This window comes from Mustela nivalis (assembly GCF_964662115.1).
Source record: "Mustela nivalis genome assembly, chromosome: 4".
Lineage (NCBI taxonomy): Eukaryota > Metazoa > Chordata > Mammalia > Carnivora > Mustelidae > Mustela > Mustela nivalis.
Window position 1 is genome coordinate 15,396,351 of NC_139023.1, and position 72,089 is coordinate 15,468,439.

General features: G+C 34.6%; 2 long non-coding RNA genes across 8 annotated transcripts in view; one reads left to right on the top strand and one right to left on the bottom strand.

Moving 5' to 3' along the window:
- Positions 1-7,795: 7,795 nt before the first annotated feature.
- LOC309863170 lies at positions 7,796-53,622 on the bottom strand. Of its 7 annotated transcripts, XR_014310903.1 has the most exons (6): positions 53,467-53,622; positions 44,754-44,900; positions 27,162-27,265; positions 22,151-22,284; positions 11,055-11,092; positions 7,796-7,970 (listed from the first exon to the last, which is right to left on the bottom strand). It is a non-coding gene; the product is annotated as an uncharacterized lncRNA (long non-coding RNA). The 7 variants fall into 7 exon arrangements; XR_014310902.1 differs by lacking the exon at positions 44,754-44,900; XR_014310906.1 differs by lacking the exons at positions 11,055-11,092; positions 27,162-27,265 and adding an exon at positions 19,571-19,632 and having other exon boundaries at positions 53,467-53,614.
- Positions 53,623-63,047: 9,425 nt separating this feature from the next.
- The window catches only part of LOC309863790, a 23,624-nt gene continuing 14,582 nt past the window's right edge, over positions 63,048-72,089 (top strand). The window contains exon 1 of the long non-coding RNA XR_014311261.1: positions 63,048-63,217. This is a non-coding gene — a long non-coding RNA (uncharacterized lncRNA). The remainder of the gene's footprint in view (positions 63,218-72,089) is intronic.

The window sequence follows — 72,089 nt, forward strand, 5'->3', positions numbered from 1 at the left end:
AGAGTAAGCCTGAAGTGTATTTTAATATTGTCTCTAGTTTACAGATATTTAACAAATTAATATATACAGAAATTAGATAAGTTTACAAAAAAACACTAATTAATGAGTGGAAGAACCAGAATCTAAACCCAATTCTATCTGATTACTTTCATTACACTCTTAACCACTACTCTGGGGTACTTTACCACCTTGAATCCTTTAGGTACTTCGTGGAGCAAAGAACCACGATCATGAACTTTATAAGTCCATGAATAATAAAATTTCTTGATTGATTAAAAAAGTGTTGGGATGACACTCAAGAAAAATTTTTATACGCATTCTACTTCAGCCATTTGGGCCATAAATAATTCTTAAGAAAAAAAAAATCATTCTTAATGGAAAACAAGAAGCATTGTCATATGAAAGATGATTTCAACTGGATTGCCTACAAGTATGTCCCTTGGTCAAATCTACACTTCAGATTTTATTCTTTAAACATTCTATAATAAAACACAGTAGAGATTGAATGTTTTTACCAAATAAAAAAAATAAATAAACAAAAGGCTGCACATAGAACATAAGAAGAAGAGCTTGTTGATGACAGTTATCACTGATCTGTATTGCTTTCCAACCCAATACGGCAAAGGATATTTTTAAAATATTTATTGATTGATTTGAGAGAGAGAGCAAGCACACGTGGAGGAGGGGCAGAGAGAGAGAATCTTGACCAGACTCCCACAGAGGGCGGAGCCTACATGGGACTGGATCTCACAACCTATGAGATTGTGACCTGAACCGAAACCAAAAGTCAGACACTTAACTGATGAAACTACCAGGTGCCACTGCAAAGGATATTTTTTTAAGGGTTGGAACATTTCATGCTTTGATCATGTCCAGGCTTACACTGTTGTGAACTATAATGAGAGGGAGGGAGAGACAGACTGTGAGAGGAAGGCACAAAGCAAGTCTTTATCTAAAGCATTAGCTAAAATACTATCATATCACAGTCATTATTTTTATAAATTGTTTGATCTTTCTGTTTGCTAGCTATAATTTTCTAACTATTCCCAATTTACCTTGAGGTTGATTTTCATGAAGAAAGCTTTAATTTATAGTGATCATATTTTAATAATGAAATAGAATATGAAAGTATATATCATATGGGATGATAACATATTAAATATGCAATAATTAATAAGATAATAATTAATAATAATAATTAATAATAATTACGAGTAGGCACTCTCCAGTGGGGCATAACAGAGTTATGGGCAGTGGATGTGGTTTATCCCTTCTTTAGGTAGTAAGAGAGTACATTCCCTGTAGAGAATTTAAATACAGTAATAACAGCAAATAAAGGTTGTTTTGTTTTTCATTATTATCATATGGCAATTCTAAATAATGTCAATAATAACATTTTTTTTTGATATGCTACTTTTTTTCCTTGCTATTCCACTTATGCTCTACCATAAAGATTTATGAACAACAGGTAATACTTATTTTTAGCTTATTTAGAACAATTGTTTAGGAAGAGATTTTCATAATTAACATATTGTATATTTTGTGTCTGTTCTTTCTTACATTTTCTTTTTTTTAAATATTTTATTTATTTATTTGACAGAGAGAGAGAGGTCACAAGTAGGCAGAGAGGCAGGCAGAGAGAGAGGGGGAAGCAGGCTCCCCACTGAGCAGAGAGCCTGAGGTCATGACCTGAGCTGAAGGCAGAAGCTTAACCCACTGAGCCACCCAGGCACCCTTATTCTTACATTTTCAATAATTATTTACTCTGTCTGTAAATACAGGCCCTCAGAATTCACAGGTGAGCATAGTATAACTTATTTCCCAGAGGATCCCAATGACAGGAATGCTGGAGAGAGACCCTTGAATATGCTAGTGAAGTAAAGCCAATATCATACAGTCTATAACTTAATTTTTGATATGTATGTCATTAAAAAACTCATTAAGACATACACTGTAATGTGTACTTCTTTCCTTTTTAATAATATTTTATTTACTTTTTTTATTTGAGAGAGAGAGAAAGAAGAGAGAGTATAATGTGTACTTTTTATATGGATTTTTCAGTTTCAAAGAAAGTTCATTGAAAGACTAAATACTTTAACGGAATATATACGAAAATAACATCATATTAACTTCATTAATTATAAAAGTTTGTATTCATGAAGTTCTAATTGTGTTTTTTTCAATGAAAAGCTTTAGTTTTTAAGACAGTTTTAAATTGGGGTGTCTGGCTGGCCCAGTCGGTTAAGCATCTGTCTTCGGCTCAGGTCATGATCCCATGTCCTACGGAGAGTTCCCATATGCCCTGGTCCCCACGCAGGCACAATCTCCACTGTGAGCATCCTGCATTACAATGGTACAATTTGCTACGGCTGATGAACCTAGAATGACACGTCGTTATCACTCAATGTCCATAATTTACATTAGGGCTCACCTTGGTGTTGTGTATTCTAGGGACCCATGTTTGGTGACCCATCATTATAGTATTATATAAAATATGTGTATATTGGGTGTATATATGTGTGTGTGTATACTGTCCTAAAAATCCTCTGTGCTCCACCTATTCCTTCCCCACTCCTTGCCCAAGCCCCAGCAACCACTGATCTGTTTACTATCTCCATAGTTTTCTTTTCCAAAATGTCACCCAGTTGGAATCATATGGCATTTTCTTTTTCAGGAAAACAATAGCCATTTAAGTCTCCTTCCTGTCTTTTCATGGCTTGATAGCTCATTTCTTTTCAGCAATGAGTAATATTCTACTGTGTGGAACCACGTATCACTTTTTTTTTTTTATGCATTTACCTCCTGAAGGACATCTTGGTTGCTTCCAGGTTTTGGTAATTATGAATAAAGCTGCAATAAACATTCACGTGTACATTTTTTTTTTTTAAGTGGGCTCCATGTCTAAGGTGGAGCCCAATGAAGGGCTTGAACTCATGATCCTGAGATCAAAAGCTGAGCTGTGATCAAGAGTCAGATGCTCAACAACAGAGCCACTGAGGCTCAGTGTACTTTTGTGTACGTTTTTTGGTGTGGACATAAGCTTTCAGCTTCTTTGGGTAAATACCAAGGAGTATGATTTTTTTTTTTTTTTTAGTTGGTAATAAAATCTTGATTTTATTATTTACATTTAGTCTGATAATTTCTGGCTTTCATTTGGAGATTTTAGTCTACTTATTTTTTTTTTTAATTTATTTTTTATTTTCAGCATAACAGTATTCATTATTTTTCACCACACCCAGTGCTCCATGCAATTCGTGCCCTTTATAATACCCACCACCTAGTACCCCAAACTCCCAGCCCCCACCCCTTCAAAATCCTCAGATTGTTTTTCAGAGTCCATAGTCTCTCATGGTTCACCTCCCCTTCCAATTTCCCCCAACTCCCTTCTCCTCTCTAACTCCCCATGTCCTCCATGCTATTTGTTATGCTCCACAAATAAGTGAAACCATATGATAATTGACTCTCTCTGCTTGACTTATTTCACTCAGCATAATAATCTCTTCCAGTCCCGTCCATGCTGCTACACAAGTTGGGTATTTGTCCTTTCTTTTTTTTTTTTTTTTTTTTTTTTTTTTTATAAACATATATTTTTATCCCCAGGGGTACAGGTCTGTGAATCACCAGGTTTACACACTTCACAGCACTCACCAAAGCACATACCCTCCCCAATGTCCATTATCCCACCCCCTTCTCCCAAACCCCCTCCCCCCAGCAACCCTCAGTTTGTTTTGTGAGATTAAGAGTCACTTATGGTTTGTCTCCCTCCCAATCCCATCTTGTTTCATTTATTCTTCTCCTACCCACTTAAGCCTCCATGTTGCATCACCACTTCCTCATATCAGGGAGATCATATGATAGTTGTCTTTCTCTGCTTGACTTATTTCGCTAAGCATGATACGCTCTAGTTCCATCCATGTTGTCGCAAATGGCAAGATTTCATTTCTTTTGATGGCTGCATAGTATTCCATTGTGTATATATACCACATCTTGGGTATTTACCCTAAAGATACAAATGTAGTGGTCCAAAGGAGCACATGCACCTGAATGTTTATAGCAGCAATGTCCACAATAGCCAAACTATGGAAAGAACCTAGATGTCCATCCACAGATGAATGGATCAAGAGTATGATTTTTTTTTAAAGATTTTCTTTATTTATTTGATAGGCAGAGGTCACAAGTAGGCAGAGAGGCAGGCAGAGAGAGAGGAAGGGAAGCAGACTCCCCGCTGATCAGAGAGCCAGATGTGGGGCTCGATCCCAGGACCCTGGGATCATGACCTGAGCCGAAGGCAGAGGCCTTAACCCACTGAGCCACCCAAATGCCCCAGAAGTATGATCTTTGATGGTATGATGAGCACATTTTGTTCTATAAGATATATATATATATATATATATATATATATATATATATACACATATATATATGTATATATATGAGAGTTAGTATTCCTGATTCATAAGAATTCCTAGAATATATATTAACTATGATAAATGCAAACAATGTCATAAAATAAATTACTTTTGTCTAAATAATTTTAAAAACAAAATAAGAAAAATTCTTCCAAAATATTAGAAAAATAAAATTGTGAAGTAAGATATTAATACATTTTCTTATAGTTGATATTGAGTAGATTGAGATCTTCAAACTGATGGTACCCAGTTTGTCCTTTGTATTATTTATAAAACATCCCTAGCCAGAGTATTACACCTTCATATAACCATTATTAAAACTCTATTTGAGAGGGGCGCCCGGGTGGCTCAGTGGGATAAAGCCTCTGCCTTAGGCTCAGGTCATGATCTCAGGGTCCTGGGATCTAGCCCTGCATTGCTTTTTGCTCCACGGGGAGACTGTTCCTTCCTCTCTCTCTCTCTGTCTGCTGCTCTGCCTACCTGTGATCTCCGTCAAATAAATAAATAAATAATCTTTAAAACAAAAACAAAACCCGAATGTTTATAGCAGCAATGTCCACAATAGCCAAACTATGGAAAGAACCTAGATGTCCATCAACAGATGAATGGTTCAAGAAGATGTGGTATATATACACAATGGAATACTATGCAGCCATCAAAAGAAATGAAATCTTGCTATTTGCGACAACATGGATGGAACTAGAGCGTATCATGCTTAGCGAAATAAGTCAAGCAGAGAAAGACAACTATCATATGATCTCCCTGATATGAGGAAGTGGTGATGCAACATGGAGGCTTAAGTGGGTAGGAGAAGAATAAATGAAACAAGATGGGATTGGGAGGGAGACAAACCATAAGTGACTCTTAATCTCACAAAACAAACTGAGGGTTGGTGGGGGGAGGGGATTTGGGAGAAGGGGGTGGGATTCTGGACATTGGGGAGGGTATGTGCTTTGGTGAGTGCTGTGAAGTGTGTAAACCTGGTGACTCACACACCTGTACCCCTGGGGATAAAAATATATGTTTATAAAAATAAAAAAATTAATTAAAAAAATAAAATAATTATAATAAAAACAAACAAACAAACAAAAAAACCCTCTATTTGAGAAATGGAAGGAAAGTTTTGCTCTTCAGTGTCCAATATCCATGTCAAGAAAAGTTTGAAGACAATTTTAGAGTGTTAAGTATTTTATTTTATTTTATTTTATTGTGACACATACACTGATTTCTCCATTTTTTTGTTCTCCTCTAGACATTAGAAGAAAATGACCAAATTCCAGATAAATAGGACCTGAATAATTATAAAGTGCTTAATATTTAACTTATCTACCATGACATATTTGTAGATAGATCAGAAAAGTTTTTTTATCATGCATGGTGAGTGAAATTTCAATAAGCCTCTTTAAAAAATAACCATTTCTTAAATGAAGTAAAGCTTTCATTTAATTGCATAGAAAAACATTACCTACTCTAAAGTAATATAAGGCAAAAGAAGAAAAGATACTGAATTTGGTAGAAAATTTATAAAATCAGGATGTTTATTCAGCCATAATTAATACCTAATAAATTATAAATATAAAAATTTTTATATAGTAGAATTTTATACAACTGATATATTTTGTGATAGAGGAATTTATACTGGAAAAAGAGGAAAGTTGAATCAATCCTAAATTTTTTTTTATCAATTTCTTGCTTTACATTTTTCTTCTTTTATTTTTATTTTTTTAATTTATTTTTTATTTATTTTCAGCATAACAGTATTCATTATTTTTGCACCAGACCCAGTGCTCCATGCAATCTGTGCCCTCTATAATACCCACCACCTGGTACCCCGACTTCCCAACCCCCCACCCCTTCAAAACCCTCAGATTGTGTTTTCAGAGTCCATAGGCTCTCATGGTTCACCTTCCCTTCCAATTTCCCCCAACTACCTTCTCCTCTCTATCTCCCATGTACATTTTTCTTCTTTTAAATTTCATTTTAAATTGAGTCCACAGCTATTGGTTAAAAAAGAGAGAAAAAAAAAAAAACTGTGACTAACCTAAAGATTCTTGAGAATTTTAAGCAAACTACATAAGCCAATTACATAAGCATATGTACAATTATATATATAATATGCAGCTCTTGTCTAAGGCCTATTTGTGTTAAAAAAAAAAAAAAGGAAAAAGGAAAATTAAAAAGAAAGAAAAAGGAAAAAAATGTCTTGGGAAGAATGTGTAGCATGAGTGTAAGTGGTTTCTGGGCCCACCCCTAGATATTAAGATGCACCAAGTGTTGGTATAGCCCATGAATTTGCCTTTCTTTTTTTATTTTATTTTATTTTATTTTCTAAATTTTTAAAATTTATTTTCAGCATAACAGTATTCATTGTTTATGCACCACACCCAGTTTTCCATGCAATCCGTGCCCTCTCCAATACCCACCACCTGGTTCCCCCAACCTCCCACCCCCCACCCCTTCAAAACCCTCAGATTATTTTTCAGAGTCCATAGTCTCTCATGGTTCAGGACCTTCTAAGTGCTGCTGGTTTTTCTGGTCTGGAGACCCTGCCTGATTGGCTACTCAATCTGTAGTCTGTAAAACAACTTGCATCTCTGGGGAGTTTTAGAAATGCAGAATTTTAGCCTCAGCCAGAACCCACTGAATCCAAATTTAACAAGATTTCCAGATAATGTGTGTGTATTTTATATTTTGAAAAGCACTAGCCTAAAGCACAAGAATATGGAAATTTTCATTATGAAGATAACAAATTAACTCTAGAGATCTACCATATATTATATATTCTACTGTTGTGTGTATATTAACATGAAATAGGAGTGAAAAGCCAGCTGGAATAGTTTCCTTGACACCCCATAAAATGCAAACATATAAATAAAAAGGTTATGGGAATTATTAAAAGTGCTGAATACAGATAAAATTAGTTATACAGTTGAATCATATTGATTATTGGATTATATGAACTATTGAGATTATCATTTGTTTATATGCTGCCTATTTTCATTTCTAAGTTGAAAAAAATATAATCAGTCTCAATGCTATTAATAATCAAAGAAAACTATTCTGGCAATAAGAGAAAAATAGTCCCCTAGAGAAATAACCCTATAGAGCCCAAATTCTGCTAAAGAATGAGCCCTGTATTTACTAAATCTGTCAGGAAAATCCAGGATAACCTCTCACATTGTCATTCAAGGTAAAACATGGCTTTTTCTGTTTCTTTCTTTTCCCATGATTCTTACTCTTCTAATGGGGTCATTTCTAACTTGACAATTCAGGTGCCTCATCTCTGCTGAGCATATTTTCTAATGTGTCACCGGAGTGGTAATTTATCTCTCCTTGTCCCTTATCACTGGGTATGAAACATTTAATAATTGACACTTTACACGGTCTGTATTAAATCATTTTGTCAGCAGGCTTTCATTTATTGGGCTCCACACAATCATAGCTCTTGGTCTCCATGGTTTGAAAAGAAGCAAATATATGTTTTCATGAGAAACATCACCTTCTTCAATGGTAGCAATGTCAAATAGTCATCATGTTTCTTCTCTAGTTAGCTTCAAATACCTGGAGAAAAGTTGCCAAAGTTCAGATCCTACATTCCTGGAAATTACAATCAATAAAGAAAAGGGAAGTACTGGGATTAGAGCAAAAATGGTGCTGTACTAGGAAGTAGAAGAGTCTAGAAGCCCTCTGGTTTTATGACCTTGAGCAAGGCTTTATCTCTGAACCTATTTTTCATCTATAAAATGAACAGATTGTACAAGAGGAGCATTGACTCACTCTAGCTTTAACATGACTTAATTCTAGGTGAATGACTCATGTTACCTCTTAAAGAATAAAAATGTTGTGAAAACCGTTTTATAAATTATATGTGGGCATTTAGGCCTAAATATGAATACTGAATGTCTCTTTGTTTAGCCTGAAGGAATGAGTCCAGTGATTGTATATGAAACACCACGTGCCTTAATGGCATAGGAATAGCAGAGCTAATGGAAGGTTCAGTGTTCTTTTAATAACCCCCAACACACACACACACACACACACACACACACACACACACACACGTGTACAACACAGAGTTTCTGCTATAGTTCCTTGATAGATATAGTCATATTAACACAAAGAACAATTAATTACAGTCCTGACTAAGGACAAAAAAAGATAAAGGGTACTTTAGGAAACAAAGAGGAAATTAGAAGTATTTTATGCCTTGCACGTTGACAGGTGTGTTAACACGCTGAAAGGAGGGGGTAAAACCTGTCATTGCAACTACTATTAAAAAAAAAAAAAATTCCCAAACAGGTCAGTGTTAAATTAAACTTGTTTTGGAGCACAGTATTTATATTACATAGACTTTATCACAGATCATGCTCCCTGAAACATATGATTACTCATTAAAACCTGATATAGCCCAGCTGATGCACAAGACAAACACCATTAAGTATTTTACCTAAGTAAAATTAGAGACCGAAAGTAAACATTGCTAAGAATTTAACACACTCCTTCTAGAAGCATACTTATAATGCTGTGTTTATATTTGGTGTGTCAAAATGACCTGTGTTTTTTTTTTAAGTAAAGGATAACAATGTAATGAGATGGTAAAAACAAACCAACAAAAAACCTTGGCTTCTTCTCATTTTGTAGTATGCTCTGGCTCACTGTCACTGAATAAACTTAGAAACAGTATCTCTGCAGTTTGTTCCTGATACTTCCCTAAGGTGCAAACATTTATTTTTTCTGTTCATTTATTTGAACAGATCTGCCTCTTAAGAAGCAAATTAAAATTTTATTTGTGACTTTGCATTAGTGTGAAAAATGCCATCTGGAACAGCCTGAGACACGATTATCTCATTTAGCCTAATGGAAGTTCATCAGGTAGCTATGGTTCTGGCACCGAGGAGAGAAACTAACAGGCTTCACTCAAAACAATAGGCTATTAATATTACTAATAATACCAAAGAGTTTTGTATTATTTCCTACTGAGAAATTTCCTATTTGACTCTACAACATGTTATTGTAAAGAACATGGACACACAATATGGTGGATATTTCCTGAAGTCTTATTTGTGATTATAGAAAATTTATTTCATTGGCTGATAACAACATAAAATCATAAAATTTGCTGAAAAATATTCTCTTGACAAATAATATTAGATTATGTTCTTCATACCCTAACCCTGAATAAAATTTAAAAGATACATATAGAATATTATTTTTGTTGTTCTAGTGATATGTAAGGATTACTTGATATTTTATAATGAATCAGAGATCATTTTAAACCTATCGGCCATGATTCAACAGATAACTGTATTAATTTCTAGTAGTACAAAACTGCCTTCGTATTTATTTTCTAGTAAGGTAAACAAATGAGACAATGAAGAAGAAAAAAAGACATTCTTTTCTATTAAAATTAAATTAAGGGGTATCTGGATGGCTCAGTGGGTTAAAGCCTCTGCCTTCGGCTCAGGTCATGATCCCAGGGTCCTGGGATCGAGCTCCACATCAGGCTCTCTGCTCAGCAGGAGCCTGCTTCCCTTCCTCTCTCTGCCTGCTTCTCTGCCTACTTGTGATCTCTGTCAGATAAATAAATAAATAAATATTCTTTAAAAAAATAAATTAAGTTAAATTAATTTTTATTTTTCACTATAAAATAATACATGTTCATTGTAGAAATATGAAAAATAAGGGAAGGAGAAAGTAAAATTAGTCTATAATTCTAGATGCACAAATAATGGGTGAGCCTTTCAGACTTTTTTTTTATAATTGTTATAGATTTATATATTTCTAATCAAACAAGCGACACATAAATAAATGTTCCATGAAAGAAATTCAAATGTTATTACAAAAGGCATTGAGAAATTCCCCCAACACACAAACACACACGTGCGCGTGCGCACAAAGATCACACTCTAAAAACCAGTTCTATTAAAAGTTTGTTATGTATTCTTTCAAATAATTTAACATTTACTTTATACAAATACATGTATTTTATAAACAGATGTATGGCTTATTAAAGAGATAACCTATATTGTGATATAATTAAATTCATCTAATTTCTCCTTTGTGATTTTGATCTTTCTGTCTTCTTTAAGAAATCCTTTCTCGTACCAATATAAAAAATTATTCCTCTTTCTTTTCTTCCCCAGCTTATTTCTTTGTTGTTAAGTCTTTAACACTGGTAGAGTCTGTATTTTAGAAAATTAGAGTTTTAATTTTTATTATATTTTATATATGTATGATATATTTATATGTAACATATAAATATATATTAATATATTTTATTCATATATATTCATTCAAATACATATTCATATATATTCAGATTTCACAAGAGAAAGGGGAACCCTCTTACACTGTTGTTGGGAGTGCAAATTGGTACAGCCAGCCTGGAAAACAATATGGAGGTTCCTCAAGACATTAAAAACAGAGCTACCCTACCACCCAGGAATTGCAGTACTAGGTATTCATTCCAAAGATACAGATGTAGTGAAAAGCAGGGACACATGTACCCTAATTTTCATAGCAGCAATGTCCACAGTAGCCAAAATGTGGATGGAGCTGAGATGCCCTTCAAAGATGAATGGATAAAGATGTGATTGATATATACAATGGAATGTTACTCAGCCATCAAAAAGGATGAATACCTACCATTTGCATCGACATGGATGGAACTGGAGTTGATTATGCTAAGTGAAATAAGTCAAGCAGAGAAAAATGATTATCATATGCTTCACTCACGTGTAGAACGTAAGGATAACACTGAGGACCACAGGGGAAGGGAGAGATAACTGAATGCGAAGAAATCAGAGGGGGAGACAAATCATGAGAGACTCTGGACTCCAGAAAACAATGTGAGGATTGGAGAAGGGAGGGTTGTGTGGGGAGGGGTTAACTGGGTGATGGGTATTAAAAGGGAAACGTGTCGTGATGAGCACTAGGTGTTATACACAACTAATGAATCATTGGCTAAGTGACCATAATAAAAATAAATAAATAAATATCCATAAATTTTAATGGCTTTATTAACATTTCTATCAAGTAACAATTATAGCATATGTATAAATCTGTTCGTGTATTATTCATTCTCTTGCAGGATTGAATTTATTCCACTTTTACTAGCAGCACAGCATTTTAACATAAGTTTGCAACATTACTTTAATACCTGTGTAGGAACATTCCCTGAACTATGAATATCCTTTTATAAAATTTCCTAGATATTTGTGAATTTTTATTTTTCTATGTGTATTTTAGAATCACAATTTGCACAATTGCAAAAATAATATGTTTTGGGTTTTGATTTGAATTTCAAAAATGGCATGCATTAAGAAAAATTGACATCTTGGGATGCCTAGGTGGCTCAGTTGGTTAAGCAGCTGCCTTCGGCTCAGGTCATGGTCCCGGCGTCCTGGGATCGAGTCCCACATCAGGCTCCTTGCTCAGCAGGGAGCCTGCTTCTCCCTCTGCCTCTGCCTGCCATTCTGTCTGCCTGTGCTCGCTCTCTCCCCCTCTCTCTCGCTGATAAAAAAATTAAATCTTTAAAAAAAAAATTGACATCTTTATAACACATTGTCATTTCATCCACTAACTTGGTATCCCTGTTTCTTTGGAACTTCTAATATGTATTTAACACTTCAAAAACTTTGTGTAATAGGCTGAGTAATGACCTCCAAGCTGTCCATCTTCTAATCCCTGGAACCTGTAACTATTATTTTATGTAGATGTGGAAATTATCCTGGATTATCTGCGTAAGACCTAAACATAATCACAAATGCTCCTAGGAGAAAATATTAGAAGTTTTGATGCTGAAGAAAAGGTGTGTGACCATGGAAGCAAATATAAGAATGATGTACCATAAATTAAAGAATGCTAGCAGCCACCAGAAACTGCAAGAGTGAAGGAACATACTCTCCTCCCCTAGAGCCTGGGGCAGGAAAGCAGTTCTGCCGACACCTTAATTTCTACTTGGTGAAACTGTTTTTGGACTTTTGATCTCAGTAACTATAAGAGAATAAGTGTGTATTCATTTAAGCCAGAAATTCTCTGGTAATTTTTTAGTAGCCAACATTATGTGGATTTTGATAACAGTCATATCTAGTTTTTTGGGGTTTTTTTAGATTTTATTTATTTATTAGACAGAGAGAGAGCACAAGTAGGCAGAGCAGTAGGCAAAGAGAAAAGCAGGTTCCCCACTGAGCAGAGATCTTGATGTGGGGCTTGATCCCAGAAACCTGAGATCATGACCTGAACCAAAGGCAGAAGTTTAACTAAATGAGCCATGCAGGCACCCCTCATGTTTATAGAGTTTTGTTGTTGTTGTTGTTGTTTTGGTTCTTTTCAGTTGTAGATAATGCAGAATTTCTATTATATTTTTAATTGGCTACTATAGTGATAAAAACTTTCTTGATTTATATATATTGAACTAGTATTTATCAAAAGTATTAAAGATTTGTTAATCTTAAGACATTCTATGTAAATGATCAACATTTTTTTTATAAAGATTTTATTTATTTATTTGACAGAGAGAGATCACAAGCAGGCAGAGAGGCAGGCAGAGAGAGAGGAGGAAGCAGGCTCCCTGCTGAGCAGAGAGCCCGATGTGGGACTCCATCCCAGGACCCTGAGATCATGACCTGAGCCGGAGGCAGCGGCTTAACCTACTGAGCCACCCAGGCGCACATAAATGATCATCTTATATGGTTTCCTTAGCCATTTCTTATGTATCTTTTTGCTTCTTCATTTGTAGGCAATTGATCAGGATTTTCATGTTGAGTAATAGTAGGAATTATAATCCACTTTGCCTTTTCAACATCAAGGGAACACTCGTAATGTAATGTATCTGTGTTATATATGCTATTTGGCCTGGTTTTATTTTATATAGATTTTTTGAGGTTAAAGAAGTTGCTTTCTGTGCTATCAACTCAACTAAGCTGGAACTGTTCTCCAGAATGCACTTCTCCTATATAACTCCCAGTTAGAATTGGCTGAAAGAGGAATATTTTTAGAAGTTGAAAGTTATAAGTGAAGTAAAGGTGGCCAATACCCTCTGCAGGTCAGCGTGGTGAGATGAGGAGACAGCGAAAAGCATTAAGCGCTGGCAATTTTTATGTGGCTCTCACTTCTGCTTCACACCCAGTTCTCTTGACTGCTGACCATGGAGATCAACTGCAGTTCCAGACCTACCACCTGATTCTTGGTTGGATCTATTTGTTAGCTTCCCATATACCCAGCCATGAACCCTCCATTTCCTTACAGGGGTATAGTTGGCAGAGATTATAGATTCAATGTGTTAGCTTATAAGGCTAGATAAGGTTCTCACGGGGTGCCTGGGTGGCTCAGAGGTTTAAGCCTCTGCCTTCCGCTCAGGTCATGATCTCAGGGTCCTGGGACTGAGCCCTGTATTGGGCTCTCTGCTCGGCAGGGAGCCTGCTTCCCCCCCACCCCGCCTGCCTTTCTGCCCACTTGGGATCTCTTTCTCTATGTCAAATAAATAAATAAAATCTTTGGAAAAAAAAAAAAAGAGAGAGAGAGAGAAAAAAAGAAGAAAAGGCTGTAATGGTTAATTACAGACTGAGACCAAAATATGAGGTGACTCATGTTAAATTCTGTTCTCATGCCAGAAATTCTTGGTATCTAACAGAGGAAGATACACAAAGATAAACAGAGACTCAAAGCTGGAATGGATTTATAATGTCAGAGCTGTTTACCCTCTCCCTAATTACATCCAATAGGAAGTTGAATAGAATACCCTTAAAAAAGGCTTCGAGAAATATATTGGATGTAGAGGAAAGACATCCTTTAACAACGTTGTAATGGCTATTCTCTGCAGAGTAGAAATAACAGTGAGAAATGCTGCCACTGAAATGGGCAAGGACCATGTGGTAGCATTTACTCATTAGGGACATGGTGCATGTGATTACTGTAATGAATTCACAGAGATCATTTGCATTGGCTAATTGATCATGATGTCCTTGGACTGCAATAAGTGGGAAACCTACTAAAATTTCATTGATTTGTAGCAGTAAAAAAGCTCAGAAGTCTCATTTGATCACAATAGAGTCACTTCTTAACTCTCAAGAGTTGAGCCAAATCACAGACCCATTGTCTCTTAATTAAGAAGAGGAGAGATCCTTCTGCGGAAGGATCTTAATTTACTGCAAATTTTAAATCTACCTTCTATCCTTCCCTAACATGACTTGTGGTCATTTGCCAGGATAGCTCTTCACTGAAAAAGTGAAAATAACCAGACTTACAGGGATACTGGACACTAGCCCTGATGTGACTAATACTTGGTGACTCCAACAACATTGTGGTTCACCAGTCAGTTGGGGTGCTTATAGAGATCAGAAGATTTAATGAAGTTTTAACTCAGATCCACTTTGCAGTAGTCTGGAGTGTTCTTCAGAATCTGCAATTTGTGTGTTAAAGTTGACTGATTTAACACCTCAGAACAGTCAAGACTACAAATGGTACAGACCCTTCAGGAATGATAGTATGACTTGTCACACTAGGCAAGGAATCATGACCAAGAGAAATAATTGCTCAAAGACAAAAGAATATTCAATAGATGTGGGAAGAAATTATAACTGTCACTTCACCTATGACCAAATGAACAGCCACAGAAAGAGAATTTTGGAATATGTCAGTATTTCTTCCTTACTTTGATGTTAAACAATTATGTTTTCTTTTTCTCTCCCCCTCCCCCCATCTCCTGTTGCATTACTATCATAAAATACCTCACTGTTTAAATCACAGGATATCAAAAATGGAATGTCACTCAACCACAAGAAAAATGAACCAAAGATGGATAGAGCATAATGTGGAACTTTTGAATCACCTTTTGAGGAGAGGGTTTGGTGCCTTCAGTTGAATGAGAGCTGGTTACTTCACGTGAGATGGCTTTGTTGTCATTTGTTTTTTTGACCATTAAATGTATTTAAAAATGTGTTTATAAAAATCAAATTGACTAGAATGGACAGTACTTTTGGAATTTTGTTAAATATATGTTAGAGTTGGCCAAAGGAAAATTTGGGGTGAATTTTAAAAAATGGATGCAGAGGCAGCTGTTACTGTCTGAAGTCATCATGGTTAAGTGTGGTAACGTACAGACATAAAATTGCCAGCAAATTCCAACTTGTCTTCAAACTCCTCCACCCACATGCAGCTTTTCTTCCTAACTGTTGAACCTATTGACTAACGTTGGTCCCATGTCCTTCACCAGAAGCTAGACAGTGGACCCATAATGGTGATGTCTCATAGAGAGCTCTCCAAAAGACCTCCCTTAGTAGTTCCATTTCAGTGGTGAGATGAGCTAGATTTTTAAGATTTTCTGGTTGGTGACTACTCCTATCACTCAACTTCCTTCTCAGAACTTCAATATCTAGCTCCTCTAGCAGTTGTGCAAGGTCAAAACCCTAACCCTGTAAATTAAGGTGAGGTTGTCTCCTTCATTGAACACACTGATCTACATCGTGTAGATGTAGATCACTACACTTCCTACATCGTGTTGGTTAGTTGTCACTGGGCAACAAACACCCTAACACTGAATGACATAGTGCCAGCCTGGGGTTGCAGTTTGTCTTCACATTCCTCCATCCACATAGAGTTTTTATTACTTCTTAGGTAGCAGAAATAGGACAGCTGGGTAGTTCTCTGATCTGGCTCATGATCAACTGCCCTGTCTTAATGGGAATTTATGGGACTGGAGGTTAGCTGGTCTAGAAGGTTACAACCAGGACAATTCAGTTCTGCTCACATTTAACAACCAATAGCTTGCTAGACTGAGCTTTTTCTCATAGGAATGGTAAAGTCTCAAGAGATAGCTAATCTAGGCTTGTTCTCGTAGTGAAGGCAGATGAAGGATGTAGAAAATCTCAAGCTCTGTTTTGAGACTATTTTGTGCATCAAATCTGTTAACATCCTACTCACTGCAGATAGTCATAGATAGTCATAACCAAAATCAGAGGGAGAGGGCATCACATATTTTTAAGGAAAGGAAGCATGGATAAAGGGATATTTTAACTGGGGCTATCAATGATATCAATTTAGCACATATTTCTAGTTTTTTAATGTATGGTTTTATTCACAAAGTGGAGGATTGAATATGTTAATGGTCAAAGTTAAGAGATGGTATAATTGTTGACAATATTTGCAACACAGAAAATCAACAAATTGCTATTTTTAATGTATAAGAAGAATTTAATATACCTAAAAATCACACAATAGAAAAATGGACAAATAAAAAATTAATAAATAAATAAAGCATAAACCAAAATATAGAATAATCATAGATGTTTAGCTTTGTTAGTAATAAATATATAAAATCAAAATAATATTGAGATACTATTCCATAAGCATTATTAACAAAAACAAAAAAATGTAAGTCTGATAATAATTACTGGCAATATAAATTAACGTATCTTAAATCCATTGTTTTGACAGGAGGAAAATAAGTAAAGAGAATCTCGTGTGTGTGTGTGTGTGTTTGTGTGTGTGTGTGTGTGTTTGTGTGTGTGTGTGTGTGTGATTAAACTACACATAAGTGAGTGCTTTTGGGGAGAAAGAATAAGTAGTATATGAACGTAACATTAATTTTAAAATATAATTAAATCATACAAATACACACTCACATAAGTGCATGTACACATATACAAGTGACCAAGAATGATTTTTTTTTTTTAAGAGGGAGAGAGGGGGTGTTCTCAGGAGTGGCAGAGGTGGGTGGGAAGAATGGAGGAAGAGGCAGAGGGAAAGGAAGAGAATCTTAACCAGGATCCTGCTCAGCACAGAGCTGGGCTCAGTGTTTCTCACCATGTGAACCTTTCTATAGCCATGACTTTGGCTTCCTCCAGAATGAATAATCTAAGAGAGAACAAGTCAAAAGACCCAACATCTTTTATGAAAGCCTCAGATATCACACACCATTTCCTCTATTCCCTATAGGTTACTAAGGTTACCACTATTCAATTAGGTAGGGGACGACACAGAATATCATTAACAGGACATGAGGTACATTGAGGGCTTTGTATGCGTAGATCTATATCTGGATTCTTTATTCCATTCCACTGGTCTACTGATCGACTTCCACCAAAATAACACTATTTTAATTAACATAAGTAACAAATATACATTCCAATCTGGTAGGGAAAATACTTCCTCTTGTTTCTTCTTTTAATGTGCATTTATTTTGCCCTATGAGTTTTATTTTTTTTTTATTAAAGATTTTATTTATTTATTTGATAGACAGAGATCACAAGTAGACAGAGAGGCAGGCAGAGAGAGAGGAGGAAGCAGGCTCCCTGCTGAGCAGAAAGCCCGATGCAGGGCTCAATCCCAGGACCCTGGGATCATGATCTGAGCTGAAGGCAGAGGCTTTAACCCACTGAGCCACCCAGGTGCCCCATGAGTTTTAAAGTCAAGCATACTTTTCCATAAAAAACCCATTTTTGGATTTTGATTAAGATGTAATTTAATTACTATAACTTATGGAAAATAAGGATATATGGAAATATGGAAAGTGGAAATATGGAAAAAATATGGAAAATAATGTCTCTCTAATACTGAACCTTCATATTCATGATCATATATGTTTTGCTTAATTTATTTTCTTTTAAAAAATATTTGTATGGAGATACAATTGAAATATAACATTAAATTAGTTTCAGGTATATAACATAATGATTCAATATGTATAAATTATTAAATGATCACAAAAAATCTAGTCAACCCATCCATTACCAAATAGTTATGTAATTTTTTCTTATGATGAGAACTTTTAAGATCTATTTTCTTAGTGACTTTCAAGTATGTAATACATTTTTAATAACTATAGGCATATACTATACATTACATCTCCAGGACTTACATATATTATAATTTATAATCAATTTATGTTCATCTTTATATTTATAATCAATATCAAAATCAATAATTGATAATACATTGTTTTAAAATATTTTAGTAAAATTGATTTATTTTCTTATTATAGTCCCACAGATTTCTTGTTATGATTATTCTTATGTACATTACAAATTTGTTGTAATTGTGAATAGGATAATTTTATAAAAATTTTAGTACATTTCTTTGTTGCTGCAAGAATTGTTTTTTTTTTTGATATTGCATCTCATATACATCCACATTGTGGAATTCTCTCATTATTTCTAACAGTAGAAATTTGTTAAATGCCATTTAACAAATTTCCTTTTGATCTATACATCTAAAATATAAATCACATTTCCTATATCAAGTGACCACTCGTAAAGACTTCTAAATTCAGTTGTACTGTGCAAGTGGCCTGTTGTGATCTAACTCGAAATAGTCTATGTGAATAAATTGGTCACAAATAATTGTCAAACATAAAAGACATAACAAGAGATAAAATAATTTAACATTAGTTTCTCCATCACCTCTTTTTATTTCTTATTTTTAAAAGAGAATTAATTATTATTATTTTTTAATTTTCTTAAGTAATCTCTACATCCAATGTGAGACTGAAACCATTACCCTGAGATCAAGGGTCATATGCTCTACCAACTGAGTCAGCCAGGCACCGCTTTCTATTTCTTTTAAAAGATCTTATTTTAAATGTGAATGAGTGTCTAAGTATTTAATTTAGAATGTATGTTTTTAATGCTTTATCTTTGGAAAGCTGATATATTAGCCAATAAACCACTATTAATAAAATATTTGTTATATATTTTTCCAAATTAAGACTGTATATAATTTGTAGAAAAATAAAGTTATTTACTACTTTGAGTAAATCTTCTTTGGTACGAAGTTCATATGTTAACCTATTTGGGATGAATTGATAATAAATTCTAAAATTATGACTTATAAACTGCAAAATTTATATTCACAGTCATCTACAGAGTTGTGCATTAAAAACTGGTATTTGTATATTTCCAAACCTTTGGGGGTAGGCTGAAAAAAAAATCATTTGAATTAGGAAAACATAAAATCAGATTAACTCTTTGATTTCAATCAGTGTTGGTCCAGCTTCTTGGATGGGTTTTTTCAATTCACACAAGATGATTTTCACTGGTTAAGACAGCCTTTCACTGATTTAGCCAGATTTTGTCTCCATCCTTCTTTTATGACATATAATTGGCATACTTCAGGTAGACATATGGTGCACAGCTGCATGGTCCCATTTTTTAAAGCTGGCGTACTTCTTCTATTTTGTCCCTTTAACTCATTTCTAGAACTCTTGATGTAAATTCCCAGTTTCTTCCTTTAAAATGATAAAAGGTAGAAATAAATAAATAAATAAATAATAAAAATAAATAAAAGAAAATTATAAAATAAAAATGTATTTTCTCATATATCTAACCTGTAGGTAATAAATAGGTATAAAATAAAATTTTCTCAAAATGAAGTCTTTAAATCAGAAATATTGAATTTCCTCAATACAAGGAAACTTAAGAAATTATTTAGGCATGAGGATGAAAAGGAAAAGATCAAGAACTTGGATAATCAGGGAAGTTTGGAAACAAATCCAAGTTGTAGATGAATGAATAACTCGAGAAACCAATGTAATGTTTCCTCATGCCAATCTGGCTTCTTTCCAGTGTCAATGTATGTGAAACATTAAGCCATTTCTACTTACTGGCTTTCTTTAGTGCTGCATTAGTTCTAGCATGCCAATTAGAATAGTCAACAGATGTGAAATTTAAAATGTTCTGGAATAAAATTAATTATTTCCAGAAGAAAAATAATGAAACTTAGATTTGTAAGCCTTAGAACTAAAATTGTATCTTTTCAGAGTCCTGGTGCTCAAAAAATGTTTAAAGCTTTCCTTAATACCTGTTATAGAAAGTCATGATTCATTTGCATTAGGAAAGTCTTTGGGGTTAACACATACAGTTTGAGGGAGAGAGAGAGAGAGAGAGAGAGAGAGAGAGGATGTGAGATTTCACATTCATGCATATCATGTCTTTTTTTTTTTTTTAAGTGAGTTTTAGTAATACACAAATTGCACCAAACCTCTAGAGTTCTGTTAAAGAGGAGAAAGAAAAATGCAGTTATGATCTCACCTATCAACACCCCCAAACCAGGTAATGGACAGAACTAGGAAGTATAGTATTCTGCTCAGAGAGCATTGGCATGGACAGATAACCAGAGAGACCCCAAACACAAGAGCACTACATGATCATCTTGGCATTAACTCCAACTTCAGAGAGAAGCTGAAGAAGGAGGAAGAGGAAGAGGAGGAGGAGGAGGAGAGGGAGGGAAAGGGGAAGAGGAAAGAGAAGTAGATGTAGAAGGAGAAGGAGAAGTAGAAGAGGAGGAGAAGGAGAAGAAGAAGGGGAAGGGGGAGGAGAGAGGAGGAGGAAGAAGAAGAATCAAGTTTATTGAGATCCTCACAGGGCAGAATCAAGACGTCCAATTTGAATCTATGTCAGTTATAGATGAGATCATATCATGATTCTTACACAGCTACTTTGTGAATGAAATATATTCTTTTTCCAATGTAGTTTTGATATTTGGCTGAGTACTCTCTCCACCCATGTATTAATGTGTTCTCATACTACTTAAGATAATATTTGGACCACTGACCTGAACTCTAAGCCACATGTTTTTAGAATATTGAATGGTTTGGCTATCAAAGGTTAGGCAAACGTGTTCTAGATAAAGAATGGCCTGACAGTGAGGGGCATTTGTCCTAAAAGCAGAGTCTTATGTACAAAAACATCCATGTAGTTATTCATGTTTTCTTCTTTAATTCATTGACAAATCTGCAAAATTTACGGACTGCTATATTTTAGGGAATGGAGAAAGAACAATGGAGGAGGCAAACAACGTCTCTGCCATTCCAGAACTTGTAATTCTATGAGCAAAACCAGAAAATATATATGTTAAAAATTAAATCTGACAATTGTAGACTTGTTTAGTTCTATGAAGATGTGAGAGGAAAAGAGTTGAGCCTTTTGAAATGGAGAATAACCTCTTCTTCAAAGGTAAACATGGAATTAATTAAATGGTTAAAGATAAAATGCTTAAATAATGAAAAGAAGCCTGACTGGAGAAGTTTGGATGAGCCTCAAAGCTTATATGATTCAATAAAAAGTTAAAAAAAAAAAAACTTATATGATTCTACGAACCGTATTTTTAAAAATAAAATACTAAATTATAATGAAAAAATTAGGTTCAGGTGGCTAGTGCAATTGCAAGGTCTTGAAACATACATTTCATTTATTTCAAACAATTTGAAATATAGTAGCCGTGGTTCATACCATGTAGTGTATTTGGTTAAATAAACAAATGTAGGTTTCTATCAAAAATTCAATGGGAAATCATCAAAATGATCAATTTTGTAGCTGACTAAAAAGTAGGATAAGAAGTATACGAGAATTTAAGTGCAGTCTGAGCCATTGGTGTTAAACAAATGAGAAATGATAGTGGCTTGGTCCGCAATGGCAAAGCACAAATGAGGACGAACCCGTGATGTGTGGAGATAGTGGTGACAGAGTTTGCTAGAAGATCAAATGCAAAAAATAGAAGGAATTCCTGAATCAAGGAAGATTTATTTACTAAGGTGGAAAGACCAAGGGAGGAATAGTTTTGAGAGTTTATTTTAGAATCTATTAACATTCACATTGGCAACTACATCAAAAAGTCAGGATTATGATGGCTGGAGAAGAGAAAACTTATGTTATTCATGGGAGGAGGCCAGCATTATTCAAAAAGTTTAGTGTATTTCAAAAAGCTATTCAAAAGTGTGCAGATATTTGAAAAGGGTCAGTACTTACCCGGTAATATTTTAAAGCAATCACTTTGGTGAAATTTGGCAATTGGTTTGTGAGATTATAACTTTCTTCTCTTGTTATATGGGGCGATCTCTTCATCAGAGTCATCAATGAGAGAAGATGCCATGTGCACTCAACTGGAAAGATTGACATATGTGATCATAACATTGCTCAAGATATCCTTTATGAGATCGCAAAGAGAAGAGAAGAAACTATCCCCAGCTGACCCATTGTTGGCTCACTTAGGTTCTCAAAAGTTATTTGATGTGCTCTTAGAAATCCCAATGTGGGAATCCTTTCTATGGATGTTCCTTCATATCTGCTACTATGACAGATGCTAGTATTGGAGAACTGTGGACTAGTAGGAGAAGTACATAAGTACACAAACAATGTAACAAATAAAATAAAGAGCATAACATGCTTTTATGATTAAGCACTTTGGAGATGATGCAACGAGAAAGGGAGATCAGACAAGACTTTTTGAAGAGAATGCCCATGTTGAGTCTAGAGAATAGCTAGTAATTAGGGAAGCCAAAAAAAAAAAAAAAAATCATTTTCAGCTCTGCTTGGCGACTTGCAGTAGCAGCACTAACCTACTCAATTTGTCTCTGGAAATTTCAGGGAAAAGGCCTTCATTATGTTGAGGCTAAACAAAAATCTGTTTCCAGTTAATTTTCATCCATGATTGCATGTCTGCCTTTTGCAGCTGTACTGTGTGTCTGCTTCCTCTCACTTGACAGGACTTCAAGTTTTCTCTTTCAAAGGGTTATTGCCCAGTTTCTTAACCTATTTTTCAATAATGAAGTTTTAGAACGTTCACCATCCTAATTACCATCAGCTGGACACACTCACTTTCTACAATGCTCTTAACTTATGACGTAGAGAATTAAGCACACCATTCAAGCCGAATTAAAACACCAAGGAGAATTAAGGCAGAAGTATTTTGTCTTTAGAGTATTAAAAACAATGATTCTAGTGGCTCTAAAGTGGTAGTTTTCACATAATCCATAATTTGTGCAATCAGACACATTTGTGCTTTATCAAAGGTTTCCATAGTCAGGCAGTATGTTAAACACACATAGAAGGTAGATTTATTACTCAATAGATTTTATGGTTTCTTTGCAACCATTAGCATCTATTATGTGAATGTGAGTTTTGGCAAATGACATGACTACAGTGAATAGGCGTACACATTATCAAGGTTTTCCTGCAATTTCGTAAGAACCTAATTGTGTGTATCTAGCAACAGCAACTGCAACACAAAAGCAGATCTGGACATACATGAGTCCTTTAAACAACTTAACAATAAGGCCACAGTGCCTTACTCCCACTGACCTTCAAAATGTAGCTTAGATTTAGAACAATGATTCTAAAAAGAAGGTGGGAGGAAAAGGTGTAACAGAATCAACAGTGATCAGAAAGGCAGTATAAAACTGAATAATCTGTAAGACTTTTTCAAGCTCTTCACATACCTAAATCCTGAGATTTTGACCATAATTGGCATTTCAAAAAATTTGATGGGGAAGAGTATATATCATCGTTAAGAGGATTTTTTTTCCTACCAAGTTACTGGGGGGATTTTGTTTGTTTTTTAAGGAAAAGAATGAGAAAAAAAAATAATTAAACCCATCAATTTTGTGACTCTCCACCAAATTATTTAGTAAAATAGTTTTTGTTCTTTTGATGTGTTTTTTCTTGTTTTAATTTACATGTGTACTAGGCATAGAACAGGGTGGTGTGATCAAGAAATACAGTAGGAAATGTGGAAGGCTCCCGAAGAAGTATAAAATCAAAACTCTTCACATGCCTGTCAAGAATGGCTGTCCAAATATGTTTCAAGTATACTGAGACTTTCTTGTCTACTGAACAGCCCAAAGGGGTGTCTCAGAAAAACACACATTTGAAGGGTGTTGTGAGGAGACTTGCAATGATAATGATATAAAATAGAACTTGGAGAGTCACAGCCTATTAGCAAGGCTGGAGACAGCAAGAACTGTTACAGCCACATTCTTTTTACTCCTAAACTATTCTTACCCTTTTGTTTTAAACAAGGACAATGCATCTCCCCTCCCAGGAAAAACAAAACAAAAAACAAAAACTGTCAAGTGGAAATTCTTTAGGCTTTTTGTTAGCAACTACAAATGTTACATGTGCCATCAAACCCCCACCACGTTTCCAGTTACAAAAGAAGGGTGACTTTCTAGCTAAGGTTAATTTCCCCACTTGTGTTCTGCAGCCCATCCCTTCTGGGTTTTTGAACTCAATACTCCATAAACAATCACATGTACCATGCTACAAATTATTTAAATGATGACTGACTGAATATAACAATTAGAAGATACTCTTTGCTCAAGTGCATGAGCATAAAAAGACCTATTTCCCAGAGTCCTTACGTTCATTGTTTATTCAAGTTACGTATTTGAGGCTTAGAACGGGAAACATTTGCATTTTCTACCTATGCAGGTTCTTCTTTTATGCAGATAGATTAAAATATTTCATCACATCATCTTGAATTTTCCGAGACAAACTCTTTGTATATAATCGATCTCTCTCACCTCCTTTGAAAGAGAATGGGGTTACCCTATTTCTTTGACTCTCCAAGTGGATCTTCTTTTTTGCCTTTTAAGGATAATAACTCAGGAGACACAGGTTCAGGTGGCTGGGATGGTGGGGGCCACCATTAAAGTACGGAGGGGAGAACTAACAATGGTTATTAAGTAATATTTTCACCTGTATTATATGACCTGAAGTAGGGGGAGAAAAACAAAAAGTGATTATTCTCGCTAATCCTGCCTACTCTCTCAGAGACTAGGTCCCTTAGAAGGGTTGTACCTATTCATAATCTTATAGTGGGCTTCTGCTGATGAGGGAAAAAAAGGAAATATTCTTTCTGGTTTCTACCCCCCCCCCCAAAACAACAAGTAAAAAAAAAAAAAAAAATGAAATGAAATGAAAATAAAAGAAAGAAAGAAAGAAAGAAAATCAAGGACTTGAGCCATTATCTAAATGAAATGATAGTTTTTTTTTTCATTTTTTGATATATATTAGTTTGTTTTGTTTCTAAAATGAATGGAAAAGGGCTATAATTACTTAGTAAACAAGCATATTTGGAACTTCAAAACATAATAGATAATATCAGTATAGTTTTCTCTATCATAAGTGGATACTTAAAATATATTTTCTCAAATATTTTTATGACATATCACAACCAGATAAATTCTGATTAACTTGTTTTAAAGATGACTTTTTTTTAAAGATTTTATTTATTTATTTGACAGACAGAGATCACAAGTAGGCAGAGAGGCAGGCAGAGAGAGAGGAGGCAGCAGGCTCCCTGCTGAGCAGAGAGCCCCATGTGGGGCTCAATCCCAGGACCCTGGGACCATGACCTGAGCCAAAGGCAGAGGCTTTAACCCACTGAGCCACCCAGGCGCCCCAAAGATGTCTTATTTGTCCACATTTATCATCACTGAAGACTCTAATTACAGCCAGGAAAAAGAAAGTGTGCAGTTTCTTCATAGGAACCCTCACTCTGTATAGGCATATTTTCAAGGAATGAAGCACATTTTGATATTATACTTCATTCTTATATTAGTCCCATCTAAAAGGTTTTCTTTTTTTAATTTTCTTTGCTTTTACTCCATATAATTTAGGGATCTTTGGTTGTTGTAGGTGTTTGGTTGTTTGTCTTCTATTACTCTATTTTGTAACTACAAATTGTTGATAATAATAGAAAAGATCCTTGTTGATAATAATATAAATACACTTTGGGAATGATACAATCTATTTTAGTCCTAAAGAAGATTATTTGAAATATTATATTTTATTATTATTTAGGTTATGAGTCAATTTTTTTTATCTATAAGCAAATTCCAAACAGCATTATCAATTGCCTTTATACGTGTATGATCTACAGATTCAGCTTTGAATCTGTTTAAGCCTCTTATGTTTCCTCATTAATTAATTAGCCGAAGAAATTCCTTATTGGTAGGAGCATCAGGATTTTACTTTTTTGAGAATTTTACTTCCTCCGTATGCAAATAAATGTATTCAAGAATCTAAAAAGCTCTATTGCACCTTCATAGGGTTATACATTTTTCTCATATAATTATTGGTAAATAATGTGTCAGTAAAAATATACATTTTCTCATAAAATTATTGCTAAATAATATGTGAGTAAAATTCAGGGTTTTTTTTCTTTTGTAAGATTTTACTTATTTATTTGATAGAGAGAGAGAGTGACAGCAAGAGCAGGAATACAAGCAGGGTAGTAGGGGAGGGAAAGCAGGCTTCCCTCTGAGCAGGGAGCCTGATAAGGGCTCAAACCAGGATTCTGGGACCATGACCTGAGACAAAGGCAGACGTTTAAGGACTGAGCCACCCAGGCACCCCAAAATTCACATTTCTGGCTATGAAAACAATAATGCATTTTCCATAGCATGATGGATATCATATCAGTTATCATTGTAAATATCTTGGGGAATAACGAAGTTCTTAAAATCACTGTCAATCTTGAAACGAAGACCCAGAAAGCTATAAGAAACTTGTTGAAAAAATTATCAAAAATCTATAGGTGTCAGAGTTTTCTTAAAACAGAAGACCTTATATATTGAAAGAGCAGGGATTTGATGTATCATTTCATCAATAAGTACATGAAAAGTCTTGTCGAACAGTAACTGAAATGGGTATTTTACAAAATATACTGAATTCTAACCTTATCTCAAAAGCCAAAGCCCCATTTTGATGTATATGATTGGACCGCTGTTGCCACCTGCTATATCAGATTGGTTCCGATGACGCTCGCATGCAATTATTGATTTATCACCACTGTCAGCGGCACATAGCACTCATTCTCCAGTGGGGTAGCACCACTCTAACCTTTCCCGTTGCTGATTTAGACTTTCTCATTTCCGTTCTCTTTTGTTAATTCAAACCATGCCTGGTTGGGTTGTCATAGCCTGTCTCTGCCCTCCGCTGTCACATAATAGTTCTAGCTCATTCCAACAGCTCACACCTCTTTCAGGATTCTCAGCTCCCACTTGCATGACGTACTGGTGACCTTAGCTTCATTGGTATTCTGTGAATGTCAGAGATATGCTTGCCTCAGCTGCCTGGGCCCTGGTGAGCAGGTGGAAAAATGACCAGTTGAAAATGAGTTGTTAAGACCACTACAGTGAAAAGATTGATGCAATTAATTTTTCATTATGCACAGTGTCTGCGGATTCTAATCAGTTTGGATTGTTCCTCCTTTGAGGCACAAATAAAATGCAAATGGCTTTGGAATGAAAGGGAGCATTCTTTACGGTATAGACTTTCCAAAGCTGTAAAATGGCTCAGGACTAATCTGTAGTGTTAGAAATATTTTATGAATTAGGCCCTGGCAGGCTAATGTAAGTTCTTTCTGGGAAATCCAAGCTGTAGCAACTATAAGAAGCAGCTTGAAAGGTAGATTTCAAGGGCACAGACAGCAAATGGGAATGAGCCTTGAGGTAAACCTTCCTGGATTGGAAAAAGAGTAGGGAAGCAAAGGAAATTTTGGTTTGATAAACTAATTGTAAATTAACATGGCACAATCTGCAGTCATTATGTGTGTAGATTTGTTTTCATAATCCATGCCAATCATTTTTGAAAACAAGAATATGGATTTAGAATTGTTTTTAGTCTCATGATAAAATCTTTGCCCCTCTGTTACAGCATCCCCTAAAATTTACTTTGTAGATATGGCAACCATCCATGATGAATTAACATTAACAAGTTAAATTATAAATATGCTTATATTATTACAGATCTCATTTTCTCTTAAGCTAAGGTCATTCCACTTATGAAACAAACAACTGGTTATGGTTAGAATGAATATACCAATGTATTTTCACTTACTTCAGTAGAAAATACTGCTTCTAAGTTATATATTTATATTATCTGGGTAAGATATTTTCTTTCATTGGGATTAAAATTGCTAAGAAAAATGTAGAGATATAATTTAAAAACTAGTACTGGTAAAATATCACTAGAATGGTCAACAGAAAAGAAGAGAATGTCTCAGTCGTTTGGTGTGTTTTAGAATTAAAATTTATTCATTCCCATTAAAGATGTTGCTCAGCTCTCATTACAAAATTATTTGGATTTTTTTCTAAAATATATAATGAGGAATTAAAATATGCCTCTCGTGAAGTTCTCTTTTGAAATGTGATCTAAGTTGAAGATCATATTTTTATGAATTCTAAAAAGCCTTTTACAGCATTATTTGGTGACATGATTTAGGAACAAATAATAGGAACTGTCATTTTCCACTGTGGAATTCTTCCTGACATGAGAAACTGAGAAAACTATACTTAAACAATTCCTGAACAGAAAAGATATTAGTTATAATTATGCTTCACAATGCTTTCTTACAAAATTGACTTGCCTTAGAACATAGCAAAAGTGTTAAATTTAAAGGTTCCACTTTCAGAAGGAATAACTTCTAAAAAGTCATTCTAGATGTGTACATTTTAAACCTGTCTCAACTCTCTCTTTAATATCAACTTAATCAATGAAAAATTTCTTTTGAGTGCACCTTCAGGTGTGTGAAATACAAAGAAACCTGTCTTTACAATTGCCCTCAATAAAATTTTATTCTAGGTCTTAAAGTTTTTGCCAGTCACCTACAATTCATGAGCAGAGAAAGCCTTTTTTCCTCTTTTTCTCTGCTTCTATTCAATTCTCACTTCCTTTTACTTGCTCAAGTAAGGAAAGCCAAATAGGCGAAGGACCCACCTGAACTCAATAATTAAAAATCACTTACAAACCTCTCTTCCCTGTTTATTTATATTTAAAAAAAAAATGGTAGTTCAACTCAAAAACTTTCCTTTTTAAAAAAAATATTTTAGGGACACCTGGGTGGCTCAGTGAGGTAAAGCCTCTGCCTTCGGCTCAGCTCATGATCTCAGGGTCCTGGGATCGAGCCCCACATTGGGCTCTCTGCTCAGCGGGGAGCCTGCTTCCTCCTCTCTCTGCCTGCTTCTCTGCCTACTCGTGATATCCGTCTGTCAAATAAATAAATAAAATCTTTAAAAAATATTTTCTTTACTTATTTATTTGAGAGAGAGAGAGAGATCACAAGTGGCAGGGGAGGAGCAGAGTGGGAATGTGAGGGAGACAGAGCGGGAAAGAATCTCAAACAGAGGCCGCACTGAGCAGGAGCACACTTCAGGGCTCAATCTCATGATCCTGAGTTCATGACCTGAGCGGAAACTGAGTCAGATGCTTAACTGACTGAGCCACCCAGGCACCCCTCAACTCAAAGACTTTCTAATCTGTAGACAATATAAATAGGTAAAATTTGTGGGGAATTCCTGGTTTCCTCACACATTACCTCTTTTGAAGTATCTCCTCATTCTCTAGATACTAGAAGAACCTAAGTCAGTCAGTACATTTTCATTCAGTTTCTGAAATTATAAATTACTGATTCTAAAAACTACAAAATTATTCAATACCCTTATAAATGGGTCTACTTATAAAGGGTCTACTATATTCCAAACACCACACTGACACTATAAGTATGAAAAAAGTCTTTGAGTATGAATTCATATTATTTCTAGAAAAGTTGATAGTCATGCAAATAATTATAAAATTCATTAAATGTTATAAAATAGAAATATATGAAGTGTTATGGACACATAAAAGAGGAAGTTTTCATCTCTTTAGAGTAGATCCTATTCAAGCAGAACCTGACAAAATGAGTAGGTAGAAAAAAGAATTTAGATTAAAAAAAGAAAAGTCCTGTAGGGTCTATTGATTGATCCAAGGCTCATGTGGCTGTAAATGCTAGCATCCAGGGAATAAAATCTAGTAGTGATAATGGGTTAAGAATGTTAAAATCTGGGTGTCAAATGCATAAAAATAAATACAGTAAGAGAGAGGACAAGAGAGAGAGTAGTTGAACATATTAGGAAAAACCATTCGTCATAAAGGACACAGACAGAAAATAAAGATCCAATGAAAGGGAATTTAACTAAAAAAAAATTAGAAGATTTTTTTTTAAAGGAGTCACTGAACAGTTGAGAGAAAAGAGATTCAATAAAGATGAACTCAAACTTGTTATAGCAAGTGTTTTCAAGACACAGAACTTTGGAATTGGAAATATAGCGGTCTTTGATACACAAAGATAGACACACACTCACAGACACATAGCTTTTCACTTATTTAGAATAGACCATTTTATTGATTATTTAATAATCTCTGAAGGTTGGCTTTATTATCGTTTTGGTTTATTTCAGGTAGGAGAAGAGACAGTATAACATACTTATGATAGAAATATAAAAACACACTTGTTAGATATGATAGGATTGAGAATCATTGTTTTATCCATCAAAATTAGCTTCAAAGTGTAATCTAGTTTCAAGAACTGTTAAGGAGGTTAATTATATAAGGAAATTTATTTGATATGTAGGTGGAGGCGAACCAAGTCCTAGATATGTCTGCTTGGATGGAGAACTGGAAAAGACAGACCTTTTTTTTATCATTTTAACTCTCTCTTGATTAGATCTTAAACTATGATATTAAAGTCTGTCTTTCTCTGTAAGTGGTGCATAGGTGCAAATGTCAAAAAATCATATAATGGTTCTCATTATTTCACCAGAAAAAAGTTTATCATCTATGTAGATCCAGATTCCCAGATGCCCCACTATTTTCTAGTGGGGCAGTACCATTTCTTTAAACCCCTGGATTAGAATATTTTTGCATGAGATATAATAAGAATGTAAACATGACTATATTTGGCATTTCATTTAGTTTTTCTTTTTCTTTCAGTCACCAGAAGGTATAAATTTTAACCAACTATGTAGAATATATATTTATATCATATTTATATTTATATTTATATAATCCCAATTTTATTTTATATTTTTTTAAAGATTTATTTATTTATTTGGCAGAGAGATCACAAGTAGACAGAGAGGCAGGCAGAGAGAGAGGAGGAAGCAGGCTCCCTGCTGAGCAGAGAGCCCGATGTGGGGCTCGATCCCAGGACCCTGAGATCATGACCTGAGCCGAAGGCAGCGGCTTAACCCACTGAGCCACCCGGGCGCCCCTATAATCCCAATTTTAAATGTGGTGTTGTGTTTTATTGCTAATTGTGTAGTTAGTGAATGCACAGTCTCTTGGGTATTTCTTAGCATTACAGAATCTCAAGTCCCTCCATGACCTATGTAATCCATATGGAATCCAAATTTGTATTTTAATAAGACATCCAAGGGATTTCAATGCACATTAAATTTAGTTTGAGAAGCACTGGTCTAGTATTTTGGTTGAATAAATGACCATATGTTCGTATACATTTTTATAATTATTGAAAATGAATACCAAATTAATTCCTTTATAATTGGGGATTTTCTCTCCTGTAATGATATATCTCGTTAGTAAGTTACAGTCATAAGTATATGTTTAGCAAGGCCAAAGCCAAATGTGTTGTCTGGATTTAAAGATTTGGAAAAGAGATGGCTCAGACCTCAGGGTTTCATTGGCTTAAGTCTATCATCTAAAGAGTCATGGAAAGGAAGCAAAATATAAGCATTCAAAATGGATGAGAAGCAGCTTCCAAAAGGACTATGGAAAGTTTCTAACCTAGATCTGAAATTTTGATGTGTACTTTTTGTGTGAGATTGAGCATATACTTGCAATTTGAAATCACACCAGTTCTCCTCTCCTACCTAACCTTTTACAATTGATTAAAAAAAAAAAAAAAAAATGGTTCCCCATGATACCAAACGTTATACCTTGGGGTATAAAATGGTTGAGGGCATCAAATAACCTATAATATAAAATTTGATGTCTGAGAAGATCCCTTTAGTAAAGGTATGCTAAACCGGCAGCAAAGCTTAATGTCTTTCTTTTCCTTACACATATTTCCATAAAAGGAAACACCTGACATTTGAAATGGGATCATTTTGGATGTTAGAATTCAGATGTATTATAGAGAAGTGGGGGAGTATGACAGTTTTGCTTTAATGTTCCAACATTTTTTTTTATCCTAAAGTATGTAAATATATCCAAAGATACCTAAAATACCACTTTCAATTACATGGGAGTTTTGTTGATCCTTTTAGCTTCATAAAAAATTGTCTTTAAATAATAAAGTAAATAACAATAGAATAACAATAATCGTGGGAAAGTCTTGAGAGAACTTATTTATTTACATAATTTCTACACTCAGCATGAAGTTCAAATTTATGATGACAAGTTTAAGAGTTACATGCTCTTCCAAGTGAGCCCTGAGGAAACTTGTTAGTTATTTGTTTACTTAGCAGAAATAAGAAACTGAGAAAGGACATGACTTGAATGGCTAAGAAACAAATTCTCTATCAAATTGGGATGTCTTTAATGAATTTGAAAGAGAAAATAATTGATAAAATACACAAAATAATTGAATAATAGATCATTGTGTGATACGTACCATATAATTCAGAAAAAGTTCAACCATTGGCATGGCTATAACCAAACTTTCTTCTCTTCTCATATTGATCATTATGAAGATTTCACAGTGCTTACATTTATAAAAAAGAAGAGTAAGGGCCCTTGGGTGGCTCATTTGAGGGACCAGCTCTTGATTTCAGCTCATCATGATCTCAGGATTGTGAGATTGAGCCCCAAGTCGGGCTCCATGCTCAGCAGGGAGTCTGTTTGAGATTCTCTCCTTCCCCCACTGTCTCTCCTCCTGATTGCATGTGCACATGCATTTGCTTTATCTCTAAAATAAATAACTAAATCTTTAAAAAAAAAGTTAGGAAAATTAGGAAATGTTTGGAAGCTGAACAGAGATTCCTTCTAAAAGTAACTTTCAGGGGCGCCTGGGTGGCTCAGTGGATTAAAGCCTCTGCCTTTGGCTCAGGTCTTGATCTCAGTGCCTGGGATTGAGCCCAGCATCAGGCTCTCTGCTCAGCAGGGAGCTTGCTTCCCCCTTCTCTCTCTCTGCCTGCCTCTCTGCCTACTTGTGATCTCTGTCTGTCAAATAAATAAATGAAATCTTAAAAAAAATAAATAAAAGTAATTTTTATTCACTGATTTATGAAAAAATCTCTCATTAAAAGATGCATTTGTAAAATTTAAGTATTATCAAAATAACTATTATATTTGTTTTGATCAAGCATGTAGACATAATAATTATAACTTCATTATAGAAAAAGCCTTTTGTAATATTCTATATAGAAACATACAGAAACAGAAAATAAACAAAAATCTCAATACATATTTTTGTATTTTTGATATATTTTGTATTGAAAATGAGCATTTTTAGGGGCGCCTGGGTGGCTCAGTGGGTTAAGCCACTGCCTTCAGCTCAGGTCATGATCCCAGAGTCCTGGGATCGAGTCCCGCATCGGGCTCTCTGCTCAGCAGGGAGCTTGCTTCACCCCCCCTCTCTCTGCCTGCCTCTCTGTCTACTTGTGATTTCTCTCTCTGTCAAATAAATAAATAAAATCTTTAAAAAAATAAAAATAAAAATAAAATAAAAAATAAAATGAGCAGTTTTAATATTTAAGAAGTATGAGAGAACCCTTGACAAAATAATATCCAACTATATATATATATATATATATATATATATATATATATATATATATTTTAGGATAAGATTCTCTAGGGAATTAGTTCAAGGAAAAAAACAGTATAAATACAGAATCTAAAAGAAAAGCCTGTTCATATATTTTTAAATAAATATGGTAGTACTGAATCATCATGATATTTAGATTCCTTTGGTATATTTAAAAGAGATGCTATTTATTTAAAAGCATCAATATATGCAATATGCTAAAAGCCTTGATATTTGCAATTAGAACCCAAGCTCACTGTGGGGTTAATAAAGCTTAAGTTTGGGGATCCCCTTTTATTTACACAGGATTTTTACAAGCCCGGAGGCTTTAACAGCATATTTATAAAGCCATATGTTCTTATTAAATTTTCAAAAAGAAATTAATTTAAGTGCAATTGTTTAAGATCTCCAACACATTCCAATCGATTTACCCTTCACACATCTTTTCTGTATATGATTTTAAAGCGGCTTTGGAAATTCTGCAATCCAAAGGGGAAATTGAATTGGTGATACATTTAGTTTGGGTTTAACGCAATAAATGTATACAATCCAAACTCACTTTGTGTAGAGCTATTATCGCTATCTGTTCTACTGTAAGAATGACTTTCATGGACATTCTTTACCACTCACTGTGCCAACTCATCATTACCATTCCACGGCGAGAGGTCATTTTGTGATATGACCATGTCCAATGGCATCCAGCACTTGAAATATGTGGATAATGGAGGAGAAACAAGGTTTGAGAAGTCAAGAGCCAGAAGCTAGTCTGAGAAAATTTCTTCCCGTCATTAGACATACCCCATGGTTAGTAGGATACTTCATCGATGTCTATTTCAAATAGAAATTATCTCCTCCTATACTTGGCAATTAACAGAGTTTTGATGATTAGAAATATATATAACATTTACATTTTTTGTTGGAGTCACAGAAAATAGAAGTTTTAGAATTGGGGGGATGTGAAGGATAAAGTTGTGCAGTACTACAATCGGTAAGTATATATCTTTGTAAAGTCACGTGTATTATGCAGCTCAACCAAAATAATAGAAACTAAATTTTAACCGTGTTGAAAGAGACACCAATTCTCATTCTTTTCTCTGTGGAAAGTATTACAAAATAATAGTAATCTGATAACTTGATCAAAAAGTATGCTACCAATAATACTGTGGTCAAAAACCAGTACTATTGATGGATATCAGGCAGTAAGTTAATACAAATATGTTGTTTTCCCAGATATTTTTTTGATGTTTGTGTTTCTTGCCTGTGTTTTTTTTTTAATTGTAATTTGCTGTGATTTCTTATTCTATAAAAATACTATTTTCTATTTTTTTATTAATAATTTTGTACATTTTTCTTAAAACATTTTTTGTGTGTAAATTCTGTGTCCCAAAAAATGAAGTTTGCTTTCATTTGCAATGATTTAAATGCAAAGAAAAATTATAAAAATTTATAAACATATGTGAAAATATAAAAATTATATGGTATATTGTATTGCTGTGTATTTTATACTATATACATATTACATGTATATTATATATGTTTTTATATACATATATAGTATATATATGTGTGTCTGTATTTGTGTATATATGTGTATACATATTTGTACATGTATACATATATACATGTAGATATATACATACATACACACATACTGTATACTGTCTTGCACTGTAAGTTTAAAAAAAGGCATATAGAAGTAATACCATTTTTAGGTTATTGCTTTAAAAGATAAACATACATTTAAGTGAGTAGTTGCGGCTTCCAAATGTTGCCTTAGTTGATCTAGCAAGCAAGTCTACAATCTCATTGCTGATATAACCCAGATGGAGGGAAGAGGCACTAGAAAGGTCCATGGCCTTAGGTAAGCTTCCTGGCATGTCATTAGTTTGCAGGGGCCATACAGGCACATAATGGTCTATGTCCTACAGTCTGTATAAAGAGTAACAGTACCACAGTTACACAGCTCTATTTCATCTGTAAAATTGAGCCTACATAATAGGTGATGTTTTATGAAAATCTGAAACTAAATATGGATTGTTTTTACCTGATTTTTCAATATCATTTTATAGGTAATCAATTGCTATCATCCATGATCATTTTATGCTGTGACTATCTACATAACTCTTTGTTATGATAAACTACACACAACCATGTTTTATGCTACTTTGGAAGAACATTTACACTAATGAAAGTATACATCAGTTAAAAAATTCAGATGAATATGGAAATTGTGTGGATTTAAAAATCACCAAAATTACAGTAGTTATATTAAGATGAAGCAGATACTTGAAATTAACATGAAATTATCTCATCTTAAATTGCAAGTAAAATATGACATATAGATAGTAGAAGGAGAATTTTTAAAAGGAAAATGCTGAGAGGTTCACAAGTGAATCATGGTGGTACTCAGGAACCATGTCATATTTAATGATGTGAAAACAGGAAAACGAGATAGTCATACATCCTGGGAAGCACAGACTCAAACAACATAAGAGGTTCCTGCCTGAGCCAATAAAATACTTAAGTCTAGCATCACTACATGATACTCTCAAACTTCATTTAAATGACACCCGGCCTTGGGTCAAGTTTTTCCCCCTTTTCTTTGTTACGACCTACTTTGGCTTTTAGAAACTTACTGCTTTGTCCACAGATTCTCAATTTTGTATTTTTCAATTCTTTGTTCTTAAATTGATTTTCATTGTTAATACTTTTTGAAAAATCTCTGGTAGAAGGAGGCCTGCATTGTCTGAAATGTGTCTTTAAACAAATGAATAAACAAAGAAGTATTCTAACAAACCTTTGTGATTTCAAGATAGGGAATTTTTATTCTACTAATAAACACCCTTAGAAGGACTGATTTCCTTATTTGCAATCATACAAAAACATTTTCAAATGCTCTCTATGATAACATTGAAAGTTATGCTGCAATAAATATTAATAGCATTTATTCTGAGCACTGAACATGAATATATCAAAGGCAATACTCTTCCATTTGACACTTTTGGAAACTATTTTTGATAAAGAATCAGAAAGGAGATTTCAAGTGACAGTCCTACACCAGCCCTCAGGGGTTGACAGGATGACCTAATTGGTGTTATGAAACCTCTTATTCTTATGATTGATTGATTAATTTTCTTCATGCAAAATGTTATTACTATCCTATTTTCCTTGCTTTATTTGCCTTATCTTCTTTTTGAGAAATAACAGGGTATGTTAGAAAGCAATACAAGCAATCAGACATCAAAATTATATTCTTTGTTATTCATCATTACTAAAGAATATACAGGGTTCTGATTCTACCATCAATACTTCAACACTTGAAGAGACTTAGTCATAGGTTTTGCATATCAAACATACGTATGTGAGGGTATATATCAGCTTTAATTCAACTGAATACATTGTACTGTTCATGTTAGCATATAGCACCTCAACTAGCAGGTGACCAGGAAAGAAAAACAGGGTGGTTATAGAAAATTGTATAAGATTGTATCAAAATTTTGTCATATTTTGGTCAATACGGTCAGCAAGAGGTTTTGGAAGTTTATTTAAAATAAACTTTTAATTTAATAAAGGTTTATTTAAAATAAACAAAATTGGTTTTCATATAGAAAAACTTGCACTCTGTGCTATATTTTGGATGCAAATATTCTACACTTTTTATATCAAACATTCTCAAGAGATTATGGATATGAACATTATGGATATGGTAGAATAAGTAAGTTTTCTTAAGGATGCTACTATTAAGATGTTTTCTCCCAAATCTACTTCTTTGCGGAAGTATGGAGTGTCTATTTTTTGCAAGGCACTCATTTGAAGCACAGATTTATAGCCGTCCTTTCAGTCCATTGCTATTATATACATTTATTTGTATTTCTCTATTATTTGTAGAGAACAACCACAATATCCAAACTATCAGCATATTTATGCTTTTTCCCCACTTATAGAATAATATTTTGTCCAAAAAGATGCTCCACCACTACCAGAAAACACTTAAATTTCGGATAGTAACTCTGTCATCACTCTTGGCCTCCAATTATCATTTCTCCGATCCCTGATTATCACCGATTATCTTATTTTTTCATTAGGAGTAACAAAAATAACACTTAAGAAAAATACAAGTGATTTTTTCCTAGGAAGTCATTAGGTTCCATATATCAGTTGCCAATGTGAGGCATCATTAACACAACAGCAGAAACTTTTCTTTGGAAGGGAAAGAACGCTTGGCTTATTTAAAACTTTGTATATTCTACTATAATGAATAAAATTCATACTCATGAAATAGATATGCAACATAAAAATACCTCATGAGATTTAAACTGTTTTATTGCTTGTGGATATACCTTTGTACCAATAAGATGAAACCTAAAAATACTCTGTTCATCTAGATTTATTTCTGGGAAATTGGACTACGTTGACTAGTATACAGTAAAATATTATATATCTCCAGTGCCTGTCAGTAAAAGATCTGACACTGTCTTAATAAACTATATTTTAGGTCATCTTCCTTTATAAATCTTTGAAGAAAGAAACTAAGATATTATAATGAGACTATAATTGGAACTCTGAATAAATATTCTGACTCTCCTCCTTGTTAGCTACCTGACATTAAACAATATATTTAAGTATATTTAAGCTTGGTTTCCTCATTTGTATGAGTAAACATAAAATGCATGCAAAAATCCCTGGTATAGCAGAGTGACTTCTATAATATACATGCATATTTATTTATATTTATATTTACATTTATATTTATATTTTATATGTGATGTGTATATGTATGTGTGTTTGTATGTACACACATTTGTATATGCCATACAATTATATTACATGCATATATTATACAATTATATATACATCATATGTACAATTTTATATACACATACATATATAAATATGTGTATATACTACATATATTCCATAGAGTAAAAAAAAAACAAGTTATATGTATATATATGTGTGTGTATACAGGAACACACTGACACACAGACACTCGCACACACAATAGATCCATACCCACTGCTTAATAATACATACGTTTGCTTTTTAAATTCTGTCCACATATTATGATTTGGAATATTAAGATAAATATCTCTATTGTGGAAATTGTTGTCATTTAAAATCCTTGGAAAAATATCTGTAATAGCACAATGACATTAGACTATAATTGCCAGAGTTTGATCCACTGGAAGTACCTATTGAAAATCCTGAGCCTGTTCTCCTACTACTTCGGAAAGACACTCTAGGATAATTTCTTGATCTCCATTTTGACCTACAGGATTGATTCTTTCTTCTTATAATTTTTCCTAAAGCAGAAATAATAACCCCCAAAACCCACAATTTAAGTCAGAGTACATTAAAAGGACATGTATCCAATCTAAAGCATGATCCTCCCAGTCGTGCCTACCAAGGGGAGACACCAGCTATAGGAACAGCCGATTTCACCAGGGGCTACCCTAGGAACTCCTCCCGCCCTTCCCTGTTGCACACTCTTATTTCAAAAGTGCATCTGTGGGAAGGAACTCAGAGTTGGTGCTATTCTGGAACGACCACCCATCTTCTTAGTGTTTCCGAGTATACAACTCTCTCACTCTCACATAATCATTCTTTTATTTATACAAACCAAATGTCTTTCTTGGTGGTCAGTTCTATGCTTGGCAGTGTGTTGAAGTAACAAGAAATGAAAGAAAACTTCTTACGCCCACAGGTTATACTGTATCATGGGAGAGAACACTCAATCAAATGAAAAAGCAGATGAATAAAACAATAGGAATGTGTAGGGAATTCTATGATAAAAGCTAAAATCTGGGACAGAAAATTAAAGGAAAGAGATATGGTGGGCCAGATGCTGCGTAGTGGGTGGAGGCAATGAGATATTTTGGATCTTTCACTGTTTTTTTCAGAACCGAACGCTTCCAACTCAAAGAAGCTTGGTCACTCACTCACTGGTCGGTCCAAACATGGGACAGAATTGTTCCATAGTACGGGGATGGATGGGGAGAGTCTGAAATGGTTTCTGCTACAGCCTCTTGAGTTGATGAATACAAGTGCCATGGGAGGCAATAAGGAATCTTGATTGTCAGAAAACATAGCACTTAGGTGGTGGCCCTCAATGATGGCTGCAAGAGTCACCCCAAATTTTTTACGTCCCAGAACATAGTAGAGGCAAGGGGTACAGGTTTTCTTGGGGTGGAACACTGGACTCAGTATTTTAAAAAGCTTTTCAGATATTGGGGGTGCCTAGGTGGCTCAGTCAGTTAAATGTCTGGCTCTTGATTTCAGCTCAGGTCATGAGCACAGGGCTGTGATCTCAGGGTCTCTGTGCTCAGTGGGGAGTCTGCCTGAGATTCTCTCTCTCTCCTTCTCCTCTCTCTGCTCATGCGCATTCTCTCTCTCTCTCACACACACACACACACAGACACACAAATAAATAAATCTTAAAAAAAAAAAGGAAAGGAAAAGCTTTTCATATGCCGAATGGAGTCAAGGCTGAGAACCAGTGGATGAGGAAATCTCATCCACTATTTATTTTTTTCTATTTTTTGCTAAGGAATCTGGCTAATATATTTTCAACAGAAAACTGATTCCCCCTCCATTACACACATCTCCATTTACTGAGGCAGAAGGTCTGTTGGCTCTCAGCCTTCTATAATAGTTAAGTGCCAAACTCATGTGTGTGTGTGTTATGTGTGAACAACCCTAAGCATTTTATTGATAGGGTAATTTAATGAGTATATTTGAAATAGTCAATCCAAAGCTCATTTTTTTAAATACTAAACTATTTCAAGACACAAAGGTACTTTCGTGGTAGTCATTTATGGGTAAATACAAAGGAATCTCATAACCTCCCAACTTTGGATAAAAATAATCTCCTTCGGAAAAGCACTGAAGATTAAGTTCAACTCCTTCTGAACTGTGTTCATAATTGAACAGTGTTTTCCAAGTTCATTCTACCTACAACGTGGGTAGCTTTTTTTGAGATTTTATTTATTTGAGAGAGTGAGAGAAAGAGCAGAGAGAGAGAGCACAGGAGAGGGAGGAGGAGAGGGCCAGGGAGAAGCAGACTCCCCGCTGAACAGGGAGTCCAAAGCAGGACTTGATCCCAGGACCCTGGGATCACGACCTGAATTGAAGGTAGGCGCTTAACTGATTGAGCCACGCAGGGGCCCTGATATCTGTAGTTTTCATTAAAAGTACTAAAATATTTTTTTAAGAAAATGTATCTATTCCATTTTCTTAGAATGTAAATGGCATTTTCCAAAAAACGTCCAAGTGGAATATAAACTGCCGTTGAAATAGAATCCCCCTCTGATGCCCCGGGCAAAGGAAAGAGGTCAGGGCTGACTGCTTCTCATTCTCATTTCCTCTGACACATGCTCATTTAGTCATTACATTATATCTTATGAATGACTTTATTTTTATTTGTCTGCTACCATTATTCTTTATTGCTTTGGGAAGAGAGCAATATCAAATGAATCTGGCAAATATCAGATTTTCTCTGTCCTGACCAGAAATTTCTTTAATGCTTATGGTATTAAAATATTTTTAAATTTTTGATGAAGGCATATTTAATAAATCAGAGAATTTTAATCAGAGATGATTTGAAGTATGATATATATTTATGAGAACTGAGCTAAGGGCCCATGGGCATTCTAAATACCAATTCAATGTATTAGGTGTCTTTTGTTCCACGGTTTCCTTATTTTCAGAATGCTCCAACTCCTTATTTTCATCCAATATTGCTTTATAGGTGAGCGATAGTAGCTATCAGAACATCTCACTTTCTGAATATTCATGAAGCATTTTTTACTTCTCCTGGCAAGAAGAAAAAAAGGGAAATATATTATTGAGAAAGAAACCTCGTTGAAACGGAGGTGCCCTAATTCTGGTATGGTCTTCGTTGACAAAGAACTTTTTATTCTTTTCTGTAACAAAAGAAAAATACCATTGGAGAGTTCTAGACAAAGAAACCTGGTATGGAAATCGTGAGAATAGGTCAGCAAAGGATGGTTGGGTCTTTTTTTTTTTTTTTAATTTTTTATTTTTTATAAACATATATTTTTATCCCCAGGGGTACAGGTCTGTGAATCACCAGGTTTACACACTTCACAGCACTCACCAAAGCACATACCCTCCCCAATGTCCATAATCCCACCCCCTTCTCCCAAAACCCCTCCCCCCAGCAACCCTCAGTTTGTTTTGTGAGATTAAGAGTCACTTATGGTTTGTCTCCCTCCCAATCTTTTTTTTTTATAAAGCAACTTAGAGTTCTTAAAACTATTTTAGATAGTTGGCCTTTGAAAAACGCATACTTGGGTTTTTAATGCTTTGGCACTAATGAGAACTTTGGCAAATTTTTCAAGTTCTCTACTGTCTTTGTTTCCTCTTTTGAACAATGGAGTTCATGGCATCGACTTTTCAGGGTTATCTTGAGGCTTTGACAGAGCACCTGGTGTATAGTTGGACTAGGTATATATTAGTTTCCTTCCTTGCCTGCTTGATTTAGCCTTTTCCTGTTGGTGAGGAAAACAGCTGAAGACTACTGTCCTAGTTTCCTTACCCCACATCGCTGTCAGTGAGGCAAAGCTATGAAAATCTCTGGCCATTAGCATCTATTTCTGGTTCTGTAGATCCATAGGGCATCTTAGAATCACTTAGGCCACCTGCCTGATGTGCCACATCTCTATATTCCTTCTGCTCACTTCCTGTTCTCTGCTTCCTTAGCCTTAAGCGATAAGAGAAATAGAGAGAACAGAGAAGCTAAATTTCCATCTTATAAATAGGGGTCTCGCCTATTCGTATTTATGCTCTGATTCCTCATTCTCTATCCTCACAGAGAGTGAGGGACTGAGATTCTGTACAGATTTGTCTTTGGGTAAATTTAGAGGACAGAAATTGTCTAATGGATGGGACAAACCCACATACTAAAAAGAGAGCAAACCATTCTTCTGCATAAGGTAGTTAACATTTCGAAAACAATTTATTTGGCAGCACGACTGCATATAATCATAAACCAAGTCAAACAAGACGAACATATGCACATTGTTGAGCTGAGTGGTAGAATGGTTTTTCCAGCAGCAACACACCTGTGTAACAACATAATTTCCAGGTAAAGAGCTCTTTTATTGCTAATTAGAATTGAGTTTGAGATATTGTTTTGAAGCTCCAGTCAAGAAGCCTGGCTATTTGCACATCCCTGACTGAAGAATGAATCATGTCCCTAGAGCTGGAAAGGTCAGTCTCTCATCTTTTGTTCATATTCCACTGCTGAAGAAGAGGACAGCTCCTGAAACTGCTGCCTCCATCCTCGGCAAATAGGGAGCATGCGCAGTTGACATCCAGGTAATCCCCACATGCGGTCCCCTTACTTAATTTCTTTTTTAATTTTTTAAAAAAGATTTTGTTTATTTATTTGACAGAGGGAGAGATCACAAGTAGGCAGAGAGAGAGAGGAGGAACAGGCTCCCTTCAGAGCAGAGAGCCCGATGCGGTACTCGATCCCAGGACCCTGAGATCATCACCTGAGCAGAAGACAGAGGCTTAACCCACTGAACCACCCAAGCACCCCTTACTCAATTTATTCATAAAGAGAAATTCACTGCTTAGTGTGCTAAGAGCATAATTTAAATAAGTCTGGGGGCTAACATTGCAGATTATAATTTACTCCACTCTTTTTAGTACATACAATTCTTGGGATGGTCTTTTGAGACAAGAAGTTATTAATCTCTCATTTTACCTTTGATTTAAAGTCCTGATTCCTGATTCTATGTTCTTTCATGATTTGAGTGAGAATTTTAAGGAGCAGTAGAGGAAAAATAAGATAAACCAAGGGCTTTTAAACACTGTTGGTTTGAAATCAGTTGGCATTTAAATCTGCTTCACGAAAAAACAATATCCTTATCAAAGCAAATCTAGAAAAGAACCGAATCAGGTAAAGCATGAATTAACTCTTGCTTTTTATGATCTTCTTCGCCGTGTAAAATCGTGAAGAAATCAGCGTTAGAGAAAAGAATGGGGAAGGAAAAAGTTAAGTATAGATATTCAAGCTTTTCATTTTATAGGTAAAACAACTAAAGAAATCAGTGGAAACACATTGGTTTCCATAAACTATACTGCTTGGCTAATTAGTAAGAGATCTGGGATGAGAATTAACATCTCCTAGTTTATAGGACAATAGAGCTTTGACACACTGGACTACTCAAATTTAAAGACAACAAAGGAATAGACCTTTTCTTTTGGTACAGATTCTGGTAAATAGTTTCAACCAAGCACTCAAAATAAAATAAAAAGCAAAACCAGTCGCACAGCAAATTAGTGGGGGGTGGGAGTGGGGAATGTACAGTTTTTCTAAAGAGAGAAGACGACAGTTAACCCAAACTAATGGAATCTATGTATGATTTGAGAAGATCTGCTTTTTCTTTAAAGAGTCCACAAATATGCCATTCTTTGAAAAATGGATTTACTTAGATAAATGTTACTTATTTAAGCAAGAAATCCAAACTTATTTCATTTTATTATATTATCCCAACAGCAAAACAGCTTTAAATACTTGTGGTTATAAAAATTGTAGGTCATAAAGTCTAACTTCAATCAACATAGTTTCTACAATTTAAAATTTAATAGTGTTAAGTGCTGATGGAACAGGAAAACAAAAATCATTGACATTTTCCTGTGGAAAGACTACCCTCTTGTGACTTCAATTTGTACTACAACTGTCTACCTTTTGCAAGTTTGGACGCCTACAAAGGGACTTGGAATAGTTTGACTTCGGAGCTAAAATTACCTTAACAATATTCTTATGAATTCTACGAATTTTTAATTGTAGCCTCATTGTGAAGATATCAAACCTGAATCCTGGGTTTTTAGTAACATTAGATTACAAACACCTCTCTGAGATTTGTAGCCTTAAATAATGAAACCCTAAGAAACCGTACAATATTTGAAGCTTTACATCATCTTCACTAACATATTACATCATCTGTTAACTCTTAATTTTAAAGCCATAAACTTATTTTACATGAAAATTTAAAATTTATGTCTCACATTAGCCGCCTTCAAACCTGCCTTTGGCTCAGGTCATGATCCCAGGGTCCAGGGAACAAGCCCCACATCAGGCCCCCTGCTCTGTGGGAAGCCTGCTTCTTCCTGTCCCTTCTCCCTGCTTGTGTTTCCTCTCTTGCTGTCTCTTCTCTGTCAAATAAATAAATAAATAGATAAGATCTTTTAAAAAAACTTAAAATACTCACCATTCTATTAACTATTCAGAATGTCATAAATTAAATTACAGATTTTATATAATGTGAAATGTCACCTAAACTAAGCCATTTCCCAGTTCAAATCCAGTGATAATTAATATTTTTTTCAAATAAGTATTAATTTCTCATCACCAAATGGATAGTGAATGGTAACTAAACCAAATAAGTGGTTAAAGAGTTTCTTCGTTTCAATTTAAATCTTGTTACAGTTTGAAGTGTTGAGGTTGCTGGAAGGACTAATTTAGCAGAAGTTTGTTCTCAGATTGAAGGGGGAAATCACTGAGGTTTTACAATCTGCCCAGGACTCTGAACAAGGGATAGTTCTTTAGGGAGAGTCCTATGTACCCAAACTTCAGCTAAAGGGGTCTATGGCTTTATGTCTATGCTTCTTGTAAGGATATATCAGCATGCATTTATGTTGTGTAGCAAAATAATAGTAAAATAGTAAAGGCAGGATGAAAGACACATAAGGACTGGTTTTGAGTGCTAATAGATCCTCAAAATTTTACCTTTATTCTCATTTAATTGGTAGGCATTTTCACTATTTTTTTTAAGATTTTATTTATTTATTTATTTATTTATTTTATTTTTTTTTTTTTTACTTGACAGACAGAGATCACAAGTGGGCAGAGAGAGAGGAAGGGAAGCAGGCTCCCCACCCAGCAGAGAGCCCGATGTGGGACTCTATCCCAGGATGCAGGGATCATGACCCAAGCCAAAGGCAGAGGCTTTAGCACACTGAGCCACCCAGGTGCCCCTTAGTATTTTAAAATAATCTCTACACCCAATGTGAGACTTAAATTCATGACATCAAGAATCAAGAGTCTCATGCTGTACTGACTGAGCCACCCAGGCAACCCTCACGTGGTAGATATTATTATTCAGAAACATTCACAATGCTTCCTGACCTCTCTAGGAGTGCACTTTCTCTATTCTGGACATTATGCTCAACGATGTGACTCCGGATAACTGGATGTCGTCACACATGATTGGGCATAAGCTTGAAATAGGTTTGTCTCAGTTTACTCACTTGCTCCTCTTTACCATTATCTTAAGAATGCACTTAACCTAGCCTGCTGGCCCCGGAAGGATGAGATGCAGGACAGAGTCCACTACCTCTTCTAACCACTCCTAGTCTCAATCCATTGACTCTGGACTGATGCAGATTTCTGGGCTAAACTGAAGCTTCATATTGTATGCTGCTGAGATTTTCATCACCTTTTCGTAGCACAGCATACTGTGATCATGTTTAATAAGACAACTTTCTTTCCCCACATGGAAAAATATTTAACTGCTTCACAGTCATATAGAGTCAGAGTCACATAATTGTTCCATCAGTTCTCTCCTTCCACATTTTTTTAAAGGTTTTATTTATTTATTTATTGGGGGTAGGGGTTGAGTGCAGAGGGAGAGGGAGACAGAGATACTCAGGCAGACTCTGCACTGAGCACAGACCCTGAGATCATGACCTGAGCCAAAATCAAGAGTTGGATGTTTAACCTTAACTCTTCTTCCAAATTTTTTTCTTTTTTTTTTTAAAGATTTTATTTATTTATTTGACAGAGAACACACATAGGCAGAGGCAGGCAGAGAGAGAGAGAGAGGGAGGCATGGGAGCCGGATGTGGGGCTCGATCCTAGGACCCTGGGATCACAACCTAAGCCAAAGACAGAGGCTTCAACCCACTGAGCCACCCAGGCGCCCCTCTTCGTCCAAATCTTTTTTTTTTTTTTTTTAAAGATTCTATTTATTTATTTGACAGAGAGAGATCACAAGTAGGCAGAGAGGCAGGCAGAGAGAGAGAGAGGAGGAAGCAGACTCCCCGCCGAGCAGAGAGCCTGATGCGGGACTCGATCCCAGGATCCTGAGATCATGACCTGAGCCGAAGGCAGCGGCTTAACCCACTGAGCCACCCAGGCGCCCCTCTTCGTCCAAATCTTAATGAAACTCCCTATTTTGACCTTGAGATCAAATAAATGTCACTTTCTCAGAGAGCACTTTCAGATTATTCTGTTTAGAATATCTCAGCAAATAATTTTTTTTGATGACATACTCAACTTTTTTATTTCCTTTGTAGATGTTAATATTACTTTTATTTTCAGTGTTCTTATTCATTTAAGTTATCTGCAATCCCCAGTCAAATATACATTTCATGAAGGTAAAATCCTATCTTTTTGTTCCCTGCCACATCCCCAGTGTCTAGCTCCCAAAATTTTCTCATTAAATATTTTTGAATGAACAAATGAATGATATATTCAGCCCATTAATACATCAATCAGTTCTATTACCTGATCTGGTAAATCCCCACTTCAAACATCACTTAAAAAAAATCGTCCTCATTAGTATTAATAACCTCTGTAACTGTTCGCTCATTTTACCTGTGTGTCAGCTCTCAAGGATTCAGGAGCTGAGCTGATAACAAATTATTCTCAGTTGATTCCCAGCCCTATGCTCTGATCAGGCAGATATGTATTTTTTAAATTGTCAGTTATTGTCAATATTTATTACTGTCAGCTATTTCTGTCCTGATCTTATTCCTTCTCTTCCTCATTATATTAAACAAGGTAAAAACTCTCCTACCATTTATTTCAAAACTGTACCTTTTTAAGGGCTTCTAACAATGTATGAGTGTATATGAAAACAGAAAATGTTCAAGTGGTTATTTTGCATTTATTCATTTAACAATAAATATTTCTTCCAGTAATGGATACAAAGATACAAGGATACCTAGGGTCATACCCTCAAGACCTGACAATCTTGGAAGGGAGATAAGAGCTAAGGTAGACATTATGATAAATATAATTATGGCTCAGACTGCTATGGTGCTTTGCAGGGAGTTAGGATATAAAGAAAATTGCATTGCTGGAGGAGTATGTGAGCTTTGGTTTCAGTAGGATTCTGAACAAGAGAGAGGAACACAATAACTTAGGATAAGATAGCTTGCTACATAATTGACCATTGGTGTGTGAGCAGAATTTAAACAAATGTATCAGCTCCCAGTTGGTGTAATAGCACATTTTATGGAGAAAAGATTGTAATTGAAAGATTTCTATTGCTATTCTTACTATCACCAAAACAATTATTTTAAATAGTATGTCCATATAAATAAAGCCATTGTCACCATACTGAGCAAATCACTACGAGAGATACAAAGAAAAACCATGAAGGTATTTTTCTGAGGGAGCTTATAGTCATTTGGTAAGTAACATAAACTTTTTGAGAAGATGGGTCACATGTAGTAATTATATTATTTTATATTTTTTTAGGAGAACTATTTTATAATTGATAAGTAATGTCTATAACCTGAGGAAAACATTCATAATATAGAGTGTGAAAGGGGCAGTGAGAGGGACGAAAGGGTAGAATGGGGTGAAGGAGAAGAGATAAAAATAGGAAGAAACAAAGGAAGTGGGGGGAGAGGAAGAGAAGAGAAGGAGGAAGCAATGTGCTGTGGGTTTTGATAAATTTAGTTCTCAACCCAAATCTTGCTAAGAAGAGCTGTAGAACAGGAGTTGGGACTTGAAATATAATAGCATTTTGGTAAGTGATAGGAAAGAGATGGTGCATGTGTGGGTGAACAAAGAGTGTTTGGGAGATGGTTCATGAGACAACTTGATTGGGAAGTCAGGATAACATCTTGTATCAGAATACCCAAATTCTGATCCACAGAACACCTGTGAAATATTTAGTGATGCTTGCTATGGACTGATTCGTGTCTCTCTCTCTCAATTTATATGTTCAAGTTGTAGCCTTCAGTCTTTAAGGGTATAACCATATTTTGAGATAGTACCTTCCTTCAAAGAAGTATTGAATAAAATGAAGTCTTAGGGGTGGTTTCTAATCCAGTATGACTGGTGTCCTTATAAGAGGACTTTAGGGCATAGGCACAGAGAGACCATGTGGAGACACCAGCTAAAGATGGCCATTTCCGGGCGCCTGGGTGGCTCAGTGGGTTAAGCCGCTGCCTTCGGCTCAGGTCATGATCTCGGGTTCCTGGGATCGAGTCCCACATCGGGCTCTCTGCTCAGCAGGGAGCCTGCTTCCCTCTATCTCCCTCTCTGCCTGCTTGTGATCTCTCTCTGTCAAATAAATAAATAAAATCTTTATTAAAAATTAAAAAAAAGATGGCCATCTCCAAGCCAAGGAAAGAGTCTATCAGAAGAAATCAACTTGCCATTACCTTAATGTCAGAATTCTAGTTTCCAGAATTATAAGAAAATAAATTATTGTTTAAGCCACTCACTTTTTCCACATTCTGACCCTATAGCTCACTCATTCTTCAAAACCAGTAGTGTCTTCCTCAATCACAGAGCAGGTACTATGAGCCCGTCGCACATGTCCCTCTGTGACCTCATGGCAAACTGAATAAAGCCCAAGTGTCCTATCTTGGGGGCTAAGGCCCTATTGACCTGCATTCAGTGTTTCTCCTCACCTCATCTACGTTCTAGTTCCTCCTCTAGCCCATTTCAACCAACAACCTGACTGGGTTATTTCCCCTTTTGTTTATTTGTTTGTTTGTTTTTCCTCAGGGACATGGCAGTAGATTTGTGTTTAATTGGGTCTTTTCTTCTCCCATTTTTTCTTTTTTTAAATTATTCAAATCTCATTGTAAGGGCTAGCTGCCTTGTCAGAGATTCCTTGTCTAAGCTAAAGAAATACCTGTCTCCATTTTCCTGATTACTGTTCACGTTACCCTATTTCAGTTTCATGTTTGTTTTTTTTTTTTAATTTTCTGCAGCATCTGCTTTTAAGATGGGTTCAGTATCTGTTTCCTTTTGTGCTTTATTATCAATGGCTACTGCTAGTTTGCTACCCAAGACTACAACAGTTACCCACATGAGGCTATTAAGCACTTAAAAATGTGATTACTCCCTATTAGGATGTACTGTTAGTATACAATACACATCAAAATTTGAATGTTTTGTATAAAAGCATGTCAAATATGTTAATAATGATCATATTTGTGGGGTGCTAAATGATAATATTGTGGATATGTTTATTTAAATAAAATATATTACTATACTTTTTTACCTGATTCATTCTACTTTTTTTATGTGGTTGGTTAAAAAAAAAAAAAAAACTTAAGGTTATATAATTGGCTTAAAGTTGTGACATATATTATACTTCTTCTTTTAATTACTTTATTGAGGTATGATTGACACATAAGAAGCTATATAAATTTAATGTATAATTTGATGAGTTTAGAGAAAAGTAAGCATCCATGAAACTATCATCAAAATCTACACCGTAAACATATCCATCACCTCCAAATCTTCCTTCTATGCTCTTTGTTCATTATGATTATGGTGTGTGTGATAGGAGTATTTATCCAAAGATCTACCATCTTCACAAGTTTTTCAGTAGACAATGTAGTATTTTGAACTATAGGCAGTATTCTGTACAGTAAATCTCTAGGATTCGTTTTTATCTCATATAACTGAAACTTTACACCCCTTGATTAATTCCTCCTCATTTTCCCTTCCCTCCAGTCACGGCAACCATCATTCCACTCTATGCCCTGCTTCTATGAGTCTACTTTACACTCTTCATATAAGTGGTATCATGTAATATTTGTTCCTATGTGTCTGACTTATTTCACTTGGAGTAATATCTTCTAGGTTCACCCACGTTGTTACAAATGGTAGGGTTTCCTTCTTTTTAGACTGAATGATATTCCAGTGGATATATACACCACATTTTCTTCTTCCATTCAGCTGGAGATTGACATTTAAGTTGCTTCCATCTCTTGGCTATTGTAAATAATGAACATGGGGGTACAGAGATCTCTTCAAGATCACGATTTCATTTGCAATGCTAATATACATGGGGGAGTGGTGGATCATATGGTAATTCTATTTTTAATTTTCAGAAGAATCTCTATAACTGGTTTCTGTAGTAGTTGCACAAATTTATATTCCCACTAGCAGTATACATTGTTTGTCTCTTGTCCATATCTTTGCCAACACTTTTTTTTTGTGTTTTGAAAATAGTCATTCTAACTGCTGTGGCGGGATGTCTCATTGTGATTTTGATTTGCATTTTCCTGATGATTAGAAACATTGAGGATGTCTTCCAGTGCCTGTTGAGTACTTGCATGTCTTTGGAAAAAATGTCTATTGAATTCCTTTGTTCATTTTTGTAATTGGGCTGTGTTATTGCTGTTGAATGGTAGAAGCTCCTTATATATTACAGATATTAACTCTTCATCAGATACAGCTTGGGAGAATTTTCTCACATTTCATAAGTTGTCTTCTCATTTTCTGGATTGTTTCCTTTTCTAGGCAGATCTTTTTAGGTTGATATAGTCCCACTTGTCTATTTTTTGCTGTGCTTCTTGTGCTTTTGATGTCACATCAGAGAAATAACAGAAAAGATCAAAGTCAAGAACTTATTCCTCCATGTTTTCTTCTAGGGGTTTTACAGTTTCAGGTCGACATGTTTAAGTGTTTAATGTATTTGAGCTTATTTTTGAATATGGTGTATGGTAAGGGTCCAATTTCATTTTTCTGCATGCTTAGATGTGACTTTCTCAACATCATTTACTAAAGAAAATATCCTTTCCTTTTTGTGTATTTTGGCACCTTTGTGAAGGAGTGGTTATTTCTGGGTTTTTATTCTGTTCTATTGATCTATATGTCTGTTTTCATTCCAGAGCCATAATACCTCCAGCATTGTTCTTTCTCAAGATTTCTTTGAGTATTTGGAGTCTCTGGGGTTGTATATGAATTTTAGGATAAATTGTTCTCTTTGTATAAAAAATTTTGGTGAAATATTGATAGGGATTACACTGAATTTGTAGATCACTTGGCAAGTATGAACATTTAAACAATATTAATTCTTCCAATCCAGGAATATGGAATATCTTTCCATTTACTTACATTTATTTTAAACATATTTTTCACCTTCTTGGTTAAGTTTATTATCAAATATTTTGTTCTTTTTGATGCAGTTGTAAATGGTATCATTTTCTTAATTTTATTTTTCTATAGTTCATTGTTAGTATGTAGAGATGCAAATGATTTCTATATGTTCATTTGTTTTGTTTAACTGTATTGAATTTATTTTTTAGTTCTAACAGTGTTTTTGTTGCATATGAGATCATGCCATCTGTGAAGAGAGATTACTTTTTTTCCAATTTGGCCATGTTTTTATTTATTTTTCTTGACTAATTGTTCTGCCTAGGACTTTTAGAACATGTTGAATGGAAGTGGCAAGAGTGAATATGTTTGACCAGTTCAGATCTTAGGTAAAATGCTGTCAGTTTTAACTCTCTTGAGTATCATATTAAGTATGGGCTTTTCATATATAGCCTTTAATGTGTTGAGGTAACTCTTCTATACCTTATTTGTTGAGCATTTGTATCATGAAAGGGTGTTGGGTATCATCAAACTTTTTCTTTTTAATCTTTTGAGATGATCATATAATTTTATTCTTTCACTGTCTTAACGTGGTTTATCATGTTGATTGATTTGCATATATTGAACCATCCTTGTGTTGCAGAGATAAATCCTAGTTAATGGTGATATATAATCCTTTTAATGTGTCATTGAATTTGGTTTGCTAATAGTTTGTTGATGATTTTGGGGTCTGATTCATCAAGGATATTGGTCTGTAGCTGTGCTTTCTGGAGGTGACTTTCTCTGGCTTGGATATCAAGGGAACATTGGCCTCATAAAGAGAGTTTAGAAGTATTCCCTCTTCTATTTTGGGGAGAGTTTAAGAAGTATTGGTACTAATTTTTAAATATTTGGTAGTATTTGCTTGGGAAGCCATATGGTACTGGACTTTTCTTTGTTGAGAAGTTTTGCTTACTTATTCAATCTCCTTACTTGTTATTGGTCTATTCAGGGTTTCTGTTTTTTCTTGATTCAATTCTGGTAGGTAATATTTTTCTAAGAATGTATCTATTTCCTCTAGGTTGTCAAATTTATTGACATAGTCTTGTTTATAACAATTCTCTATGATATTTTTAATGTTTCCTCCTTCATTTTTTATTTTGTCTTCTCTCTTTTTCCCTTAATTAGCCTACCTCAGGTTTTTTACTTTTATTAAAAAACAAAAACAAGGGACGTCTGGGTGGCTCAGTAGGTTAAAGCCTCTGCCTTCAGCTCAGGTCATGATCCCAGGGTCCTGGGATGGAGCCCTGCATCTGGATCTCTGCTCTGCTGGGGGCCTGCTTCCTCCTCTCTCTCTCTCTCTCTCTCTCTCTGCCTGCCTCTCTGCCTACTTGTGATTTCTGTCTGTCAAATTAAAAAAAAAAACAAAAACAAGCAAACAAAAAACTTTCAGAAAACTCCTAGTTTCACTCTTTGTTTTTTTATGTTTTTCTATTCTGTATTTTATTAATTTTTTAATTTTTTATAAACATATATTTTTATCCCCAGGGGTACAGGTATTTTATTTATTTATGCTCTAATCTTTATTATTCCCACCCATCTTGTAACTTTGGGCTTAGTTTGCTCTCCTTTTAGTTTTTTGAGATTTAAAGTTAGGTTGTTTACCTTACTCTTTAGATCTTTCTTCTTTTTTAATGTAGATATTTTCACATTGTATTTCTATTGGCTATATCCTTGGCTTATAGCAGTAGCTGAAACATAATTGGTTTGAAAAAAAGTTCATTGTTTGACCTGAACATGTTAGTTAAGACCAGTCACTGCTCTAAAGAATTTCACATTTTATCCCTGCAAATCTGTGATGAAGGCAATTGATTAACTGCATTTATAGATGGGAAAGCAGAAGAAAACAGATTATTCATTATGTAGACTTGGAATCATTGTTTAAGAGAGGAAAAAGGTAGAAATAATAGGCTCATTTTAACAATGATAATCTCTAGCTGGGCAGGGTAATTAGTATTTTTTTTAATCTGTGCTTTCTGACATTTACCCACGTTTTCTGCAAAACACATATACTATTTTACTTAATATATATATATATAATATATATATATTATATATATATATATGTAAAGCAGAACAAAGCCATTACTAAGGACATTAGGAAATGAAGACAACAGTTAAAGAAGAAAAAAAAAAATCTCATGCCTGTACAATTTAAGAGTAACCTTCAAACTAATCTTTTTTGTCCTAGTCTCCATATTATTAATTGATGCTAATAATAATAATTAGGATGTATCCTTCTTATACATACCTGCTAAAACTTTAGCTATTCTCTGAATTCAGTCTTCTTCCTCCTTGTTCTGCAATTCAATCATATTTCTCATATACTTTACTTATACTACTTCCTTAGAGTTAATACTTACCGTGTTTTGTTGTTGTTGTTGTTTTAATTTTAAATGGAAAGGGCCAAAACCCAAACAAACAAAACAATAACACTAGTTTACAATTAAATAGAGCAATTTTAATTTCCCTTCCTTCCTTCCTTCCTTCCTTCCTTCCTTCATTTCTTCTTCTTGTAAATATGTGCTTTTTTTTTTTTTTTTTTCTCTTAAAACATTCTGGTCTATAGCTTGATAGAATTATTCCTGCTATGAGAGGAAGAGAGTCAGTCCTCTTAGCAATAAATTCAATGATTGTCATTAGGCAAAGGATATCAGGTGACATCACTAATAAATGCATACTAAACGATGTGTTTAACCAATTAACAGTTCTTTTGTCTCACAATAAAATTATCTCTTAATAGTTTGTTCTTCTATTGAACATTTATCAAAGTTGGGATTATATCATCCTTAATTTTTTAAAGCATTCCCTGTTTGTATGACCTTGTGTCTTACGGTTTCAGAGGTACTTCTTACTCTTCTCTTTGCGGCTCCCCGCATTACTTCCATATGTTGATGGTGTGTAAACTAGGCCTTCTTTTGAATTTTCATTTATCTGTCATATAAAATACATATTAAATAAAAAATAACATAAGTAAGTTTCTTTGGGTAATATATTGATGACTGACTTTGTTTGAATTTTCTTCCTTCCGTCCTTCTTTCCTTCCTATAAATAAATACATACACACTCATATGTATATATGTATATATGTATATATATGTATATACATATACATGTATAGGCATATACATATATATGAGCTGTAGAAAAACTTGTCTTGGACTAAAAACTTTCATAAATAGTGTTATTTAAAGGGTAAATATAAGTGTAGCAAAAACAATTTATTTCTACCTATGTCCTCCAAGTATCAATCACTTCTTTTTCCTTTGCTGAGTAAAAGAAGGACCTGTTGTAGCTTGCCACACATCAGTTTCCTGAGATGGAACTTATTAGAATAAGAACATGATGAATTTTCCCATTTTTCTACATCCAATCAGTCTGTTCATTGTCTGAGAGCACACCAGATGACTAAAGATGTCAGTTGCTTCTTTCCAGGTTTTTCCGGTAGCCTTGTGCTTTAATCCAGCTGCTGCTTTGCATTTGAAAACTAAATCACACTCAATATTTCATAGTCTTTTTGATCTTGGGTTTTATGATAATGAGAGGGGCTACAGAAACCTTCATTCAGAGAATTCAAACAGATTTTAGCACCTGTTAACAGGTATTAAAAAAACAAGTGCATCATTTAAATTCTTCCATTCTTTTCAATTTGTTCACCTATAATTAAAAACATTTTGTCCATGAAAAGTGCTCTAGAAAAGTGCACTTAAAAAGTGCACATAAAAAGTGATTTTTATGCATTTATTTTTTTATTATAAGGCATTCCTCAAATTAACTTCCTATCTATAAATATCAATTTGTCCGTCTTTAAAATGGGGAAGGAAGATGAGAGAATTAGGGTTTTCTGAGTCATCAAAGACCATTTTTGTAGAAAGAAAAAGTCTCAAATTTGTTTTAGTGTCAGTGTTGTAGCAAAAATAGCAAAATTTGAATCCAAGGAACAATGTCAAGGCTCAGTTTAAGACTCAGCTACCAGGGAACACAGGGGACTGTGTTATTCAAACTCTTATTTTTTTTTAGCTGGAAAATGAAGTAGTTGGAGTTAATGATTGAAGCTGAGGTTCTATATGTCATGTAAATAACTTGTTTTTAAAAGCTGTATAACTAGGCAAATCCATGGTGTGTTATTACCATTAATCATGAAAGATTAACATTTCATTAATTTTTCATTAATTTTCATTAATTTCATTAATCATGAAATCTAAAATAAAATTTTAAAGAAGTTATTAACTGTGGGAAAATCAAGGATTCTATTTGGATATTCCTTTTTAATATTGAGTGAATGACTCTTCACTAGAATTGTAATTGTATAAGTATATATATGTATGTATGTATATAGACATATATGTATGTATGTATATAGACATATATGTATGTCTATAGACATATATGTATGTCTATAGACATATATATGTCTAAACATTATAAACATTAAATATATTCAATATATTCCATAAATAAAATAATAAAGCACTTCTTTTTTTTTTTAATCTTTTTTTAAAGATTTTTATTTGTTCATTTGACAGAGAGATCACAAGTAGGCAGAGAGGCAGGCAGAGAGAGAGAGAGAAAGAGAAGGAAGCAGGCTCCCCGCTGAGCAGAGAGCCGATGCGGGACTCGATCCCAGGACCCTGAGATCATGACCCGAGCCGAAGGCAGCGGCTTAACCCACTGAGCCACCCAGGCGCCCCAATAAAGCACTTCTTGATCAAGGTCTGTATATCTATATCTATCTATCGATATAGATATATATAGAGAGAGATATATCGATATAGATAAATATCGATAGATAGATATAGATATAGATAGATAGATAGATATAGTTATCTATTTGAGAGAGAGAGCATGTGTCCAAGCATGGGGTGGGGGTGGGGGGCCAAGATTGTGGGGCTTGATCCCAGAGCCTCAGAATCATGACCTGAGCCAAAGGCAGATTTTTTTTTTTTTTTCAAAGGCAGATGTTTAACCAACTAAGCCACCCAGGTGCTCCAACTAGATCTATGTCTGGTATTTCTTCTTTGTTTTCTGACAAGTCATTGAGATGCTGATGGCACATGAACCATTAGGAGAAAAATCTGAATATCACTTTTGTATTTAAAAAAGAAGCAAAATAGGAAGATCTCCAACTGTTAGATACATTTAGTTTAAAATGCAAGTAGGAGCATAACATTTAGTCAGAGAACACAGCACAATGTAAAAAGATATTTTCTGAGGCTCTGGGGTGATGTGGAAATGTTGGGGTTCAGAGCAAACAGTGAAGAAAAAATTATTGAGCTATCTTAGATGCAAATAGTTGTTTTATTAAAGCACAAAGACAGGAACCCTGGGCAGTAAGAGCTGCACTGGGACTGTGATGGGTGACTGATGATGTACTTTCAAGTTGGGAGGGGGTTAGGAATAGGGTTAAGTGTCTAAGGAATTTTAGAAACAAGGTTTCCAGGACCTTGAGAGGGCTAGCTATTTTTAGGAAAAGGTCATTTATTACTGTCTAATAAGACCTTAATCGTGAGACCCTTCAGATGTATATCAGTGGGCCATATGCTTGGAGGGTGATTGCTAACATATATCTTGGAGGGTAGAGATAAAGGAGTCTCCAAAAGAATTTTTATATGTTAAAGGAGACTTAGAGGATCCTAGAGGTGGAGAAAATGTTAAGCTAAGATGGCCTTTTGTCCTTAGCAAAGTATCAACATTGAGACAGCTGAGTTCCTGGAGCGTGGTCATTTCTTCCTGTCTCAAGGATTTGTCAATGGGCTGTAAGTACTAAGGAAATTTAATTTGTTTCTTTTGCCTTTGTTCTCCACATGGATGGGGGAGTAAAATGTATCAGGAGTAGAAAAAGATGGATGCAGATTTTCTTTCCTTTTTTTTTTTTTTTGTCCTTTTCTTTGTTTATGTTTAACTTACTGGCAATTTGGCAAGAAACACAACTTTACATAGACTATTAAAGCTGCATAACTATGCTTTTGAACAATATTCTGACTTATGTAATCTTCAAAGCGGAAGTCTTTTGGGGTCTATATCTCAGCATTTAGCTTGGCTGAACACACCTCCTGTTTGAGGTGTGACCTCTTGCTTTGTTTACACAATATGCTCTCCCTTCACCTTGTCCTTCAGAGCTCTTTCAGGCTTCTTCACCAGTTCCCAGTGCCCAGTTCTACACATTCTCTTAAAAAAGAGAATGAGTTCATTCACAGAGCTTTAACTATTATTACTTTGTAGAACAGCCTGGATCTTGTATCCTGTTCACACTTTCATCTGTTCAGATTTGACTTAAGTCTCTGGCTGATTTCAGACTAAATTTCAAACAAAGGGCATCTTAAGTCTTCTGTGTCACAAACTAGTGAAAAGAATGCATCTGTAGTGAACATTTAAATCTTAAGATAAGAATGATTCTTAACGATATCTAAGAATGGTTGAAAGAACAGTGGTTGTTATCCTAAAGAGGAAAAGTGTTCCAGAAATGGCAGAACACTTTAAGGCAGTAGAGTCTAAGGCAAGAGGATTAAAAACACTCCTTTTAATGAGGTTTTAAAATCTGGAAATGGGGAACAAGTTTTTTCAAATGAATTGTTTTAGCCATATTATTTATTGTAAAATTCAAGTTGTTAATAACGTGATTCAGGAGATTTTGATGTTCTTATTCATGAACATGGACATAAATTTCAGGAGTTTGACATCGTTGCCGTATCGTATTGGAATAAGAAATTTTCACCATGTTATGACAGTTTCTATGTAAAGCCATCATTTGGAAGGAAGAGTGGCTCAAAATTTTTGTAAGCAAAGGAATGTTTGTCTAAATTTTTAAATAGTAAAAATACTTTTTATTAAACGAGTATATGTACCACTGAAGGCATTCCGTCTTATACTGACCATAAGTTTTCTATATACCCAACTGCATAGGAAGATCGTAACCTACACCTGATGTCATATAAGAAGAAGGAAATCTATGGAACCGGCACTTAATGGGCTAATTGTGTCCACACTGTTCATAATTCAGTATTTGGATAAGACAAATAACAGGGGTATATATTGTACAAGAGATTCTAGTGTTATAAAACTTTTCTGACATAGAGAAAATATGCTTACGGTTCTAAGAATTTGATAGTCATCATTAAAAGCCCAATAGAAGACTCTCCTTATAATTTTTCTATTAAATGTTATTGAGTGCTCATTTTGCACTAGATTTTTAGCAATTAAACAATGTGTTTGGCGATTAAACAATGAAAGATAAATAAAATATGGATTCTGTCTCTTAAGAGTTTATCAGGAAAGTGGGAAGGGGGCAAGATAACTAAAAACTTTCCATGCAAAGAAACAGTTTTACATACTTAAATGCATTTTAAATGACAAAATGTTTTTCTCATATGTATTTTCCAATATAAGTGCTCCCCACCCATAAACAAGGATTCTAACTAGAGGTGTATATGTGTATATGGATGTGTGTGTGTATAAGTGTGTGTAGATATGGTGATAACATACAATTAGAATCTTAGTATAAAGATATGTGGAGTTTGTACTTTACAGCAGTTATAGTTTTATTTCACTTGGATTCCTTATCCCTAATAATAATAATAAAATTAGTTAGATAATAGCTGAACTCTAGTAACCCTAGTTAGCCTGAGAGTTATCTTAAAAAAGTATTGAAATAATATTATGAACCTCTAAAAAGATACCAAAATATTTCTGGCAATGAATTAAGAATATACTAATCACAGAGGTGCCTGGGTGTCACAGGCATTGGACTCTTAGTTTCAGCTCAGGTCATGATTTCAAGGTTGTGAGATCCAGTCCCGTGTTGGGCTGCAAGGTCAGTGTGGAGTCTGCTGGAGATGGTCTCTCCCTCTGTCCCTCCCACTCATGCTCTTTCTCTCTCTCATATAAATAAATCCCTTTTTAAAAAGAATACACTAATTACAGAATTAAAAATAATAAATATAATGAATGAATTCCATGGTATTGAGATTCAGAATAGGTTTAAGTCAAAGACTAGTGGTAAATTTTGTAATACTTGTTATTAAAATTTTTGCTTATAGTTTGTTTTAAGATTTCAAATAAATCAATCATTAAATATGTGAGATTTATATTTTAAGGTAAGTTACTTTATTTTTAAAGATTTTTTAAATATTACAAAATTGGTTTTCAAAATTTAATGTTAATAAGTTGAAATTTTATACAAATGATTGCAGATATGTTTTATTTGGAAATTTTCTGGTAAATTATATTAGGTTCATCTGAGAGTGACAGATAATCAACATAACTACAAATTAAAAATTCATTTAAGGGGGCCTGAATGGCTCTGTTGTTTAAGTGTCTGACTTCAGCTCAGCTATATACATTATGGCTACAACGGAATGAAATAACATGCTTGCCAGAAACAATCAGCAATATGAAAATTATTTGGCCTTCAGTTTATGCAAGCATATATACAAGAGTGCCGGAGAAGAGTAGATAGCCAAGTCAAGTGTTCAACTACTTCACCAATCTCTATAAATACTGATGGATAATATAACTCAAGATGCCCTGCTGAAGAGAATTACTTTGAGAATTTGGTGAATGCTAACACTTGGACTTCTAAATAAAAAAACAAAGCTATAAAGTTCAGTGAGGCCACAACACTTTTCAAATCAAATTTTGATTTGAAATCAATTTTTGATTTCAAATTCAAATTTTTCACATCTCTACTATGTAAAGTATATTTCATTAATATAAAAATACAACTAAAAAAATTTTTTTTTGGTGGAAGGCCGATGTTCACAATTTCTTTTCCATTAAGCAGTTGTTTCTGGTGAGGAAAAATGATTTGGTAAAGCAGTTAACAATACATTTTCCAAAGACACCAGAGGATCTGTATAATACTGTAAAGCAGGACTGAATCCTTTCTGCTGTAAATACTCAACTCGTCCTTGGTCAATCAGCAATTTACAAAGATGCCCTATTTTCTTCTTCTCTTCAACAGTAGGGAACCTAAACCGAATAAATACAAAACATTGTTGAAAAAAAAAAGGGGGGGGGTCCTGGGATCAAGTCCCAGAATCAAGTCCCACATTGGGCTCCCTGAGTCCTGGGATCAAGTCCCACACTGGGCTCTGGGATCAAGTCCCACATTGGGCTCCCTGCTCAGGAGAAAGTGTGCTTCTCCCTCTCCTTCTGCCTGCCCATCTCCCTGTTTGTGTGTGTGTTCTTTCTCCCTCTGTCAAATAAATGAATAACATCTTTAAAAAATGTTTAATATTTCTTTGTATTTAAGTCCAAGACACTTAACAATAATAGTTTAAAACCTAAGGTGGGGAAGAGTGACATCAGCCAGTTGGCAGACGAGAAAACTCCAAGCACTCCTTTCCCCATGGAATCATTAGACAACTAGAAATTAGCTACAGTAACTTTACAGTTACAGGAGTTCTGGAAATCAGTCAAAGATACATAACAACCAAGTGAATACTCCTTTAAGAAAAAGCCTCCTGCAAAATCATAGGAAATTTTGTGGTGCTTTTATTTACTCTTATCTCATCCACTCCCCAGCACTACACAGTTTGGGGAAAGCAGTGGCCCAGTTCCCAGTTCCCCTCCAGGAACCAAAGAAAGCAACATGGAAAGAATTTGTAATCTGTCTGGCTGTTGCTTGTGTGACTGGTCTTTGTTACCTAACTCAAGACTTCAGAGGGCCAAAAGTGGCATGCCTCAGGAACCAGGGTACGAAAAACTGTAGGCAGCAGTTGGCACCACAGGGAGTAATATAGGGCTTTCGATGTATGGGGCAAGAAATTACTAATTAAGAAATCCAATGGCTAAGATCCCGAGAAGAAACAGGGATAATACTTTGGGGAAGTTAAGACGTTTAAGATCAATTGTCCATATAGGAATCTGGAAAAGGAGCACATGCACAGGTCCAAGGAAGAGTCATGCCCAAAATATATTTGAGAAGCCTTCCTTTGTATGAGATACCTAGAGGGTCAAATTCACAGAAAGAAAAAAAAAAAAAAGGTGATTGATTAGGGTTGGGGGGGAGGGAAAACAGAGTTATTATTTAATGAGTGTGGAGTTTTATTTGGGAATTTGAAGAAGTTCTGGAGTAGATGGTGGTGATGGTGGCCCAGATACGAAAAATATAATAATGCCATTGCACTTTACACTTTAAGCTGATAGAATAAATTGTACATTATGTATATCTTACCACAAACAAAAATATTGATTTGTGCTGAAAATAGGTCTCATTTGAGGCATTGTAATTAAGTCATTGCAATTATATCATTCTAAGATCTGAACCACTTGCAGACTCTGAATTCCTAAAATAAAGATAGTCCATACAACTTAAAGTGTAACCATATATTGAATGTTTGCCACAAATCTTCCTTCTAGTAATCTCTAAAGGATCATCTGTCAGGTAGCGAGCTCATGGGTTATTACACACCATCTCTAATCCTGATGTTGATGCTTTGAATCCAGATTGCCACTGTAATCCACTTGAATTTAGGTGATGAGTGTGTTTTTAATTAAATCGGTAGTACAATGGAACAAGGGTTCACAGACCTTATTTTTATTTGCCCAGTTTCTTCATATATGGTTAAAATTATTTTACTCAGCAAACAAGAGAATCTCTACCTTGCTCCCTGATATTTGGATTGGGGGATATTATAGTAGGAATACATCGTGAAATACTTATAGCTTCCTTTTTTAAAAAAAATCATAAGTCAAATGCAAAACTACATCCCCTCTGGTACGCAAAGATTATTGCCACCCTCAAAAAATTTGAAAATGCAGGAATGGGGACTCCCATTACAACTTAATTTAACTTACCTTTTCAGTGTCTGTAAAAGAAGAATTGATCTTCAAAGAATATGATGGATTAGATACTCCACGGATACCATGGAGTATCTTCCACTGATGCTATTGTTCCAGATGTGATCTCTCTATTTGAGATAATTAATACTGTAATTACCGATAAATTTTGTGTGATTGGTCATCATAGTAATGGTCCCTAAAAAAAAAAAAAAAAAAAAAAAAGAAGTCACACATATTTCCCTACCCATTTCCTAGCTTAATCTCTTCACTCATTAACTCTGGTCTTCACCATGTGATTTGCTTAGGACAACGGAATGTAACAAAAATGACCCTAGAGGCTTGAAACATGCTTGTGGATTAGTCTTTGCCCTCTCTTGCTTCTTGCTTTTGGAAACTGGCCACAGTGCGAAGAAGATAGGCTGGCCTGCTAGAGACATGCAGCCCAGACAACAGTCAGCATCAGCTTCCATGCATAATTATAAAACTGAACAAAATTACAGGAAATAATTATTTTTACAAATTGGAAGAAAGGTAGAACAGGACTGGGATCCCTGAGAAAATGAAATCAAACAAGGTGAGCCCTATAATCTCACAGCTTTACAACTTGATATATAGTGTGAAGACATCTCTTCAGGCTACAACACAGGGACAGTTTCCAGAGCAAATTTTGTCTTATGTTGCCGTGAGGTGGGAAGTCAAGAGATAAAAGTTCATATAGAACAAAGCAGTTGGCATTTGGGGGGACAGGGTACCAGAGAGAACAAAACTATTAAGAAAGGAGTTTGACAGAAGTTTCTTTCATGGAAGTTTCCTTATTTCTCTTAATGAATACTGATCTATGCAAGCATAGGTTACAATTTCATGAAGCCAAATACAGAAGAACTTTCAGGGAAAACCTGAAAGGATCATGTTCTCAGGGTTGTGAGATCAAGTCCGTGGGTCAGGTTCTGTGCTGGGCCTAGAGCCCGCTTAAGGTTCTCTTTCCCCTTCTCCCTCTACCCTCACCCATGTGCATGCGAACATATGCTCTTTCTCTTCCTAAAATAAATAAATAAATCTTAAAGAAAAAGCACTTCAAGCAAAAAGAAAATGACACCATATGTTCATTTAAATCTACACAAATGATGAGTGCTGATAAGTGAAATTGTGTGGATATATTTTTCCTCATATTTTACATGTTTTTAAAAAATAAATGAGCAAATATAAAAGCAATATAGCATGAGATTTATGACACATGTAAATGTGATATATATGACAACAGTAGCACAAAAGGTGGAAGGGAATATAAAAGTGAACAACTGTAAGATTCTTTCATAAGTTAAATATATTAAAACCTAGAGATACCTCCAAAATTAAAAAAAAAAAAAAATAGCGGCAATAAGCTAAAAATAAAGATAAATAAAATCATTTAAAAATTCAGTAGAAGGGGTACCTGGGTGGCTAAGTGTCAGTTAAGTGTCTGCATTTGGCTCAGGTCATGATCCTGGGGTCCTAGAATCAAGCCCTGCATCAAGCTCTCTGCTGAGAAATTCTTCTTCCTCTGCCTGCAGCTTCCCCGGCTTGTCCACTCACTCTCTCTCTTTCTCTCTCTGTCAAATAAATATATATAATCCTTAAAAAAAATTTAAAAAATCAAAATTCAGTAGAAGACCAGAAAAGAGGGCAGATAAACCCACAAATTACAGGTGGAACAAATAGAAAGCAAAGAGCAAAATAGTAGATTGAAACCTAAACATATGGATTGCTATTTTAAATATTAATTTTATGCACATTACAATCAAAACAGATCATGAGGTAGGTTATAAATGAAGATAAAACTATAGGCTATATACAAGAAAGCAACATAGAAATATATATATATAAAGATTAAAAGTTAAGTTTGAATTTCCCATGAAGATGGAGTTACAAGAAATCGACTTACCTTTCCTTATAAAAAAAGGTAAAACACAGAACAAAACAAATGAAATAACAGCACTCAAGAAATTGGACAGCAGGAGAATGATACCTGAATGATGGGAAGCAAGTAAGATGATCCATGTGACTTCGAGCTTACTTCCTGGAGAATGTCTCTAAGTTATGATCCAGGGTTGGGGCAACACTACATAGATTGTCTGTCTCTCATTGAAGAGACTGGGCTGAAATTCTAGGGAAGACAAGATGGCAAGAGTTTACAGAACAGAGTATCAGACAGGAGAAACTGCAAGAGAGAAATTCCGTATATCTGAGGAAAGTCTTCTTCTGACACTTAGATGAGTAGTGATCACCATGTGCACATGCTGAAACTACCCAGCGCTGAGAGATACACTGCAGGGATTATAGGGACTACTGCTTGAAGATTATATAGGGTCAAGAGTAGTGCCTCTTTCTAACAACTCAGAGCAGAAAAACTCAATTCAGAGAATATCACTTGAGATAATAAGAAGGATTTTGCTTTAGTGATGGGGAAAAAAATTAACCCCAGATTAAATATGTCTTTGTACCCACCTAACAGAGATTAATTTATACTCTCAAAAAATAAATAATATCCTAAAAGATCAAACTGTTTCTAAGTAACTATCTATGTCCCAAAACATGGGTGTATTTTCAACTATTTTATTTTATTTATTTAACAGAGAGATCTGAAGTAGACAGAGATTAGGCAGAGAGAGAGAGGGAGGGGGAAGCAGGTTCCCCACTGAGCAGAGTCCGACGTGGAGCTTGGTCAGATCCCCACTTGGAGCTTGATCCCAGGACCCTGAGATCATGACCTTAGCTGAAGGCAGAGGATTAACCCACTGAGACACCCACGTGCCCTAAAATGGGTGTATTTTTCAGTACAAAACCTTACATTTGGTTCTTTATATCTTTTACTGACTTGCTAAGGCTTTCTACTTTTTCATTTCATTCAAGAGTGTTTATAATTCTTTACCGAAGCATTTTTATCCTCCCTGGTTTAAAATTGTGTCAAGTAATTCTGTCATCTTTATTATCCTGGTGTTGATATTTATTGTCTTTTTTCACTCAGGTTGAGGTCTTCCTAGTTCTTGGTATGTTGAATGAATTTTTTATTGAAACTTGTTATATTATGAGATTCTGAAGCTTACTTAATTTTTATGGTTTAACTGTTTTGTTTTGATATTGTTGTGGCTGGGAAAAGTTGTTATCACCTCACTATTAGCAGGTGGAGGTAAGTCAATTTCTTATTGGGTCTCCATTGACACCTGAAGGGGATGGGAGGCTTTTCCTTCCTCTTAAGTAGGAATGAGAACACTGCTCTTCATGTGGCTTCTGCTGACGCTGCAGAGAGGACATTGCCCCTCCTGGTAAATAGTGAAAATCCTGCCTTTCACGTAGGCCACCTCTGACATTTCCTCACATAGGAGGGAGCACCTTGTTCCTGTTGAAAGGGATGAAATTGTAGGCTTGCTACATATTCTTTGTTAACACAGGGTGAGTGGGATGTCTTCTTATTGGCCAATGGGAATGAAGGTTTCATCTTTGTACTGTGTATTCTCTGACACCATCGTAACAGGTTCTTCATTATAGCCTTGGGAGGCTGGAAGTCATGTTCTCCGTTCAATCTTAGCTGGAGGAAAGGAGGGTAAGAGCAATATTTTCTATGGTATTTGCCTGGAATAGAATAGTTACAATCTGAAAATTTTACATCTGTTTGGCAGGTCCTGGTCCTTTTACTAGAGAGAGTCAGTTTTGTTTGGGATTTGTTTTTATGTGTGCCTATTAGTATTGTTAAGTAGTCAGCTTCTTTATCTCCAAATTGAGGACTTATGAGGCAAAATTAAGATTCAGGGAATTCACTTCCTTGTCATTTCTAAGACCCAAGATAATTAACCAGTCTACTTTATTCTCTCCATTTTTCATAATCTTCTGAGTTTTGTTTTAAATATAATACCCAGGGTTTTTAACTGTGCTAAGTGCAAGCAATGAAGAAAAGTATACCTACTCCATTTTTCCTGAAATAGAAGTCTACATTTTCTTTTTTGTGATAGGTAAAATAATATGAGTCTACATAAACATTTGATCACATTGACTTCTGTCTTCCTCAAAGCTAGTTTCCTAATCCACAATAAATTTTAGAAACTCAGTTCTGGTGAATCTTGCCTGTAAAGTTTAAGTTGTAGGTATAATAAGGAGTAAAGATGGGATTTTCCTTAATGATGCCATTCTATTTGCATTAAAACTATGATTTGGAGCATTAAATGTGCTTGATATATAGATTTTTAGAGCTTTAGGTTTAATCTACCACTTAGAAGTCATTATAATATATTTAGGAATAGTTTTGGATTTGGAAGTATTGTGGAAGAAAGGAGTAGAATAAGCAAACCTTGTTTGAGCTGAAATACGGACTCTACATTTCCTGGCTTTGTGACTGTGAAATAATTATTTAACCTCAATTTCATTTTTTATCTCTAAAAGAACAATAATATTTGCCATAATTATCTCAGTGGATTATTTATTCCTAAATTTTAAATTTTATATAAATCATTATTCATTGATAACAATCATTACAATATTCACTATTAAAACCACATATTTCTGAGACTACATTGATCTAAGCTGAGTCACTGATAATTTTTCAAAAGAAAAATATAATGCATGTGCAAACTGCCTGAACAATAAAATATGAATTTTATGGACATCAAATATACCTGATAATAATAATATGTTTAGAGATTCATAAAGCTCAATGAATATCAATCAGAATAAAAGCAAAGAAAGCCAAGTGTACATACTTACTTACTTACTTAATACATATATGCAACATGACTTTTAATAAAACATTAAGAGTTCTGCACATGATATATATATATAAGTAAGCTCCTAATGGGCTGATTGTCCTACTGAAATAAATTTTAAACTTGGTAGATAATTTCAAAATGACAAGCAAAACAACAACAGAATTTACTCAAATGCTTTGCAGCATGAACAAAGACAAGCTAACTGATTTTGAAGATCAGCTTCTATGTGTAAGAGAAAAGTGACAACATAGCCAAATTTTCTGTTGTTAGAGCTTTCAGCTAGAGGGAAGCCCATGTATAGCTCTGTGTAAGGCATTTGCAAGTTTCAAAGAAAGAAAATTCATCTTTATGGTGTGTTTGAGAAGACAGAGCTCAGTATCATAGATACAAAAACATGCAGAGGGAATTTCAAAGGAGAAGAGCAGTAGAGGAGATAGCTGCATTCTATGTACAAACTGTCCAGAATCTGGTTGATACATAAGGTTTCGAAGTATAGAGTAGACTGCAAGCAACCCAACTGTGAATGAAGACGCTGAAATCAGATTTCAGCTGCTCTCCGAGATATGGAGTTTGAATTTTGAGTCTATTCAAGTTAAATTTCCTGTTAAACATACCAATATCCTTAAAAGGAATATAACAGAATCCTTGGTATCAACAATATTATTTTCAAAATGTGCAAATATAAACCAAAATTACTCAACATCTGAGTAACCAGGAAAATGTGACCCATTGTCAAATATAAAAGAAATGATTTCCGAGATGACCTAGTTACCAACAGATATCACCAGAGAAGAGCTTTAAAGCCCCTATAATAACTATACTTGCTAATATAATGAAAAATATTTTTTGTATTTAGTGAAAAGATATATAATATGAACAGAAATTTTGAAACAATAAAAAAATAACCAAATGGAAATACTCCAACTAAAAAAGAGAACAATATCTGAAATAAAATTTCACTGACTGGTCTTAATAACAAAATGGGGATTATACAGGAGAGAATTTGTGAAACTGAAAAAGATCAAAATAAATTATGCAATATAATAAAAAAAGAGAAAAAAAGACTGAAAAATATTAATACAGTGTCTGGGACTTCTGAGACAATATAAAAATATTTAAAATACTTGTTATTGCAGTCCCCAAAGGAGAACAGGAAAGTAGTTTTGAGGAAATACAAAAATTTCCCTATTTTGGTGAAAAATACATAGTTTCTAAAAGGTCAATATATTCAAAGCAAGCTAGATATAAGAAAACTATACCTAAAAATATCATAGAAAAAGTACTGCACACCTAAAATAAGAAAAATCCTGAGTGAAGCCATATAGGGAAATCTACAGCAAAATCCATGAATGCCAGAAGACAGTGGAATAAACCTTTAAATATTGAGAAAAAAAATCTATCTACTCAGAAATATTATATGTTGAAAAATATCTTCAAAATATAGATAAAATAAAGACATTTTCACATAAAATATATTGACACCAGAATGTAATACAAGAAATGGTAAAGAGGAGTGCCTGGGTGTCTCAGTGGGTTAAAGCCTCAGCCTTTGGCTCAGGTCATGATCCTAGGGTCCTGGGATCCAGCCCCACTTCAGGCTCTCTGCTCAGCAGGGAGCCTGCTTCCCCCTCTCTCTCTGCCTGCCTTTCTGACTACTTGTGATCTCTGTCTGTCAAATAAATAAATAAAATCTTTAAAAAAAAATAGTAAAGAAAGTACTTCAGGCTGAAAATAAATGATACAAGAGGATTTTTAGAAGGGAATGAAGGAGGTCAAAATGCTAAAAACTTGATAAATGTAAAAGACAATACTTTCTTATTGTACTGAAAGTAAATATATGATTTATAGCAACATTATAGTATTATCATGTAAAATTATAATGCATATTGTGATTATGTCATTAAGAGTGGGAAATGTTCCTACATAGTCCAATGTTTCTACATTTTACTTACAGCAGAACATTATCAAACATAAGGAGAATAGTATTAGAATCTGTATAAATAATTACCACTTGTATATAAATAATTACTTTTTGTAATAATTATATATAAATGATCAATAAGGATGAGATTGGGTAAATTACCTTTAGATATCAGTGGTACAAGTGGAAAACTGTTTCTGAAGAAGGTTTTCAGTAGGAATACCACAAAATGAAATCCCTTCAGGGAGAGAACTGCCAAGGTGACAGAAGACTAGGCAGAAAAAACAATGTATTAAGTGTATTAAGAATAAAGATATCAGAAGACCTCATCAAAATAAAACAGATCAGTGGGAAAAAAAGTTGCTTCAGCATATCAGATACAGTATATAGAGATATAGTTCATGCACATTCAGGTGTTAACACTAAAGATCCATGTAAATTGGAGTTGCTTGAAAAGTTTTCTGATCTTGTCCACTTTCTCTAGATTTCATCAGCTAGGATGATATCAGTCATAACTTTGTAATGAATATGTGAACTGTGTTATTAGATACAAATCTCTGGGATAATCATTAATCAGTATAGATAAATAAATCTATATAGATACATGGATCTATTTTCCAGTAATCAGAATAGATACATAAACATATATGGGATATATATGTGTGTGTACTAGATACTGAGTTTCACAGTTACATATATACCACTATATATATTTTATTATGCAATAGTTACATACAGTTCTATATATATATACACACTACAATAAATAATATGGTATATAGGAGCTATATATATTATATACATGCTGTTATATGTAATATGATATATGTGAGCTATATACATATATGTAATATATAGGGGCTATAAACATGAGCTATATACATATATAATATATATTATGGAATAGTTACATATATTTATATATACTGTTACATATATTATATATAAGCTATGTGCATTATGTAATATATAGATCTATACTTAGCAGTTGAGTCTGGTGAAGGAAAGAACATTACAACCACATCACATTCACATTTAAATAAGGCCGATGTTGCAGATGCTAAGGTTAGGAGGGCACACCAATCAACGCAGCTGCCATGTTTTACTCTAATTTCCATCGCTGTTGCTCTCTTATAAGAAGTCCACATGCTGTAAGAAAGAAATAGATGATTTCAAATCTACTAATTATTATCATGATGTTATTAATTTAGACCAAGATAATAATAAGATGGTGTCTATAAAGAAAGACTTCATTATGGAATTAATTGCTTTGATTAGGGTCAACACAGGAGAAAAGATTTGCATAGCATTTAAGAAACAATTACTTTGATGGCTATTCAGGAGCCAAAGACATGCAAATTTAAAGAGGGCATTTTACAATTTCCCCTTTTACATTCAGATGCTAAGTTCTCTGATAAACCCTACTTGTTCAACAGAAAATTAAAATCACTGAATTGAGGAAAATCTGAGTAATGATGTATTATTGATGTATTCTGTAAATGTTCAAATTATTCTTGGCTTCAATTTCAAATTTATTTCATAGAAACAAAAAATGGCATTACAAAGTCAATGTTAATCTTTGTGTTGATGTTGTGGTTGTTTTCCCCTAATAGATGTCGATAGAAGTAAATTATAGTTATCTTTATGAATTTACTGTTACTCTTTTTATTCTCATAGTTCTTGACTTGAAGACACATATGGAATGAGAAATTTCTCTATGTTTAACACCTGCTTCTAATTCATTGACTAAAAATGTAACTTAATTCTTTTGTTTTGCTGTTCTCAGTATTTTTATTGCATTTTTCTCTTTGATGAGTGTTTAAACTCAATTTGAGAGAAAGCATCTCAGATAAATCTGTCATATAAAAATATATTCTTGAAAAATGAAAAATTACCAATATATTTTATATGTGTAAGTAAACTAATTTTGTTTTCCCTTTTCTCTTATTTTCTTGGTTGGTATTCACTGTAAGGTCTCTTTGAAGTAAATGACCAAAACCATACCCAGGGGCATATTTGACCATTAAAATTTAGAGGGAGTCATGAGCCTGTAAATGTCAAGATATTTGACTACTCTTGAATAATAAGCAAACTAAAAATAGTTTTCTGATTCTAACACATCTGCTTTATATTGAAAAGTGACCATAAACCAAACTGCCATATGTTCCTTTAAAAACATATGAGCAAAAATATTTCCCTTTCATACTCTTTTTTTTTTTTAAATTAAGCTCGCATATCAACATCTTACTTTGAAAATAAAAGGAAAAGGTAAAAACGTGGAAACAAAAAGAAAAATACAAAAGTTTGATCTATCTTTGCCATTTTAATTAACAACAACAAACACATCTACAGTCCTTCAAGCCGTCCAACACATCTAGAAGATACAGTATTCCTGATATAATTCCTGTCTTTCATATAATCATTTTAGGTACATGAGACACTGCCATCAAAAATTCTTATTAAAATTTTCTTTATTCAGGATCCATAAATCTTAAGTAAAAAAAGTACATCTATGAAAGAATTATTTTTCATTTTAATGACTTTTTTCTCAGAGCCGTTTTAGGTTTGTCAGGTCCCCAATGTTGGGTCCCCCAATAATGGGTCTGTGATTAAAGGAGCGAGACTGATATAAAGTGAAGGTCAAGCAAAGCTTTATTTTGCACCAAGCATCAAGAATCAAACCAATTGTCAAACAGATCGGTCAGGGCCGCTCCTTAGAGAGAGGACGACCTCTCTTTGTCTCACAGACTAGCTTCTATAGAGCAAAGGCCATGTGGTTGTGTCTGGCC